General features: G+C 33.5%; 1 long non-coding RNA gene across 1 annotated transcript; it reads left to right on the forward strand.

The window, feature by feature from the left end:
• Nucleotides 1-24,519: 24,519 nt before the first annotated feature.
• On the forward strand, nt 24,520-57,521 carry LOC107974381 (uncharacterized). The gene is made up of 4 exons (XR_008547597.1): nt 24,520-24,684; nt 50,516-50,675; nt 54,161-54,283; nt 55,483-57,521. It is a non-coding gene; the product is annotated as an uncharacterized LOC107974381 (long non-coding RNA).
• The last annotated feature ends 14,568 nt before the right edge of the window (nt 57,522-72,089 follow it).

A 72,089-nucleotide genomic window follows, 5' to 3' on the forward strand; every position in this document is an offset into this window, starting at 1 on the left:
TCATAATCACTGATTTGCCAAGTTTCTTATCGTTATTTATGTATTTTTATTGACAATTGTGAATGACCAGAAAAGACTCATCGTCAAATAAAAGTGAGAAAGTTTAGCCCATTACATTCTTCTCACACTTTTCTTCCTGTCACAGATCTCAAAGTAAAGTAAAATGCATTATTATTATCATGAAAGAAAATACGTATTTTAAAGCTTAGAAAGTACAAATAATGTAAGGAATTTAAAATTAATTTCTGATTAAGTATGTAAAAGTAATAAAATTTTATTTAAAAAAGTAAAAAAAAGGAGATTTTTGTCATTAGTATTTCTAAGCAGATTTTGACACTAACGGTAAATAATGTCCTCATTTTTATTTAAATAATGTTTCCTATAGTGGGATATTATGCATAATACTGTGTTAATAAATTTAGACAAAATAGTTTTTTACTATTATACCTATGACTATACTTTCTAATTTTTTCTAAGATAACTTCATTAGCAATGTTCGTGTAAATATTTTGTATAAATGCTAAAAATGAAGAGTTTATTCCCTAAAACAATTACATTACATTTATCTGAAATCTTGTGCACGAAAACTTCCACTGTAAGCTTAAAGCTAAAGTCAAATGACCTAGGAATCTATATTGACTGTACCACTTACAAGCTTTATGAGTTTGGGAATTTAATTGTGATTCTTCTTATATGTGAAAAATGATTAATAATATATACATTTGTAGGGTTGACATCCATTCTTGTTTTAATGGGTTGGCAAAGTTCAGATTATTATTGCGTATTATCTGAATTGTTCATTGATTCATTCGCTTATTCATTCATTTAATAACTATTTTCTAAAATCCTTCTTCTATGTTTGAAACTGTTCTATGTGTTTTGGATACATTAAGAACAGAAAAAAAACCTCTGGTCTCGAAGAGCTTACATTCTAGTGATTATCAGATCAAATCTGTAAAATCATCTAAACATATTTATTTTCTCATAGAAAAAGCACAAAAAACATATGTTTATAGATTTTAAGTTTCTTAATTTCACATTATTATGACATTTCCTTAATAATTAAATGAGAAATTCAACCTGGTAGATTTCAATAAAGTGAACATGTGTGTATAATTATTTAATATCCATTTATATTTATTAAATTTATCATTTACAATATTGTGAATCTGTTTTAATTACTTCTCCTTTATTAAAAATTTTTTCTTTGATTCTGAGCCTTCCAATTCTTTTCTGTGTACTAGGTAAATGTCAACAATTTGAGTAATTAATAGGAGAGCTATTCTTTTAAGATTACAAGTATTTTTGGCAATCTGCATTGAATAATAGCTATTTTCATCTATTTGTGTTTTTCATCAAACTTACAATTTCTTGATTTGAAAAAAACTGGGAGGATGAAAGTTAAATATTTGTTTAACCCCTACTATCTGCATGATGATTTAATGCCTTGAAATGCCCATAGCAACTGTGGGAAATACATATAACTAACATTCCATAGGTGAAAAAATAGAGACTACTTTGGTAAATGGAAGCATAAAGGATTGAATACTCGCCTGATTAAGTCTATAGTTGATTTTTGTTTTTACACAAAGTTGAATATGAACAAGTTGTTAGAAAAAAAATCAGTGTTGTCTCTGTATACATAAGTAATACACACAAAAGAAAAGGAAATTTACACAAGAATACAACTGGTACGTTTTTAGGAGTAACTGAGAGTTATATGGATTTACACCTACTTCTCAGCCAATTATGGAGCACACAGATGGTAGAGTTAAACACTTGTCCTAAGTAAGCGCTTGATTGTGTGATCTTTAAATATCTGTGGACTGAGTTTGTGAAAATGAGTCAACTACAACTTATCATCAAACAGTCAAGGTATCACCAATTTAGAAGTGAATGTTTTCTGTTAAAAGTACTTTGTTTAGTAATACATGCCTCTTGACCCATAAGAACATTGACCAATAACTTTCACAGAACTTTTCACTGCCTTTTTGTGCAAATACCCAGAAATCCATGTTTCTGAACGTTTCTAAGCATCAGCTTCATCAATCATTTTGACAGCCATTGGGCTGGATCAAAGATCCATAAAAAGTTGCAACATGGATGAAAAAACAACTCAGTAGAAAGCAGTTGAAAATGAAAATTTTTCATCATTCTTATGCAGTCTAACTTCTTGAATTTTCATGCTTCAACAGAAAAGAGAGAATGAAATTAGCAAGTACAATGACCAGTAAGAATTGAAAATATAACCTTAAAAACAGATTTGTCTGTCTTTTCTCAAACATGTTTTTGGAACGCTTAATTTTTTCTCTTTATTACTTGGATGCATTTATAATACATATTTTAATTTCTTACTTGACTTCTTCTACAATGGTGGTTGATAAAGAATTCCTTCAGAACACTTTTGATTTCCTCCTGCTGAAACTTCTCATTGAAGTTACAAGCTTCATGGTTAAAAAGTAATTTTAACTTATATAAAATTCAGGAAAACTCTCTGGGTTGTATTGTTTTGCCTGTTTGGGGGTATGTGTGTTTGTGTGTATGTATGTTTTTGGTTGATTTGTTTTAGAAAATAAATACCATTTTTTTTCTAAGAAAAAAATGTAGAGTGTTTGAATTATTTTGCGTTCGAAAGGTTTGGCTTTTGTAATTGAACTACAACCTGAACTAAACTATTTTACAGTCTGTGAATTAATGTTGCCAAAGTATCCTGTAAGTAAAAATTAACTGATAATAAGGGAGAAGACTACCCCTCATATTGTCTTATGCTCAATTTCTGCCTCTAAAGAAAGAAGAAGTAAAAACTAAAAGGCAGAAATGAAATCCACAGGCAGACAGCCTGGTGCTGTGCCCTAGGCCTGGTAGTTAAAGATCGACCCCGACCTAATCAGTTATGTTATCTATAGATCACAGACATTGTACAGAAAAGCACTGTGAAAATCCCTGTCCTGTTCTGTTCCAATCTGATTAACGGTGCATGCAGCCCCCAGTCATGTACCCCCTGCTTGCTCAAATGATCACGACCCTCTCATACGGACCCCCTTAGAGTTGTGAGCCCTTAAAAGGCACAGGAATTGCTCACTTGGGGAGCTCAGTTGTTGGAGACGTGAGTCTTGCGGAAGCTCCCAGCTGAATAAAGCCCTTCCCTCTTTAACTCTGTGTCTGAGGGGTTTTGTCTGCAGCTTGTGCTGCTACAATAAGTTGAAATGACTTAAATTCAATAATATAGGAAAAGACACATTTATCTGTCCTAATAACAGAAGAATAAAATCTGTCTTTGCTTTCCCATAAAAAAGTCTCTTTTAAAAACTTACTGAATTATTTATTTATTATTCCAAATAAAAAAAATACTGTTTGTCTCTTTCTAACTATTCGGCTTAAACACTCTGACAGAAAAATAACATTTAAAGTATTTTTTCCACATATTGTCTTTCAAATTATCTAAATTTATTTTCTAATAAGTGCAATTAGTTGTAAAAAGTTTTCTTAGAAATAAATCTACCTAAAATACTTGAAACACAGAGTTAGAGATCATTTTAAGATGACAAAACCTAGTGATGGCCCAAGATATTGAATTTATCTAGTTAATTTTCAACTAGATCTAACCATTAAGAATAATTTTACTAACAAAATTTTGGTGGAGAAATCCCTGAGTTTGCATGTTTGTGCAACATAATTTTAAAGGAAGTTGAAAATAATGATGCTTTCAAAACCTTATGAAAAATTTAAAAATGGTTGACAATGATAACATTTATTGAATACTCTTATGTAGTGAAGCAAAAAGTTTAGTTTTAAAAGTGACAGTTTCCCAATATATACCAATTCAAACAATTATAAAACTACAGAAAATAGAATAAAAAGGCCAGGCATGGTGGCTCATGCCTGTAATCCCAGCATTTTGGGAGGCTGAGGCAGGTGGATCATCTGAGGTCGGGAGTTTGAGACCAGCCTGACCAACAGGGAGAAACCCCATCTCTACTAAAAACACAAAAATAAGCTGGGCCTGGTGGCACAAGCCTGTAATCCCAGCTACTCGGGAGGCTGAGGCAGGAGAATCACTTGAACCCGGGAGGCGGAGAGGTTGCAGTGAGCCAAGATCACACCAGTGCACTCCAGCCTAGGTGACAGAGCAAGACCCTGTCTCAAAAAAAAAGAGAAGAATAAAAGAATATATTTAATATATTTAATAGTTGAAGATAAATAATTTCAGTGCTTATTTTCATTGTTATCCTTGATAGCTTTCAGAAATGATGCAACTGACATTTGTGGAAGAAACACATCTCCTCCTTATTATCTTCACAGTCATTGCTTGTGGGCTTTATCTATTTATTAACAGAGTCACTTCCCAAGCTCTGACTCTGCTACAAATATCGATCTTAGAATAAACTGCTGAAGGACAATGGCCCCATAAATTGCTAAGTGTCCTTAAAACAATTAGACTCTTTTGCTCTTGAACAAATGAATAGTTGAGTTTGTCAGCCAGGACAGACATGGTTGTATTGCCTATGGACCAATTAGACTCCTCAAATATGCCCTCCACGTTTGTCCTTTTTCTACTTCTCATCATAAACACACATAATGCCTTTTATTTCTATAGGCTTCTTTTCTACGAAATCTTCATTTGTGGGTATATATGAAAAAGAAGAACATTGCATCAGGACACTTCCTTGATGAGTGCTCAATGAGAATACAGGCTTCTAGCAAAAATTTTAAAATTCAGGAGCATAAAAAAAACAATTCATAAATGAGTGAAAGGAGCACTGCAGTTATAAAACAAATAATTATTCCACAGTCACACTTGAAAGTCATTAGTGTGTCTAATTTCTGAATGAAAGATACTGAACTATTTTAAAACCGTGCCCACTCGTGTGTTCCCAGCTCTGTGCAAAAACATAGCAATACACATATGACCTTTAAATGAAACATACAAATATTTAAAGTCTGGGTAATTATAAAATGTTTTCATATCTTACAATATTTAAGTAATTCACATAAGTTCATTTTTATTGACTTAGTCAGTGCCAGCACTTATACCCATTTTCTACTTATCGGTGACATGAGTTAAGACACCTGACAATATAAACAGCAATATGATCTCATTCGTGTGGATGATTTAAAATTTTATGTAAAGTTGTGATTTTTCAAGCCATCCTCAGTTTAGGGATATCTCCTTGAGCTTGAGTAGCTCATTTTTAAACAAAATATTAGAAACTGAATTATTACTACCTGTTTATATTCTGGATTTATTATTTGACTGCTTAATGTTCACTTTATCTTATCGATGAAAGAATGAAACACAAAAAAAGATGTTTCTGTATATACATATACATGATAATGAATTATTTCAATGAAGACTATTCAAAAACAGACACAAGGTTTGTGATTCATTCATTCACCAATTCAGCATCATTTCACATCTATCTAAAATCAGGTACTGTGTTAGCTGATGTTTCTTGTTTCCTGTTGAGTTCACAGTAGTGGACAAAAAAATACAAACATACCTCACAGATTCACTTCAATGCAATAAATGCGCACTTGAAATGTATGTGTCCATCTGAAATTGATCTTTTGAAACAAGCATATGACAGGAGTGTGCAGCATGAAAGGAGCATGGATCTGGGATTTGGGAAACTATTTAGGAAACGTGTACTCTGGTTTTGATACTCATTTGATACTCTAACAGAGTTAGAGATCATTTTAAGATGACAAAACCTAGTGATGGCCCAAGATATTGAATTTATCTAGTTAATTTTCAACTAGATCTAACCATTAAGAATAATTTATCTAATGATTTAACTAATGATACTCATTAGTTGTTGGAACGTTAGAAATTCACTTACATTGTTTGTGAGTTTCTTGCAAAATACAGGTTTTTAACATCATATAAGTAATTTTTTAGGTAAATCTCTCACTTAAGGATGCTCCTTGATTGAAAGTTCTGATTTTGTTCGTGTCATCAAATGCTGGATATTTTAACAGCCATTATTAAGTTTAAACTACAACCTTAGAAAAAAATTGTTGAAACATTATGAAAGGAAAGAATAAGAAAAATTCCTCTTGTTAATTCTAGTTGCTCTGTAATATTTGTGATTATTTTTACTCAAAATGATAGGGTGACTCTCTATATGTTGTCAAACATCCAAACCATGAGGGGTTTATTATCACCATGTATTATAAACATATTACCCTGTGATCTCAGCTGGTGATTATAGAAATATTTTTTCCATTTTTGTAACTTTCTGAATATAGATAAAATATTTGAATTCATGCACACTTACTCTTGTTTTCCTATTTAGTCATGGCATCACTTTTTCTCACTTAAGGCAACAACTTTCAGTAGTCAAAAATTTACCATAAGCAAGTGCTAGTTTGTATGTTTAAGTTTTTCTTAAAGCCTCAGTTAAATAAAGTAAAAGTATGATTTTCTAGCTTCTAACATAACATTTTTTCTTTCTGAATTTGTGGTATCAGGAAAGAGAGTTTATGGAGATCTCGGAGAAGAGGCCCAGATATGGCCACTCCGCAGTTACATTAAATCATTTAAACACAGAAGCCTCCATAGAGACTTGGGGAATGGTTTTTTCTCACTGATATTATTTTTCCATTTGAAAGTCATCCTTGAATTTTAGGCCCAGAATGTGTCTAAAACAAAAGGCATTATTAATTTTATTAATTGTCATATAATAAAAGTTTGCTTTAAATATCTTAAAATATATTATATAACAGTAAATATAATACTTCCCTATAAATTTAGAAAGCAATTTAATGCAGAAAACCCAACAGGCTCCTCATTAAAGCAGGTAGTGTCCCAGGAAATTTTACGTACAAAACTCAGATGGTCAAGCTGCGGAAGTGGTGGAGATGAAGAGCACATGATGCCTCCTCATGGGATGAGCCAGATCAGTGAGAAATCTGCAGGGAAATATGAGCCAGAAAATGGGGCACAGTGATCTCATTAAGAAGAATTAACAAAACAATGACAATGAAAAGCCAGAGTGTTTATTTTAAACATTCTGATAATGCACAAATTATCCATGTATTTTTGGTTAATACTGAGACACAAAGGATTTTTAGAAAATTAGACAGGTACTTCCTTTTCTATTTAATCTAACTTTAAAAAACCATAAAATTTACATTAGAAAATATATTCAAATAACTAGAAAAAATGTTCATTAAAAATCCAAACTATGTAATTAACAACTGAATATTTACACCATATTTACACCTTTCCTTACTTCTGTGACTTGCCATGATGGATGACACATGTCCCACCTTCACCAGCATGTGATAGAGAAAGAAGAAATATTGATATGTAGAAAAGAATATGCCCCATGAAACTTATGCCAGTCTGAACATAAATGGAATGTAATTTCCAGAAAGTGTCATATTTGAGAATCAGCCAGAAGTATTTGAAGTGTAATCGTAATTTAACATAATTAATAGATTTTAATGGATTCGAATTCATGCATAAACAAACAAGAAGAGCTTAAGAAAAATGATTTTAGTGGTAGACAAAAATAAGTTGTCTTTGGGTAGATTACCTGGATGTAATTTTGCTTATCTTGTATAAAAATGGCAGCTTAAGAGAATGTATCTGGGCCTGGCACGGTGGCTGGCTCACGCCTGTAATCCCAGCACTTTGGGAGGTCAAGGCAGGCGGATCACCTGTGATCAGGAGTTCCAGACCATCCTGGCCAACATGGCGAAACCCCATCTCTACTAAAAATACAAAAATGAGCTGGGCGTGATGGCGGTCGGCTGTAATCCCAGCTACTCAGGAGGCTGAGGCTGGAGAATTGCTTGAACCCAGCAGGCAGAGATTGCAGTGAGCCAAGATCCTGCCACTGCACTCCGGCCTGGGCAACAGAATGAGACTCCATCTGAAAAAAATGAAAAATAAGAGTATCTACCTGACTGTGTAAGTATTGTTGTGAGTGCTGATGTATTTTTTGTGGGTGTGTTTATGAGAACAAATTTATAGGTATTCTTGAACAAAAGGGTAACTCTTTTTGCTTTGTATTTTAAAAGGCAGTTGGGTCAACATTCCTCATTATCACATAAGAGTTCTCATTGAACACCGGTCACTTTCAAGCTAGCCCTGTTACTTCAGTGAAATTAAGAGCCACTTTACTGGGCTCTTTTTGATCTGTGAACATGGGCTCCCACGCGTTATTGAGTGAGATTTGGAACCTAAAATTTTAGCACAGATTTAAACAATGAGAGTCACAGTAATTGGGTTTATAATTCTCTACTTCTACAAAAGGAAACATTGATTTCTCAATTTCAGGATAAAACAGATAATCATAAGAAAATGATTATAATTACTATCAACTAGATATCCCAAGAGATTTTAAATACATTTAGAGAAATAAGTTGTTTCACTCTCTAAACTACATCATTAGTAGTATTTCCAAAAAGTGCTTATTTTTGCAAAAGTTAGGCACAGATTTGGCAGTTTAAAATACGAAAGAGGTCTTTTTTAATAGCTTTCATTTTTCCTAGTATTTCTAATGCCTCCCCTTTGTTACTTCTTTTATCTTCTTCCCATGATTAAGAATGCCTAATTTCCTAGTATTGTTATTTGAATAATAATATTAATTTTCCACTCATGCAGTCCTGAATTTACTTGTGAACTAATTTAACAAATTGCTATAAAAAACCAATAGAATTGGACATTTGAATCTTAGTTGTGACATCATTTGAGTGTATGTACACTTAAGAATGTGTGTATGTTTTGTCATTCTCCTGTATTATTCAACTGTTTATTTTCAATATCATGTATTTCTCCCTTTAATTCCTTTTGTTCCAAGTAGACTATGTATTTTCCCCTTTACAAACACTCTTATCTGAAGCAACATTTATACACAAATATTATTACTTATCTAGCTCAACTGTGGACCTTTACATTTTTTTAAATAATTGTAGTTTTACTTTTTTCACTACATTTTTAGATTTTTTTTGTAGTTTTATTTTTTAGATTACAGATTGGGTGCTCATCAATAATTGAGCCTTTAGCTTCCTTTTTTCTAATATTTAGCACTTTAATTGAATTCTTTATTTTAACAAATATACTTTTTAAAATTTTCCAAGTATATCTTTTCTAAGATTATTATTTATAGTAATTTGAGATACATGTATACACATATTATCTCCTTAACTTTATCTAAGGGCTACTAATTATTAGTTTAGTTTTCTTTTGTTTTGAGGTGGGGTCTTACATTGTCTTCCAGGCTGGAGTGCAGTCGTGTGATCATGTCTCACTGTAGCCTTGATCTCCCAGGTACAAGCAATCCTCCCACCACAGCCTTCCAAGTAGGTGAGACCACAGGCTTACATCACCAGGCCCGGATTTTATAATTATTATTTTTTGTAGAGATAAGGTCTCACTATGTTGCCCAGGCTGGTCTCGAACTCCTGGACTCAAGTGATCCTCTTGCTTCAGCATCCCAAAGGCATGGCATTACAGGTGTGAGCCACCATGCCCTAATTTAGTTTTTTATTTGTCTTCATTTTCATTCACTTTCTCTGTCTCCAAATAATATGTGTTCATCTACTGTGACATGGACATGTATTTAATTAACAAATTAATTAGATAGAACCCCTTCTTACTTTTATTTTCATGACTCCATAGTTAGAATTTCCCTCAGGGATAACTTTTATATCAATAGTTAATGTGCATGTAGTACTGTGTTCCAGGCATCCCTTCCAAGGTTCAGTGTATTTTAATATATTTAGCTATTGTGAGATGATAGATAACTTGCTCAGGGTCATAATGCCAATAAATGATGGAGCCAAAATACAAACACTAGGGCTGCAGTTACAAACGTGTTGCTTGTAATCACTATATTGTACCGTCCTTTACAGAAACTGCTTTTGTTATTAGGAGAGTGTTTGATGACAAAAGCCATATCATATTACTAGTCAAAAGATATCTTTCTATTAGGATACATATCATCCCTCATGCTCCGAGAAAAAAGTAAAAAAAAGAAAAGAACTATAAAGCTATTTATTGATGTGTATTTTGATTGTGCATGCAGTTTTTCAATGATCAAAATATCAGATTCATAAAATGATTATATAAAATTCAGGAGTTCAGAGTTTTTTCCCAAAAGGATAATTGTTATATTTCAGATAAGCGTTATATTTCAGTTCAAAATCTGTATACACTTTGGTTAACTAAGACCTGTCAGTTCACAACCAACTAGTTAGTTCCATATAAAAATAGTAGCACTAGCTGTTTATACAGATTTTTTTTTTAAATTCCACTTTCATTCTAGCTTCAGGAGGTACCTGTGCAGGTTTGTTACAAGGATATATTGTGTGATGCTGAGGTTTGTGGTATGATTGAACTCCTGGCACAGTTAGTAAGCATAGTACTCAATAGGTAGTTACTCAACTCTTGCCTCCTTTTCCACTTACCCATCTTGTATTCCCCAGCACCTATTGTTCCCATCTTTATGTCCATGTGTAACCAAAGTTTGACCCCCAGTTATAAGCAAGATCATGCAGTATTTGGTTTTCTGTTTGTGTGTTAATTCATTTAGGATATTGGCCTCCACCTGCATCCATGTTGCTGCAAAGCACATGATTTCATTTTTTCTTATGGCTGGGTAGTATTCTGTGTTGTATATATACCACATTTTTTAAATCTAATCCACTGTTGATAGGCCCCTGAGTTGGTTCCATATCTTTGCTATTGTGAACAGTGCCATGATGAACATATGGGTACACATGTCCTTTTGGTAGAAGGATTTATTTTCCTTTGGGTATATACTCAGTATTGGGATTGCTGAGATTAACAGTAGTTCTGTTTTAAGTTATTTGAGAAATCTTCAAACTGTTTTTCACAGTGGCTGAACTAATTTACATTCCCACCAACAGTGTGCAAGCATTCCCTTTTCCCTGCAGCCTTGCTAACATCTGTTATTTTTTGACTGTTCAGTAACAACCATTCTGACTGGTGAGATGGTGAGATGGTATCTCATTGTGGTTTTGGTTTGCATTTCTCTGATGATTAGTGATGCTGAGCATTTTTTCATACTTGCTGTCCTCTTTTGTATCTTCTTTTGAGGAGTAGCTGTTTATAACCTTTGCCCTTTTTTTCATGGAGTTGTTTGTTTTCCTTGTTGATTTGTTAGTAATTTTTAATCTTGGTTTTTATTTGTAAGATAAATGATGTGCTGTGTATCTGTTTGTATACATGAATTATTGTTATTGTATTATGTTGTGCATTTACATGAGTGCATTATTATCAAGAAATAAAAAATTAAGATTATTTTCAAATTTTTGAGAAATTCAAATGTTGCACTTGTGATATGACTGCCAATTATATTATCAAACATAATGGAGTAAATTTACAATATATTTAATCCAAGTTAATATAATCCTGAGAGGAACAGTTATTGCAAACAAACAGTAATATACTTCGTGTAAAATTAAGTAAAAACAAAATCTCTTAAATAATACCTTCTCTCCTGCAGAAAGAATAAAAGGAATTCTTGAATAGAGAAGAAAGGGAATATGTGCTTTCTGTATCGTCCAACTGGACATAGATATTAAAGCTTAAATCTTGCAATTCTGTTATGTATTCTAAATATGTGTTAAAATACCTGGTTAAGATCTGTCATCAATTAAGTAAACAAACTTTAGGCTAATGAGAAAGCTGTCAACAATGACACAATCTTTTCAATTGCAAATAACTATTAAGAACTCCACTTGAAATGCCTGTCTTCATTGAGAGATATGATGCTTCAACTTTTATCTTAATACATCTACCTTTTTCTATTCTAAGGTGTTAAAACAATCTCAATATAATTACTCAGAGTAGATTTATGAATAGTGTTTGGTAACTTCACATTATTGATAAGTGCAAAAGTGGAAAATAATTTTGTGATAAATTAAATATGACAAGATGGTTTGGGGATTTTGACAAGGAGTGATAAGATTTTATGGAAGTGTCATCCACTCACAGTCTGCTTTGACATGTTGGGAGTGAAAACCTAATATAGGGCAGGTCTATAAAGCTACTTGTGAAGAGGAATGACAGACATCTGCCAACACTCATGGATGAAATGAGATGGTTAGTTCCTAGACAGAAAAGGAGAGAGAACAGGAAAGAAAAGTCATTCAGGCAATATTTTTAAGTATGTTGGGTAAAGTACATTAGAAATGATTAGGAAAAGATACACAAACTAAAATTGACTTCTGACTAAGGAAGTTTACTTATCTAGATCGTAATCATTTACTTTTTATACTTTCAGTGTTTTGACTGAAATAAATTCAGGTTAGATTAAGCCAAACACAGCTACGTTTTCCTTATGAAAAACTCTCCTAATAATTTATAGGAAAACATACTGTCTCTTGAGACTTCTATATTCCAGTAGGATCAAAGAGCTTTGAACAGAAAAAATAGTTCCCATTAAAATAACTAGAAAAGCATTCGTCTGTATCTATATCTCTATATAGGTGCACATACATAGGTATATAGAAAACACATATATATGTACATGTATATTTGTGTATTTGTGTAGATATAGAGATAGATTGGAAGATATTTAAGAAGTGATGAAGCAACCAGGACTTCAGAAGCCATAATCCTGAAGGAGAAAGGGTACAAAGAAATAAGTGAAAATGGCAAGACTCACACTTAAATTTATTCATATATTAAAAAAAAACATATAAGAGGCAGAATTAGAGAAAGGCAGAAATGAATGGAGATTAAGGAAACATATCATCTTCTATCTCCATCCACCTCTTCCTCCTCCTGCATACCTTTAAATACTGATCACTACCATCCTCCACACCTGTGCACACTGTCTGTCTGCTTTACATCTTTTTACTTTTACTATTCTTGGATTGTGAATTTTTATGCATTTTTTATCCAAGAACTAATAAAAAATTCACCATTTTTTCTGAGTTTATTTTTCCATACTGATTTTGCTCACACCTTCTCTCCTTTTCAGAGACAATTAATTTATCCATGTAAAATCCAACTGGAATGTGTCACAAGCTGTGAGGTGTACCAGAAAGATCACTAGCATATTGAAAGTCAAAGGGAAGTCATTTTCAATCCCATTCTTCTATTTTTCAGTATGTGACCTTGGAGAAGGCATTTATCACTTGAGAAATTGATAACTTTGGCTCTATACAGAAATATTATATATTTTAGGTTAGTACAAAGAGTAAAGCTAGCATAAAGCATAAAACATAAGTTAATATTTTATTTTATATATAAGTTAATATTTTATTTTATTTACCTAATAAGCAAAATAGTTATTATAAAAACTAAAATACTTTTAGAACTTCTTAATATGCCATACCTTGTTAAAATGTATTGAAACCTTGGGAATGTGCCATGCATTATTCTAAAATCTTTTTCTAAGATATTATATTTAATACCTTTTCTAATCCTCACAGCAGTTTATAAAGCTGATAAGATTTTTACTCCCATTTTACTTTTAGAAAATAAGTATTGGCCGGGCACGGTGGCTTATGCCTGTAATCCCAGCACTTTGGAAGGCCAGGGTAGGCGGATCACGAGGCCAGGAGATCCAGACCAACCTGGCTAACATGGTGAAACTCAGTCTCTACTAAAAATACAGAAAATTAGCCAGGCGTGGTGGCATACGCCTGTAGTTCCAGCTACTCAGGAGGCTGAGGCAGGAGAATCACTTGAACCTGGGAGGTGGAGGTTGCAGTGAGCCTAGATCGCTCCACTGCACTCCAGCCTGGGTGACAGAGCAAGACTACGTCTCAAAAAAAAGAAAAGAAAAGAAAAGAAAAGAAATGTTACGTAAGGGTTATCCTGCCTGATACCACAGAGCTGGCAAATACTAGAGTCAAAATTTAAACCTAGACGCTGTGACTACAGGACTCTATTTGGCTGTCAAACATGAACTTGAAACATCCTTGGTGTTTGCAATTTTCCTAAAAACTTCCTCCTCTTTCCTTTGCAATCTGCTTTGATTTTTGCTATTATGTTGGATGTTTTTTCCTGCTTTGACCCAGCTTTTGGAATTTAGATTCCATCTAAACCCTTCCATATTTCAATATCAAAACCACTACCAATTACTGAAATGTTACAACTACCACTTTCTATTCAAGTCTTGTGTTCCACTGTATTTCCACTGATTTCAACCTTCACTTAGCCAGTAGTCCTATGGATTCCTTCCATAGAAAAAGACATTTCCCTAGGTCTTCAAAGGAACAAGACAGGTAGGACTATTCATGTTTTTAAATAAATAAGCCTTAAGATATATGTGTTTAGTATTATTTAGCACTTCAAAATACTATCAAGTGCCATAATGAAAATGACCTTGACTTGCGTAAAGAGTTTCATCATTGATTAACATAAAAACAATTTACATGTATGGACTTTCCCAAGTTAGTTTTTTCTTATTTTCTAAATATCACTCCCTTACTTGCCATATCCATGGAATATGCACTTTTATATTTATACAAACACTTTCTTCCAGAAAAAAAAATCCAAAAAAACAATGTAGGGTGACAACCCTAGTCCTATAGTAAGAGCTTTGAATCATTTGTGTAATTTTTATTTTTTAATTTATGATAGATTGATATGATAAATCTAAATGCAAAATTGAGTTTGAATTTTATTTTTACAAAATCAAGGTTTTCTGTTTACAAGTTTTTTCATCAAGATTCCTAGTAATTCATTGACAATATAAAAAGATGAAGATTAAATGAATGTGTGAAGCAGAATTTGTTTTGCTCTTTTTGTCTGAGAATAAGTTTTCAGTGTAAAGCATTAACTTTGTAATTCAAATAAAAAATTGAAGGGTTTTTAACTGAAGGTATGTAGTAAGCCTAAGGACACATAATAAAAAACAATCACTTTCTTCGATTTGTGTAGCAGAACTATTCAAAAATATTGTAAAGGTGTTAATGCAAATATTCTTGCTAACTTTGCTTTTGGCACCTATAGTCCCAGTTGTAATATTCCAAAGATTAAACATCCTCAGTCAAAACAAACTAAAAAGAATAATTTTAGCAGAGGTATCTGTACTACCTGATATTCTGCTTCAATCCTCTAGTAACATAGAAAAAGTATGGAATTTTGTGACTCTGATTTAATACTGGTTCTGGATGTAAAATGATCATAAAGCCCAAGGACAGACATAGAGCCCGAAGGAAGCACGGTGTGCTGAGAATCAGCATTTATTGCTTTATGAGGTCTGAACTGTAGTAGAAAGATGCTAAACTCACTCTATGCATCTGTCATATGATAAAATACCCTTTCAGCTATACGTTATTAATCCTGGCAACGTTCTACCAAAAACAGGTTTCAGAGACTTTAACAGGACTTATTGTGAACTCCTTTACCTAGAAATATGTGAGCATGAAACAAGTAAACTCATATATATGGCCACTGTGCTGGTATCAAATGTTCATAGTAGCATATTTTTCATGAATTATTTTTGAAATCTGTATAACAGTAAGGTTGTCCACCTATAAAAGCAATTGATAGTTTATTCTCTAGTGGGGAGAAATAGATGTTCATAACTAGTCCAAAATAGTTACATAAACTCTTGGTCTAAATTTAATCACTTGCCAGCATAATAAAATCATCATCCTGTTTAGTTACTATCCTAGAGAGCAGAATGTGCATAATCTGTTTTAGTTGGACTGAATTCAAGCTGCATTTTTTTAGAAAATCAGATTTTGATATTTTTTCTGTAACAAGAAAGCCTTCCTCCAGTAATAAATCATCTTCCCAGAAGGCTCATTAAAGTAAAAGCTTCAAAGTAAACTGTGACTGGGCATTTCATAATAAGGACACTCCACTCTTGCCAGGTGTATAATGAAAATATGAATCCCCTCTATTCTTTATCCATTAGTGGGCCAAAATATTCATTTATTAGATTAATAATTGGTGCTCTGAAAAGCGCAAGGAGTGTGGCTCTGAGCAAATAAGCAACAGTTGATCATAGGTTTAAAGTAAATATTGAGAAGTAAGGGGTTTGAGAGGAGGGGACGAATTAACTTGGGAGACTGAAAGCATCATGTGAGCAAGCTTTGGACAAAAGATTGTGGGAATAGCTGCCAAAATGAGCAAAAATTAGGGAATGTGGGCAGAAATAAAAGAGGCCAAAGTGGAAAGATTCCAAGATTAGCATTTGCTAAACTTAGTTTGTAACCAGAAATACTAAAGGGGTGTTGTTTAAAAATACTAATTTTGAGGCACACCTTCATAACTTAGTGTTAATGTTATTATTTTTTTAACTCATAATTATGCTCATTTCTGGATTTGGAAGCCATTGAATTAAGGAGTTCATGTGCTACTTTATCCACTATATACATATGGGAAGCTATTTACTGAAATGTAATGAAACTGACAACACATTTTTGCGCCATTTCTTTGGAAGAATATCCAGACATAAAGCATAGAAATAGGTGAAAAAGAACATTTGAAAGGATATCAATGTTATATTGAGGAAAAGGAGGAGATGTGGGGCATGCTGGGTGTGCTAGGGTCAAACATACTGAGAACTTAAACTAAACATTAAATGCCTTTGTTTCTCAGAAAGTTTTACATCATTTATAATTCATATCTAGAGATAAAAACTTTTATAATGGTAAAATACTCAAAAAAGCAGGGGTTCAATATTTCATATATAAGCTCCATAGTTTGGCTGCTGTCTTAAGTGTTAAAAGAAAATAATTAATATGATAGACTAGTTTCTATTTTGGTAGTGGAGCAGGACCGTGACTCCCTCCACAGGAGAAATGGTTAGAAATAAAGAAATATAAGGCTCCAAGAACACTCTTCCTAGAGACAAATGCTCAGATATTACTTCCTTTATACAGACAAGATGACCATGATTTTCCACTGTGCAGAGAAAAGAGACCAGACAATCACTGTAGAGCAGAGTCTGAAGAAATTAGGAGAATCACAAAGACCCAGAGAAAGAGCAGAGGTAGAGTTGCTTAATGTAGAAATTGTGGTTAACAAAATATCCAAGAAAATCATGTGAATTGAGATTGTATAGGGAGAGAGGTCCTTGCTAGACCAGGAAATCTAAGACTTATTTTTGAGTTAGATAAGTTGGAAAAACTCAACTTTGTAAAGAATATATGAAAAGCAATATAATACGAAAATCACAAAATGGCATGTCAGTAATTAGTGGCACAAATAAGAGTCTAAACAGAATATATCATTATTAAAGGACAGCAACATAAGTTTCCTGACCAGACCATTTAGTATTTTAATGCACTACACATGAGATGATGATCAGTAATCATTTAAAGTGCCAAAAAAGGCTAGAATCATCTACATTAGAAGAATCACTAACATTTTAAAATCTAAGGCTAAAGAAATGCCTTATTTAAATGGTATCATTTACTATTTTTACCCCTGTTTTAATGACCAGAAAATTGAGTCTTAGAAAAGTAAAGCCAGAAGGCCTTGCATTTTGCAAATTTCACAAGGCCATAGATTTGCTGCACAAAACAACACAAAAACTTTACAAAGATGAGCATGTAAACCGAAAATAAGACAACACAAGTAAAGGCACTGCTGACCAGTAACAAGTTTTGCTTCTTATGTCAAGATATCACAAAAGCATAGTGAGTAAATATTGAATTTTATAAAGAAATATGTTTGTGCAGTACAAACTATAGTTTGTTATACTTGTTGCTAAATTAATTATATTTTAAAAATCTGTATAATTTTCTTATAAAGTCATTTGGATTTTCATTGAATTGTTCCCCTCCCCGGAATTTTTAATTAGAGACTTGAACAACCAGACCCACTTTATAATTGCTGGACAAGAATAACTCTCTAGAGTAACTTCCAAGTCACCACCTACAATGTCAAGAATTACATAGTCTTTGCAAAATAAAGAAGGCTCCTGATTTAAAACTTATCAAATAACCCTTACTTCATGATGACCTAATGTATAACTGGCAGGAAGGATTTAAAGTATGTATTTGAATAACCCAAAAATTGTTTTTTAAATATCTTTATAAACATATTGACATTTCAATTATATTTTTACTTCAAGATTCTACCTCATGTTACATTCCTTAAATGCAATTGCACCAAATATATGGTAAACTTAAATTTATATATGAAATGTTATATTCCTTCAACAAAATTATAACTGATGACATATCTAGGGTTATCTTTCATCTAAGTAACCCAGTTTTCATTTTTGCAAGCACCTAGACTTTCACTTGTCACAAAAGCTTAAGATGCATAGCAGAGTAAGGAACTGAAAGATGGAAAAATTTTAACTGCTTTTATTTCTTTTTAATTTCAAGAACTCAAAAGATTTTTTGCCTCAACATTTTTTAATATAGAAAAATAAAAAAGTTATTTTGCTTGTATGCTTAGCTTAATTAACAAAGTCATATTTACTTTGAATGCTAAAATGCACTTTTTACTCTATTACATTTTTTGAGAACTCTGCCAATTGACTCAGGAAATATTGTTCTCAGAGATATTGAAAGGTTTATTTCAAGCTAATATTTTTTCTTTTGTCATATAAGAAAGCATGTAAGTTGGTCATCAATTCTCAATAATGTGTGCTATAAGCAATTTTATAATGTTTTGTAATATGTGTCATCAAAATGATATGAATTACTCAACTTCTTACTTTATATTTAAACGTAAAATATATATTTAATAAATGATTAATTTACAGAGAAAGAAAAGTTTAAACAAAGAATTCCCTTGTATTTATAAAGTATAAAAATATATTGAAGTGTATCTCCTTTAAAAATTACATACATCTTAAAATCTGTGTTTAAATTAATTTGTTGATGATAAAGTAATTTGAGTAGTTAAGAAGATATTCTTGTCAGTCTTGTTTTCTTGCAAATTGCGGAATTTTTCTATTGTGTGTCTAAATTTATATGTTTTATTAAATAAAATTAACGTTCCTTGTTGTCTAGAATGAAAGTCCATAGCAAGAAGTTGCAATTAACTTGAATTTATATATAATCACTATGAGGAAATTGGAATGTAAAATGAGATCTATTCTGTAATAAAAAATTTATTCCCTCTTTACTCAATAATAACACTCTCAACCCCAATCCAAGCCAATTTCTAAACTATATCAAAGAAAATGTAAAAACATTTAAATACACAACAAAATAATAAACTTTTAAATGAAGGTAATTAAAACCAAGAATCCAGATCAAGTACCAATAAGCAAATAAACACAAATATTACTCAAGTAAGCCATATTCACAGATTGCAATTTTCATTCAGTACAGGGAAATGCCAATGGCATGTACACAAGCAGGATCATGGAAAATTTTCAAGTGTGACTAAAGAGATCTAGTTATTTATTTCATATTATAAAGTATGATAAGAAGCTCCTTAAAAGGGCGGGATTACAAATAATAATTTTAAAACGGTAGAGAATCTTTGTTACCCATTCATTGCTGGCTCTACAATAAACAAAACAAGAAGCTGAAGTTTAAATCCAGTTATAGAATTGTACTGTGACCTCATTACATTATAAATGGAGTGTGACTTCTTAATGCTCTGATGTCATACAGGTATGATCTCACAATTTTCAAGCCCTCAGAAAAATCTGCCCTGGTCCCTATTGCCCCTGCCCGTCTCACTCCCAAGATTCTTTTTAACCATTAAAATTTCATGTTGAATAACTTGATTTTATATTGTCTATGATAAAATCTTCTGTCAACATTCTGTTCTATTACTAGTAGTCGATGGGCATTGAAATAGCTATAAGAACAATAGAAAGCCATTTTAGTGGACGAAGATACCCTAAGTGCAATACATTAAAGGTACTGAAAATATTTTTTAGAAACCCTAAGCCCTCTAACAAGAATTTTAAATACCACAGTTTCTCTACATATGTATAATAGAAAAATACTCTTGATGGAAAAATAATTGTGATGCTTATTTATGATTATAGTTAAAGATGTGTTTAAGATAAGAATAGAAAGCTCAGACAGCCTAGCATTATCTGTCAGGATAAAGGCAACATCAGATGAGAATCTAAACTTTTGTCAGATGTGTCATTTCAAGCTGCCAGTTTGGGAGCAGGTGCACATAAATAAGGTACAATATAGAAATGGCCTCCAATCAAGGTCCTGAAGAACTTATATTAAAGCCATTTAACTTTTCCATAGTTTTATTTCAGAGGTTGTCAGGAAAAATAGATTGGTTTCTGTCCCTTGCAACTGAAGAGGAACATCTACAGAGCCAATAACCCAAAAAGTAAAGACATTATATTCACCTTCAATTTAAAGAGGAAATCCAAGTAAAGCCAATATATAATAGGCATTCAAGGCAGAGAAAGGGGAAGTGAGAGTGAAACAGAGAGAGAATAATAGCTCTCATTCACCAAGTGTTTGCTATCTGCTGGGCTGCAACTCTGGACTGTGTTTTATAAATTAACTCAGTGAATCGTCAGAAAAAAATGCTATGATGTAGAAAATATTATTATTTTCATCATCCTCATTATTAGTATGGAAAATCTAAGGTATAAGTAATTTAATAATTTGCCCAAGGTCCTATAGCTGATGAGTGACAGAGCCAGAAAATGACAAAAAGGCCATCTGACTCCAAATGTCATGCTTTTAGCAAGACTGTATTGCATGTGTTTAATGACATTTACCCAAAATATTCCTTCTTATTTTTCCCATTATTAGCTTCAGAAGAAAAGAAAAGTCACACAGTTATTCTCTATTGTCTTATTTCTTTGTTTCAAAAAGTGTTTAAGGTTCTCCTTCAAAGATATTGTCTTGAATAAAATTATGTAGTCTTTAACTTTCATTCTTTTCATGTATAGCTAATGTGTAATACACATTACTTAGAGATTATAATTATTAAGACAATTCATTTCTCTTGACCAAAGTCAAAATCTGATGAAAAGATTTAACCTTTAGTTGAAATTTTTCTCTATAGTAGTATTACTTGAAAGAAGTATTACTTAAAGCAGTAATACTTGAAAGTAGTATTTAAAAGATTATGACAATTATGACATAGAAAAGAAGATGCAGAGAATGAATTACACTTAATTAATGACTGGTCTCAATGTGGTTGAAAAATGAATCCCATATATCTCCCATTTGTGGATGAGTCTGGGGCAGAGATGAAATTTGTTTTCTCTGTCTGTTAGTCAAGTAATTTCAATAAATTATTAATATTGTTGCACCCATATCATCTCCATTTGGAGTTTTAAAATTTCTGGATTTAGTTAATTCATCAAGCATATATTCTTTGTGCATTTGCAAGGTAGAAAACCACACCCTAATTGTACAGGAGGAGAACAATGGAAAGACAAGCCCTCAAAGAGATTGCTGTTTGCATAAGAAAACAAGTAGAATTTAGTTAGTGAATATATGAACATAAGGAAACTTTTAGCAGAATGGTGCAGTCTTCCCAACACAACTAACATGCCAAATATATAGGGATCACAGACTCCATGGTCGCTACTTTTTAAGTTTGAAATACTTTTAATACTTTGAATCCTCATTTCCATGGAGACAGATTTCAGGTTGTTCAGATTTCAAGCACAATTCTGTAAAATGTCAGGGAGTTTAAAGAAAAATAAAAGACACTCATGCATATTAATCCAAATCTATTTATTAAAGGAATTGCATGTCTTCACCATATATTTTTGTGGTAAATTTAGCAGGTCCTTTTCTTCAGGAAGCAAGTTCTAAAGATTGGTGTAAAAGCTATTAATTATTAAATATTCTCAAAAGCAACCCCTGTGGTTAATTTTTTAAAAAAGCACAGTGGCCATCTATTAATTTTTATAGAGAAATATTATTGTGTAATATGAACTGTAAGTTATTATACTTGTCTCTGTATCAATTGTATAATAAATCTATCATTTTCCAATAAAATCACCTGCTTTATCGCTGAATTTATTTCTCCAAAAGTCCTGTGTTAAATATCTGCACATCCCATCTCCCTCCATACTTGTTAAGACCAGCTCTGCAGAGGAGCTGTTAGGTCCTTGTCTCACAGCCTAGGGCTCTGCAGGGGTTATGTTTTCCTGGGAGGCACAGTCAAACCGATTAGATGAGGCTGTCCGTCCCCAGACATATGAGACTTGAAGATTTAAAGCTTTGATGTCACAAATATTTCCAATCACTTATTTGCAATAACCCTTCCTAATGCTAACTGTATTTAAAATGCTAATGTCCTTGTTAAGATTCTATCTAAAGGAAATTTTAGCAAAAATGTTATCAAGTTTTAAAACAACAAGCTTCATAAATTTGATTAGAGTATTACGATAAGGAATTATACAAATTTCAAAAGAAACTAGAAAATTTTTGGCTGAAAAAAATTTAAAAATACTTTTAGGATTCAAGAATGCAAAAAGTTACCATAATCATTATCCTATTGTCCCAGCATCCTTTCCTCCCAGGGGAGGATGATTATTAGATCTAAGGGGCACACACATCCATTGTCTGGTCCACCCTTAGTAGAACTGTCTGATAGAAGAAACACAGAAAATGTCTATCAGCAGCCAAAAATCATTTTCGTTTTCACTTGAAGCAGCGTCTGGATCATTTATGTTGAGAGCAAAATATTGTTTTTGACACCATTTTCTCTGTCAGCATCTGGTGTGCCTTAATTTCTTAGAGTGAAATCAGAGGGCAGCTATTATTAATAGCGGTCCACAAATTATATCAGAAAAAAAAAACAGAAACAGAGAAGGTCATCTACCATTATCTATGTTCCTATAACTACAAAATGAGCACTTTAATGAACTTGGTTTCATTTTCAGAATCATAATTTATGATGGGTGCATATGCATCTTATAAAATGAGTATATGTTAAGAAATTCAACTACTGCAATAATGATAATCATCTTTACTATTTTCATGGTTCAACAAATTATTTTGACTTTACAGCTAGTACATATCTGTTAAGCTTGCAGCAATCCTTTATTTTGGAAATATGCATCGTTCTCTATGGAATAATTATTGCCTAATGTTTACTTGTTATAATCTTGATTCTAGTCTCGCAGTAACCTTAGAAACTCAGTCTCATGATAATATGGTATTGCTTATCACACTTTTCCTGCTAACATTAGTCTAAGTTAATGAATACCATTCTCTTTTTCCTTTCAGCTATACACACATATTTTCAGATATTTTTATAAAATCTCTCTGTAGAAGTTTGAGGACCAAAAAAGGCCACATTTTTCACAAATTTATGTCTTCAAAATTCAAGGCCAATTGACTATGCCATATTCATATTGATGTTGCAGTAACAGGTATCTATGATGTCTCACCTCTATGAAAATGACATGTAATTTTATTTTATAGTACACTAAATTTCTTCACTTTGAAAGTCCTCAAATTATACATTTGCATTTCTACAGGCACCAAGAAAATAAATGCCTAACACAGTTTGTGGTATATGGCAACACAACCACTAGAGTTCTCCCCTATTTTCGTGGAAATGTTGGAAAAACTTTGATAACTATTGTAAATTTGTAATTTTATATATATGTAATTTTTTAAAAAAATGTATAACCTATTGTATATATAATAGTAATATTTTTAAAATAATATTTTTAGAGATAGAAAATAAAACTGCTTAATTAAGCAGTATTTTAAAAATATTTTCCCAATTTTATTGTGTCTCTATAGTCATCCATCTTGATTATAATAATAATAAAGGGTCTTACCCAAAATGCATTAAGATATAAAAATCTAAGGTTTAAACATGGCATTATTTTTTGTTCATTTGTTTACTCACATGTTATCTCTTTTCAAAAAAATTTTAAAATAGGTTAAAACAAATGAAAGCCACAATTAGATTATAAAGCTTATTAGAGATAAAAACAGTGCTCAAGATGAAAATACAATTATAGGGGTCAAAATATTTACTTTGTTTGATTTTAAATTTGTCTCTTATTGTTCTAGTAATTAATACAAGAAAAGGTGGGAGAAACAAGATCAATCACAAAGACCTTGTGAATTTGAGAAGAATAACGTTTCCCTGTGAGAAGCAAGGATTTTCTTACTATTTTACTTAAAAATATTTTATTACAGACCATGGAATAGCATAATTGAAAATGCCTTTAAAAGCATTTTGACTTTGTTTTTACAGCAAACATAAAAGGATATTTTATTCTTCCTTGGAGATATAGTTAGACATGTCATTAAACACTATTCAGAAATTTATTTATAATTTGGATTCTTCACCAAGCCTGGTAGTGTGCGGAGTCTTCTGCCTCACTCTGAAATGCTTGTTGAAATGATTAGAACTCTAGAGACTAGCATCTCAAAGTTATCAGTGGAAAGGACCCCTGATAAAAGATGTTTTGACAGAAGAAAATAAAAGTAGATCCATTGGTTCATAAAAAAATCCTTTTTGATGTTTCCCTTTATTTGGATTCTGAGCATACTGTAGGTCACCCACCAGCACCATCTGAAATAAAAATAGCAACCTGTGTCCTTCCTGCTCAGAGAACAGAATGTAAAATATGAGAACAGATAAAAATACATATTCATAATATTGCTACAATGCATGTACTTCATAAGTGATTTTTTTTTATCCTAGGAGGAGCCAATCACTACTATACAACATTAATTTTATTTTAATATGTAAAGTTAACTTTTTAATGTGTGATAACCTATTGGTTAGCTCCTGGGCTACAATGAGAAGAAACCAGTAAGCTATACAGAAGGAGTTGGCCAATGTGGAGCTTGACCACAGTGAGTACAAAGCTCATAGGGAATATGAATAACCAAGATATACTACATAAACATAATTTGAATGTGTGATTATTTGAATCAAATAAATTGCATTTAAAAATTTCTTTCAATGTGTCTGGGAAATATTCACTTTCCCACTTAATCTGTGGTAAAATGTGCCAATGATATTTTTACCTCAGAATAAGAAATTTTTTTTTAAAAAAAACAAACACACAATATATTATAAATAGAAACAGCTAAGTGACCAAACTTGAATTCAATAATTTTAAAAAATCTATCTTTATAGAATTGCTTTCTGAAACTTACCTCTGGTATTAAAGATGTTTCACTTCAAAACATAATTATTACTCAATTTATTTTACCTATATAAAATATTTTGATTTATAGGTTTCAGTGCTTATTATGGATATATTCAATTTGTTTTTAGCTAAGCTTTCATTACATTTTAAATGTATCTTAAAGTAATAATTTAATTAAAATATAATTATTTTATGGCAAGTAAAACCATTTTTATTTGTATAAGGATTACATAACATGCATTATTCATTTTGTAGATATGTTAAATAAAGGAAAGAAAGAAAATAGCTAAGAAAAATGAAAATATAGATGCATAACATTGTTAGGAAACCTAGACTTTCAAGGTATAAAAACCCATGTGTAAATCCACACTTTGTATATCTAGCATATATAAAAGAAAATAAAGTTTGCCAAATATCCACTTTATTTTTCTGTAAAATTTTATAGTTTATTCCAGAATATTAGAAATATCACAATGATAACTGAATATTTATTAATGTAAGTGGAGAGTGTGTGTAATAAAACTGACATTGTCTCTGAAACTTTCATTTCCACTTAAAAACAAGTGCACCATCTCAAAGTGATGAGACAGAGTTGACATGAGAGATTATCCTCAAAATTTCTGAAACAGAAAAATAATGTTGACTACCAGATATCAAAATATTATTAATACATAGAACATACAGAGCCTAGGTGTTATCAATACATAAATACAATCCTTTGAGCATCAATATAATGCAATCCTTTGAGTGTCATGTCAGTGCTTAAAAAGTTTCAGATTTTGGATCCTTTCCAATTTTGAACTTTGAGATTTGAGAGTTCAATCTTTAATATAAAAACTGAAAATAAACTAATATTTAACATGAAGTGATTCATTAAATACAGTTGATTTATTTTATGAATAAATTTTACATATTTTATAATGAAAAGTAATATTTCTTACAGTATCAATATAAAATAAGGAACATTTTTAATATTTTAAATTGATACCCTAGTGTGTATATACTATATTTAATATATATGCATATACTTTAGAAAGATATATATTAAAATATTAATGTAAATAATTTATAAGCAACAGAAATATGTCAAATTTTTATTTTTATGAGATTCTGTGATGTAGTTTAATTCTTACTAAGCATATATTACACTCATAGTAAAAATACATAAGTTAATAAAAATATTCTCTTCAAATTTCTAAAGTATTAGTTTATAATGAAGCAATAGATCCAATCTATAACTATGAAGGTATGTCAAATAAAATTACAAATAGATAATAATATTTATTTGTTATTATTAGTGAAACAAATAATAATATCTGTTGGCAGGCAGTGAAAGCCTGCAGACAAATCCTTACTACATATAGCCTAAATATTTTTCAAAATTGTAGTAACTAGCCAGGGTGGTTAAAATCCAGAAAACTAACAAGAGCAAATGCTGATAAAGATGTGAGGCAACAGGAACTCTCATTCATTACTTACAGGTACGCAGAATGATGCAGCCACTTCACAAGATAATTTGGCAGTTACTTGCAAAATGAAATACACTTTCATCATATGATCCAGCAATTGGTATCTACCCAGAGGAGCTGAAAACTTATGTCAACACAAAATCCTGCATATTGCTGTTCATAGCAGCTTTATTTGTAATTGCCAAAACTTGAAAGCAACCAAGAGATGTCCTCCAGTAGGCAAATGAGTAAATAAACTGTGGTACATCCAGAGAATGGAATATTATTTAGCACTAAAATATAATAAGCTATTTCATTATTTATTTTTATTCCAAATGAATTTTGAGAAATCAATATTCGTTTTATTCCAAATGAACATAGATAAATACATATCACTAAACAAAATAAGCCTATCTAAAAAGGCTACCTACCTACCATATGATTCCAACTATATGAAATTCTGGAAAAGGCAAAACTGTGGAGACAGTAAAAGGATCAGTGATTGCCAAGGATTGGAAGTGGAAAGGAATGAACAGGCAGAGTACAGAGGATTATGGGAGATGTAAAAATAGTTTGTAAGATACTCTAATGCTGGATGCATAACATTATACATTGCACACAGAGTACACAACACCAAGAGTAAACCCTAATGTAAACTTTGGACTTTGAGTGATTATGATGTGTCAATAAAATTCATCAATTGTAACAAATGTACCACTGAGGTTGGGGATGTTGATGATGAAGGAGTCTATGCATGTGTGGAGGCAGGGGTCGTTTGAGAAATCTCTGTACCCTCTCAATTTTTCTGTGAACCAAAAACTGCTATAAGAAAATAAAGTCTTTAAAATATTTTTTTAAAAACAAAAGTAAAAACTCAGAGATTTATACTTTTTTTGATAGAGCTACTTGGATTCAGGTATGTCAAAGTGGCCTGGTTTTGACACTCTTCTGTCTCTCTTTGCCCTGAGATGCTCTCTGCCCATGTTTTCCTTTCTCCTTTATTCTTCTATTTTCTTTACAGCCAACTCATGGCCTTACCTATCCCACCTCTCCCTGGCTTTCTACGAACCCCCCCACTGGTGTCTTCTTTCTCTGATTTGTCCTGCACCTAATCACTCTACACCAGACAGTCCAAATATAGATAACATACTTGTGAGCTATATTCTATATATTTTAGGTTAAACTTCATAATGTTTATACCTATTTTAGTGTTGTTACATATCTTTGCTATTAGAGAGTGGTGCTGGAAATTCCATTATCTTTTACTCTGGTTTACCCCTTGATATTTTGCCACTGTGGATTCAGTGCCCTTGAGAGTAAAAAATTATGAGTATTTGATGTTCACAGAGTTATACTGGCTATTAGATTTCTGAATTCCACAGTAGGCTTAAATAGATAAATTACAAAATTGAAAAAAAAAACACTTTCGATCAACATGGTTATAATTGATCATTTTATATCAGCCAGTTACTGATTCCTTCTGGCACACTGTAGAAAACTCATTAAAAATTAGTTCTATTTTCCAAGAGATGTGGATCATACCTGTAATCCCTGTCTGTCAAGAAGCCAAGGTTGGAAGAATAACTTGAGCCCAGGAGTTTGAGACCAGCCTTGGCAATATAGAAAGACCCCTTCTGATGTGGTTTGGCTGTGTCCCCACCCAAGTCTCATATTGAATTGTAGTTCCCATAATTCCAACATGTCATGGGAGGGACTGGTGGGAGGTGATTGAATCATGGAGCCAGTTACTTACATGCTGTTATCATAATAGTGAGTGAGTTCTTACGAGATCTAATGGTTTTATAAGGGGCTTTTACCCTTTGGCTTGGCACTTCTCCTCACTGCCACCCTGTGAAGAAGGACCTGTTTACTTCCCTTTCCACAAGGATTTTTAAGTTTCCTGAGGCTTCCCAAGCCATACTGAACTGTGAGTCAATTAAACCTCTTTTCTATATAAATTACCCAATCTCAGGTATGTCTTTATGAGCAGTGTGAGAACAGACTAATACAGTGAATTGGTACTGCAGAGAGTGGGGTACTGTTATAAGGATACCAGAAAATGTGGAAGCTATTTTGCAACTGGGTAACAGGCAGAGGTTGGAACAGTTAAAAGATAGGAAAATGTGGGAAAGTTTGGAACCTCCTAGAGACTTGGAGTGCTCAGAAGACAGGAAGATGTTGGAAAGTTTGAAACTTCCTAGAGACTTGTTGAATGGTTTTGACCAAAATGCTGATAGTGATATGGACAATGAAGTGCAGGCTGAAGTGGTCTCAGATGGAGATGAGGAACATCTTGAGAACTACACTAAAGGTTATGCTTGCTATGCAAAGAGATTCACAGCATTTTGGCTCTACCCTAGGGATCTGGGGAGCTTTGATATTGAGAGAGATGATTAAACATGATATTGGAGAAACATAGCTTAACTACAAAGAAAAACATAAATGAAAAAAGGAATTACAAAGCAACCAGAAAGCAAACAACAAAATAACAGTATAAAGTGCTATTTATCAATAATAACACTGAATGTACATGGACTCAATTTTCCAATTAAAAGATATAAAGTGGTCAAATTGATAATAAAGAAACATGACCCAACTATACACTGCCTACAAGAAACCCTCTTCACCTACAAAGATGTACATAGACTAAAAGTGAAAGGATGGAAAAAGACATTTCATGCAAGTGGAAATGAGAAAACAACAGGAGTAGCTATACTTATAACTGATGAAAGTCAAAGACTAAAAATAGACAAAAGAGGTCACCATATAATGATACAGGGGTCAATTCAGCAAGAAGGTATGACAATTATGAATATTGATGCACCCAATACTGGAGCACCTGAGTATATAAAGCAAACATTAGTAGAAATAGACTGTAATACAAGACTAGTAGGGGACTTCAACACTCTACTCTCAGTAATGGACAGATCATCCAGACAGAAAAATCAACAAAGAACCATCAAGGTTAAACTACACACTAGACCATATAAATCTAACTAACATTGACAGAACATTTTACCAAATTGCTGAAGAATATTCATTCTTTTTATCAGCACATAAAACATTTTCACAAATAGATTAGATCTTAGGTCTTAAAACAAGTCAAAAAAATTAAAAGAAGAAAAAATCATATCGAGTATATTTCCTAACCACAATGGAATAAACAGAACTCAATAAGAACGGGAACTTTGGAAACTACACAAACACACAGAAATTAAACAACATGCTCCTAAATGAACAACAGGTACATAAAGAAATTTAAAAGGAAATTTTGAAAATGTATTAAAACAAATGAAAACGGAAACACAACATACCAAAATTTCTGGGATATAGCAAAAACAGTATTAGGAGGGAAGTTTATAGTTATTAGCACTTATATTTTTTAAAATCCTAGAAAGACTTCAAGTAAACAACCTAACAATATACCTCAAAGACCTAGAAAATCAAGAATAAACCAAATTCAAAATTAGTATAAAGAAAGAAATAATAAAGAAGAGAGAAGTTGAAATGACATAGCACAATTGATAGCAAACAGTGAGAGGTCAATAAATACTTATCGAAACAAACAATTTGGGAATTCATTTGTAGTGCAGGCTATGGTGTCAGGTTTATAACGTCAACATGTGTAAAACTAGTACTTCACTCTGCAGATGAAATTTACATTTGCAATTCTAAGGTAGCCAAAAGTACTTGATTTGCACTAGCTATTATAATAAGCAGAATAACAACCCCATTAGTGTTTAAGTCCTAATATCAGAACCTGTGACAATTATTTTACCTTAATTGTCAAAAGGGACTTTGCAGGTTCGATTAAGATTTTGGATCTTGAGATAAGTTTTATCTTAGGTTTTTCCACTGTTCCTGAGCAAATTGAAGGAGGCCAGGGACAAAGGAGGTGTGACAACGTACCCACAGGAATGAGTGATGCGACTGTGAGCCAAGAAATGCTGGCAGCCTCTTGAAGCTGGAAACTTCTAGTACAGATTATGTTTTTAGAGCCTCTAACATGAATGCACCTCTGAAGACACCTTGATTTTAGTCCTTTAAGACTCATTTAAGCCTTCTAATTCTGATAACTGTATGATAACAATTTTATTTTGTTTTAAACCACTAATGGTATGTTATTTTTTCCATCAGGAACATTAGGAAATATTAGAAACATTAGGAACATTGGGAAACTGATGTAGTTATGAACCAGTAAACATGCATTATGACTACATAAGTGCAGATGTATCAATAGACAATGTGCGTGGCTCCAGTGGCGCAATTGGTTAGCGCGCGGTACTTCTAAGACAATATGCACGTGATATATATATATTTTTTAGGGGCACAAATCTGAAAATTTAACTGTGATGGGTAATTAAAATATTTAGAAAGAAGAACTACATATTATGTTAGCATTAACAAAACTATAAGTGTTGAGGTATACATTGTTTTCTAGATTTTAATTTGGGTAGAATTTGATTAAAAGTATTACATACAAAATTTTATTAATATAAAAAACATTTAAGTCAAAACTTTTTCTAAAAAATATTTAATTGGATATCTCAGATATTGATACCTCTGGCCAAAAAATGGAACGATAGATCAGTCTTGTGAAGTATTTCTAAACCAAACTCTCAATATCATTTTAAGTGGCTATCGATTCTTCCTCCCTTTCATTCTGTATACCTCTTTATCTCTCTCTCCATCTCTCTCTCTCTTTTCTTTTATTTTTCCAAATTTAATAGTAGATGCCAAAAACTAGACATATTAATTTAGATCTGCTTTTATTGCAAACACAAATTGAAAATAAATGCCTAAGTAGTGTGTGTGTATGTGTCTGTGTGTGCGTATGTGTTTAAACAAGTGATCCCTTAAACATTATACCCTGCATAGATATATAGCTAAAGATGAGATGGAAAGGTATGCGACATAAGAGAAACAGACTTGCCTCAAAGGTGGTGATGGACATATTTTCCTTTGAAGGACTATGTTTATCTCATGACATGCTAATTCTTCTCAACCCTTTTGATTTGAATTAGAATCACCTCTGCCCACTGCACATCACAAAATGACCACGTGGCTCAAATCAGGGCACGTGGTTATCTTACAACTATCATATAATTAAAACAGCCAGTCAAATTCCTCCCTAGAAATTTTGAGGTGCTCTTTAGAGGGATAATCTGTACTGCCCTAGAATCATAGCCACCCTGCTACCACAAAAAGAGAGGATATCCTTTTATAAAATGTGGTATAGGTAAGAAAGCAAATAAAGGGGAAGAAAAAAAAGAGAGAGAGGGAGAAAATACAAGTGAACACAGCAGTATACAAAAGTCTGATGTCATCATTCAAAACTCTGTATCTAGCTTTGCCTAAGTCCCCCAACTCAATTTACCAGGTATGTGATATACCAGCTTGAGCTGGGTTTCTGTTATCTGCTGTGATAATAGTCTTGACTAATGCAGAAATGGTTACTTTGTTACCATAACACATCTGTTTTAAAGGTTATAAAAAGAAAAAACTAGTTCTGCCATTATAAAATAAAATTACGAATGGAATTCAGAATGAACTACACTTTATAAACAGAGGTAGAATCCCATTTGGTGAAGATATAAGAAAATGAACATTTTCTTGTATATTTATCTTGAGTTTAATGAAATTAAAATTCAAATGCTAATAACTAAGACTAATTTTATGCAAAATCATAGAGAGTCACAATTTTACACAAACAACGAGCAAAAATAATAACTAAAATTATTTTAGTGAAATTCAGTTTAGAGTCATAAAAATTGAGAATCAGTTCTAAAGGTGACTCTGTAATCAAAGTATCTTTAAAATTACTGTTAATCCTCTTGACTTATTTTTGAATAACTTTTAATGTAATTTTGTAGAAGGCAAATAAATAGAAATTTTTAGTGTAGGAGAATTTTCATGTAAGATCAAAGTGACAAATTAGTCACTTTTAGTGCTCAGCAGGCAGAGAAATGTATAAAGAGAGCCTGGCTTAGTCTCCCAGTCTACATCTTTCTCTCGTGCTGGATGCTTCCTGCCCTCAAAAATCAGACTCCAAGTTCTTCAGTTTTGGAACTCGGACTGGCTGTCTTTGCTGCTCAGCCTGCAGACAGCCTGTTGGGGGACCTTGTGATCATGTGAGTTAATGCTAGATTAATAAACTCATATATATATGTATTCCATTAGTTCTGTCCCTGTAGAGAACCCTGATTAATACAGATGTTGGAACCAGAGTGGTTCTAGAGAAACAGAATGTTAAGGATGGCATTCTTTTGTTGGTTTGGGGGTTTCTGGAGTTGGCTGCTTAATATAATCAGACCTCAAAAATGCTAAGGACTCTATTTCTAATAGTGTGGAGAATACTGATAGTCCTTGGCATGAAGTATTTAAAGATACATGCAAAATAAATACAATTGGTACTCCCGATTCATCACTCGTGAGAGACAAGGAGTTTATTCACTCTATACATAATACCTTTGACCATATGTGGAGAACCAAAGGAAAATAATAGGAGAAACACACACAAACGTACACACACACACACATACACACCTGCCATAGTCGTTGTGTTCTGTTTTTAATTTGCCAACGAATGCAGCATTTTCTTACTACTTGCAAAATAAGACATCTGGAAATTATTTTAGAACATTTCCTCACTGAACAATCTGGTCAGTTAATCCTGGAAAATTCTGTCTTCCTTAATCCATTGCCCCCACTCTATGTTTGCTCGCACTGCCGTTTTTCAGGTTGGGCTATGGAAATAGTTCAAGCTGGCCTTTCTAAATCTAGTCTCAGCTTGGGAGGAGGAGATTGCAGTGAGCCAAGATTGTGCCAGTGCACTCCAGCCTGGGCAACGGAGTGAGACTTCATCTCAAAAAAAAAAAAAAAAGAATATACCCTCCAGAACAATAACTTAATATCAGCTAATATCAGTGCTGACCCTGAAAATGTTAGGTTGTTATTAATCATCGCTGGGATAAAATCCAAACTATTTGTGATGGCATAAATGGACTTTTATATTCTAATCTTTTCCTATCTCTTAAATTTTTATCTCTCACATCACTCTTACATGTGGTCAATGGTATAATAATATTAATCCACTTGTAGTTACAAAAAGTATCCTGTTATTTACACATGTACAACCAACCTTTGTATAATGCTTTCCTCTAGTATCCAGTCACTCTAATTCTGTTTCATTTGGTAATTTATTTCTCTACTCTTTGAACTTAGGCCCAGATGTCACTCTTATTGAGTTAACTGGAACACAATTTAAATAAATCCTCCTGGATATACATGCATAATGCTAACACTTATCACACAATATTGTATCTTTGTATTGTTTGCCTTCTTCATTAGACTATGACCCCTTGAAGGCAATGCCATATTTTTATCTACCATAACTAAGTACATAAAATAATGTAGCAATTTAAGAAATATTTGTGAACAACTAGGAGAATGAAGGAGAATGAAAGAAATGTATACAAAAAGAAAAAAGAGGGACTAAAGCAGTAACTTAGTGAATGCCAATCCATAAAGAGTGTATCCCAGCAGGAGAGTTGACTGAAAAGTGGCATTTGATGATTTAGGTACAGAATTAGGAAAGAATAATAGACTAGTATGATATTATAGAGTTTCCAAAGAAAATAATTAATGTCACCAAATGTTACAGACAGAAAGAGAGAGGGAGGGAACGAGGGAGGGGGAGAGAGAGAGAGAGAGAGAGAGTCCCTGCATATCTCAGCTAGAAGTCACTGGTGACCTTGGTGAGAACAGGTCTGCAGAAGTTGTGGAGTCATCTATCAGACCACAGAATGTGGAAAATCATCAGGAATAGGGCATAAAGGACTTGCTACTATTTCTGAAAGCTGAGAGAGGAATCATGAGATGAAGAGGTGGCAGCTCTGATATCTTGGGGTCCCGGGGGCCAATTAAAAGAGGCTTCAGAGATGACATTTCAGGGACAGGGATGGACAGTTGGACTCCAGAGTAAGAAGATAAGGAGCTGAAATAGAGACTGAAAAAGAAAAGAAGATGTAGAAAAATAGTTGAAAAAAAGAAATGAAAAGTAATGGCCAGCCAGAGATTTCTTCTTTTCTTTTCTCCTTCATGGATAATAGGTATGTGAACAGGCTTTGACATCGATCTATCTACCATGACATCTAAACACACTCCATATAAAAAAGCTTTTCTGTTTCGAAAAAAATGCATTTTATCCATAACAAGTATCAAACCATAAACTAAACCATGATTCATGTATTAGAAATATAACAAATTGCAGGCCTTCTATGAAGGCTGCGATAGTAATATTTCCAAGGAGCTTACATAAATATGAATTTGTCTAAAACATTTATTTTATTTGTTCACATGGTAAAAAAAAATGTACCTCTACAGTTACAAAATGTTCTTGTACTTGATGTGACTTAAATGGACAGAAAGAGATATTTCTGCATTTTTCTTATCTCTTTGCAGGTAATATAACCCCACCAGCAAAAGAAGACAATCCAACACAGAAACTATTTCTCTGGTCAAATAAATCCGTTCTGAAAACAAAATGCCAAATAATTCTCTCTAATAATCAAGCTGTATGTTACAGCTTATATCAAATGCATCCACATAATGAGTGTAGTTCTGTAACTACCTTTAAAAATCTGACGTATGTTTACATTTACAACAAATTCTAAAAACAGTCACATGATAAAAAACACTGCATTATTCCTTAAATAACCATAGCTTAGTCATACATTTTTATTTACTTTTACAGCAAAAAAAGCAATTACCAGTTAGTATTATGAACTTATAACACTATCATACATTTTCTGTGAAACACATTATTCTATGTACTGTTCAGGTTAGGTATGATGTAGTTATTTAAAATATATAAGTGGAAGTCTTAAATGTCTTAAATGCACGTTGTATCTGTAATTTAACATCTATCAAATATTGCATATTTCAGATGATATAAGAATAAATTAATTGAAATGGACATATTTATAAAAGGTTTTTTATGTTTTAAACATGTATTTACAAAAAATTGTCAGACAAATACACAATTTTACAGACATAGCAAAGCAATTTTGATTCAAAAGTTGGTTTATGTTTCTTAGGTTAATTTAGCTTGTTTTATGTCCACTCTCCACAGATATTTAAATTTACTAACAATGACAATAATTGAGAGAATGAAAATTTTGAGGCAAATATCACCAAACATTTTTTTTCTGAAACAGTAGACAGAGTTGTCTAGGTATTCAAATTTTTTGTTATTTCCTAATTCACATTTTATAGTTATTATGTTATTCTTATGATATTGTAATGGCCTGGAATTTCTTCTTTCTACCTCAGGACAGTTTCAAAGTTTTGCTCTCATTAAAGAAAATGGGTTGATTTATTCTTTTCTAATCCAGAAGTATGAATGTTACTGAATTGGAAAATTGTCTCACTGTCAGAAACATTACAAATGAGGTAGAATTATTTTGGAATCATAGAAATGAGATAACTATAGAAAGGATTACTATAAAGTTTATCTTTAAATTTTATCAACTAGAACCCAAGGAACAGTGCATATAGATCAATAATTACCTCTCCTTGGAGGATTGGGCTGGTTTTAAAGAGTAGCAATGCCAAACCCTCATGGAGATTTAATAATACAGCATAGATACATTGGGATTACAAATATGCTAAAGTCTTTCTATTCCTGCCCTGTCAACAAATTTAAGATGTAATTGGAGAGAAGCAGATTTTTAAGAAAAACATAGAGAATATCACCATGAAAACCAAGGGGTGGGGGGAAGACTTTCAGGAAATAAATGAAAATTTGGCAAATATAATTAATTTGAGGAGAAACAAGCTTAAATGAGATCATTAGACTTGGTCATCAATAGGCCTTGTGTGAGACAGCAAAGGGAGATTTCATGAAGACAATGGTCAAGAATTGAGGGGAATCATTAAGCATGAAAATTGGAACATGTACTTTTCTCTGATTCTTCTCATAATTTGAAATGACAGTGATAAAATATAAATGTATAAACCTAAAACTACATAGAATACTAGAGAGGAGATGACAGTGGGTGAGAAGTGTAACAAGTTTTCCAGAGACAGAAAGAAAGATGAGGGGTAATTACCTATAGCACAGAGAAAGCTGAGAGTTAAGTGCCTGCATAGGAGGATGACATGAAGAAGCAAGATGTCTGTGCAACAGAAACCCACTGGATGTTTCCTGGAATGGAAATGCCAAGTACCTCAAGAAGATGGGCTTAAGATTTAGTTGTTAACATTTTACTGAAGGAGGAGTTATTATCCAAATACCCTTTCCAAACCATATAGATATATGAATATCCCTTCTTGGAAAGGTGATTGAGGAATGTTGTTCTCAGGAAAAACTGAGTTAAAGTAATCCTAGTTTCAAGAACACTGGAGATAGCAGTGTTGAGTGCTGAGGGCGAGAGTGAGGGCAAAAACTGTCGTGACCATCAGAAAGGACATAAAACTACACATTATATATTACAGCTCTGACTCTTTTTCTCCAAAAATCAGTAATAATGCATACAGATACATAGAACCAGGCCAGAGATTTGAAAATTCATCTCTGTAGAAACTGACTGGCTTAAAAAGATTAAAAACAAACAAACAAGTGAAAAAACAAAAAATAAAAAATAACCATAACAAAAACTACACTAATAAACAATTTGGTGTTCCACAATAGAACTTCATTATGAAAGAAGTCCATCGTTCAACAAGCCCTTTCATCCATCTATACACATAAATAAACATAGAGTCCCACTAAGCTTTTAATGTTTCAATCTAAATTGTGAATCAACAGCCAAGGAGTAATAGACATTTTATGAAAGCCTACAACATAATGATGTTGAGATATCTCCTAGGAAGTAAAAAGGGGAAAGGAAGAAATAGAAAATAGAAAAGAAAAATAAACTATTATAGTAGGAAATCCAATTTCCAACTATATGTATTTTAGGAAGTGTGAGCATATCCAGGCGCGGTGGCTCATGCCTGTAATCCCAGCACTTTGGGAGACTGAGGCAGGTGGATCACTTGAGGTCAGGAGTTCGAGATCAGTCTGGCCAACATGGTGAAAACCCTTCTCTTCTAAAAATAATAATAAAAAAATAGCAGGATATGGTGGCACACGCTTGTAATTCTAGCTTCTCGGGAGGCTAAAGCAGTAGAATCACTTGAACCTGGGAAGCGGAGGCTGCAGTGAGCTGAGATTGTGCCACTGTACTCTAACCTGGGTGACAGAGCAAGACTCTGTCTCAAAAAAAAAAAAAAAAAAAAAGGAAAAAAAGAAAGTGTGAAAATGTGAGCAGATAAAATAAATAGGAGAATATTATTTTTTAAAATCCCAAATCATTAATATTTGTGCCCAAATTAAAAGATTCCACCAAGTGTCTATTATCACAAATAAAAAGGTGATTCATTCAAAGACTATAATTCTAAAATTTTAGAAACAATGGGAATAAAGAAAATAATTGTAAAAGCAGCAAAGAGAAAAAACAAAAACCAGATTTCATGCAATGGAATGGAATATTTCCAGACTACTTAAGATTAATACTGAGACATAACATCATTAGTTTATGCCTTCAGAATGCTGATAACAATCAATTATCAATTTAGAACTCCATAACGAAGAGACGACCACGATTGAGACAACAATTATTTTTCTCTTTGCAGGGCTTTACAAAAACCTTACTTTCCATGTAGGCTTTCTCAAGAAACTACTGCAGGCTAAGCATCCTACAAAAGGGAAAGTAAGTTTAAATTACAAAGACATAAAATACAGAAAACTAGGAACCCAACACCAGAGGATGAAGACTAGAAGATGGATGTTGGTGAGGAAATGCCTCCGTCTCGGGATGTGCAGCTGGTTAGAGTTCACCCAGGACAGATGGAAGCAGCTTCAAAAGGAGATAAAGCAGATTGATTATTTGTTTTTGTTTCTGTTTTTTAACTGGGATGTAAAGGCTTTTTCAGTGTCTTTTAATATATTGAGAAAATGAAGGAAGGTAAAAATGACTGTGCATGGGGTAGAATTAGACAACAGTGTACTCATAAAACAGTATGAAATAAATAGATAATTATTTATGAGACATAATCAATAATAGCATTATATTATTTGGCAAAATGGCAGTAAATACAAGAATAAATCAGTAAATAATTTAAATGAGTTTACCTGTGTGGCACAGACCTCCACTGGCTGGAGCTTGGAGTGGGCTGGCTGAAGATTTTTGTTTTAATCAATATTAGTATTGATCTTATGCTCTTAGTATCATTTAAGTTTAACACATGTATTATTTTGATAACTGCAATGCACTTCTTCAGTGAATGGGTAGTGAGAAAGTGTTATCTATTATTGTAAATTACTTTGGTAAGATACCCTAATAATTTAGTAGTTAAGAAAAAGTGGAATAACTTGAGGTGTGGAGCAATATTCAGGGTTGCTTTGAGAATACATATTTTTTTGTTTTACTATAAAGTAGATGAAAATAAATTTGTAAAATAGAAATTCCAGTGGATAGACCAAATTTGCTGATTTAAATGAAAGGAGACAGAAATAATAGAGCCAGGTTCTGAAGATGGAAGAAAATAAGTTCAAAATCATGGATAGAAGGTTTATACTCTATAATAAAAATAACCCTTTATTAAATGTTTATCCTTCACCAGTCACAAAATATATTTTATCATTGCAATGACTTTATGACACAGTCATTATGATTTCCATTTTGCAACATAAAACTTGTGTCCAGAGGTTGAATGGTAGATTAAGCATCTGAACTGTCTCAATTCTAAATCTATGAAGCCTGACTTTTCAAACCTCCGTTTCATCTGTAAAATTTGTCAAATAATAATGCCTCCTTTATCTAGTCATTTTAAATATTATTTAATATATGTAAATAGCATAGTGACACAGATGACCAAGAGTGAACATTCAGAATTGTTTAGCTGTCATTGTCATTTCTATTATCACTACCAATATTTCAATTTCTCATTTGCAAAAGGACAGTTACAAACAGAAGCTAAGACTGGTGAACTAGAAGTGAACTTGTAGCTCATTTACGTTATTATCTATGACTAAAATATCATTTTCAGGAGAGGAAACTACTTTAAAATCAAACCCAAAATAGACAGCAGGTAAGCTATTTTTCTGTAAAAACAAAAAAAGGAGAAAAAAAGCACATGCAAACTTTTTCAAATAAGATATTTGAGCAGATTTCAGCAATTACAACTAAGTTCACACATTTGCCAAAGAACACTAAGTTTTGTATAAAATTCATTAATATCTGAGAAAATAGATTTACAAAATATTAACCCACATTACAATTGAAAATGAGCATCTACATTTAACATTAATATTCAAATGATGTCAGTATACATGAGTGAATTTATGCATATGACACATAACTGTAGAGAAAACTATGTAGCAATGCATATCAATATTGTTTTTATATGCTAATGGGCCTGTGACTAGTTGCCCATGAAGCAAGAAGACAATGAAAAACATTGGGCTGCCATGTCATACAAACTTCAAAATTATTTCATTATAGTTTTTTTTAGTTATGAGTTGTTGTTGGCTATTTTTCCGTTTCCCATTTCTGAAAATCAATTTTGAGAGGAAAGAAAACCATTCAATATCGAAGGAGTCTTACTTCTTTCAACTGAATTTCAAGTTAAATAAGCCAGCACAATAGTAAAATTCACTCTTTTAAATGGAGAAATAAATGTTGAAATGAATTCTAGAAAATGTGTGAGAGCATAGTTCTGCATCAGTGCTAGAAACCAGATGATACCTACATGTATCTCCACCTCCCAGAATTAATGTCATACCTTCACCAATACCTCTGAAATCATACTATTGCTAGTCTAATTCCATCACATGCAATTAACTTCCCTTCACTTATTAACAGGTTACATAATGTGTGTTATACAATCAGCTGCTTCTTTGCCTCCAATTCATTTGTTACATATATTGTGTCCACTTTCTATTAATGAATTAACTTAAAAGTGCATGGATAGACAAAAAGTGCTAAATAAGGGCTACTGGACTACAAAAAAAAAAGTAAAGCTGGTGATCTAAAACTTTTTGTGCAGTAGAAGAAATTCTCTTTAATTGCAAAAAACAAATTAAATTAGTTGCACTAACGTAACACAACATTTGTTGTTGGCTTGTCAGTGATTTAAATATTTAAGATTCTTTCTAAATTTTCTCTCTCACCAAGAAAATATGCCTCATTAGTTAGTCAATTAAAGAGCAACCTGTCAGCTTCACTTTCAATAAGATTTTACTTTCTTTGATACATAGTAACCTATGCCACTGGATCTCCCAGCAGAAATCCTACAAGTCAGAAGAGAATGGAGACCAATATTCAACATTCTTAAGTAAAGTAATTTTCAAACCGAATTTTATATCCAGCCAAACAATGCTTCATAAATGAAGGAGATATAAAATCCTTTCCAGACAGGCAAATGCTGAGAGATCTTGTCACCACCAGGCGTGCCTTACAATAGCTCCTAAAGGAAGCATTAAATATGGAAAGGAAAAACCAGTACCAGCCACTGCAAAAACACACCAAAATATAAAGACCAATGACGCTATGAAGAAACTGCATCAACTAATGTGCAAAATAACCAGCTAGCATCATGATGACAGAATCAAATTCACACATAACAATATTAACCTTAATGTAAATGGGCTAAATGCCCCAGTTAAAAGACACAGCCTGGAAAATTGGACAGAGTCAAGACCTATCGATGTGCTGAATTGAGGAGACCTATCTCATGTGTAAAGACTCCCGGGTAATAATAGCATTAAGACAGAAATCAAGAAGTTCTTTGAAACCAATAAGAACAAAGAGACAATGTACCAGAATCTCTGGGACACAGCTGAAGTAGTGTTAGAGGGAAATTTATAGCACTAATTGGCCACATCAGAAAGCTGGAAAGATCTCAAATCAACACCCTAACATAACAATTAAAAGAACTAGAGAAGCAAGAGCAAACACATGCAAAAGCTAGCAGAAGACAAGAAATAACTAAGATCAGAGCAAAACTGAAGGAGATAGAGACATGAAAAATCCTTAAAAAAATCAATGAATCCAGGGGCTGGTTCTTTGAAAAAAATGTAAAAAATAGATAGATCACTAGCTAGACTAATAAAGAAGAAAGACAGAAAAATCAAAAAGACACAATAAAGAAAGACAGAAAAATAAAAAAGACACAATAAAAAATAATAAAGGGTATATCATCACTGATCCCACAGAAATACAAAATACCATCAGAGAATACTATAAACACCTCTATGCAAATAAACTAGAAAACCTGAAGAAATGGATAAATTCCTGGACACATATACCATCCAAAGACTAAACCAGGAAGAAGTCAAATCCCTGAATAGACCAATAGCAAGTTCTGAAATTGAGACAGTAATTACTGGCCTACCAATAAAAAAATTCCCAGGACCAGACAGATTCACAGCCAAATTCTAGAGGTACAAAGAGGAGCTGGTACCATTCCTTCTGAAACTATTCCAAAAAATTGATAGAGACTTTTCCCTAACTCATTTTATGAGGCCAGCATCTTCTTGATACCAAAACCTGGCAGAGACACAACAAAAAGAGAAAACTTTAGACCAATATCCCTGATGAATATCAATGTGAAAATCCTCAAAAAATACTAGCAAATTGAATCCAGCAGCACATCAAAAAGTTTATCCACCATGATCAAGTAGGCTTCATCTCTGGGATGCAAGGTTGGTTCTACATATGCAAATCAATAAAGGTAATCCATCACTTAAACAAAACCAATGACAAAAACTGCATAATTATCTTAATAGACACATAAAAAGCCTTTGATTAAATTCAACATCGCTTCTTGTTAAAAACTCTCAATAAACAAGGTATTGATGGAACATATCTCAATAAAATAAAAGCTATTTATGACAAGCCCATAGTCAATATCATACTGATTGGGCAAAAGCTGGAAGCATTCCCTTTGAAAACCGGCACAAGATAAAGATCCTCTCTCTCACCACTCCCATTCAACAATGTTTGGGAATTTCTGGCCAGGACAATCAGGCAAGAGAAAGAAATAAATGGTATTCAAATAGGAAGAGATGAGATCAAATTGTCTCTGTTTGCATTTGATGTGATTCTGTGTTTAGAAAACCATAGCATCTGAGCCCAAAAACTCCTTAAGCTTATAAGCAACTTCAGTAAAGTCTCAGGATACAAAATCAACATGCAAAAGTCACAAGAATTTCTATACACCAACAATAGACAAGCAGAGAGCCATATCATGAGTGAACTTCCTTTCACAACTGCTACAAAGAGAATAAAATATCTAGGAACAAAGCATACAAGGGATGTGAAGGACCTCTTCAAGGAGAATTACAAGCTACTGATTAAGGAAATAAGGGAGGACACAAACAAATTGAAAAACATTCCATGATCATGGATAGGGAGAATCAGTATCATGAAAATGGCCATACCGCCAAATGTAATACATAGATTCAATGCTATTCCCATTGAACTACCACTGACTTTCTTCACAGAATTAGAAGATCACTACTTTAAATTTCATATCAAACCAAAAATGAGCCCATATAGCCAAGACAATCCAAAGCAAAAAGAACAAAGCTAGAGGAGTGACACTACCTGACATCAAACTATAGTACAAGGCTACAGTAATCAAAACAGCATGGTACTGCTACCAAAACAGACATATAGACCAATGGAACAAACACAGACCTCAGAAATAACACCACCACATCTACAACAATATGATCTTCTCTACAAACCTGACAAAAACAAGCAATGGGGAAAGGATTCCCTATTTGATAAGTGGCACTGGGAAAACTGGGTTGCCATATGCAGAAAACTGAAATTGGGCCCCTTCCTTACACCTTATATAAAAATTAACTCAAGATGAATTAAAGACTTAAATGTAAAACCCAAAACCATAAAAACCCTAGAAGAAAACCTAGGGAATACCATTCAGGTTATAGGCATGGGCAAAACTTCATAACTAAAATACCAAAAGCAATTGCAACAAAAGCCAAAATTGACCCATTGGCATCTAATTAAATGAAAGAGCTCCTGTACAGCAAATGAAACTGACATTAGAGTGAACAGGCAAACTACAGAATAGGAGGAAATTTTTTCAATCTATTCATCTGACAAAGGTCTAATATCCAGAATTTACAAGGAATTTAAACAAATTTACAAGAAAAAAAAAACAACCTCATCAAAAAGTGGGCAAAGGATATGAACAGACACTTCTCAAAAGAAAACATTCACGTGGCCAACAAACAGATTGAAAAAAAAAGCTCATCATAACTGATCATTAGAGAAAGGCAGATAAAAGCCACAATGAGATACCATCTCACACCAGTAAGAATGGTGATTATTAAAAAGTATGGGAACAATAGATGCTGGTGATGCTGTGGAGAAATAGGAAAGCTTTTATGCTTTTGATGGGATTGTAAATTAGTTCAACTATTGTGGAAGATGGTGTGGTGATTCCTCAAAGATCTAGAACCAGAAATACCATTTGACCCAGCAATCTCATTACTGGGTATATACCCAAAGGAATATAAATCATTCCACTATAAAGACATGCACAGTTTTGTTTATTGCAGCACTATTAGCAAAGTCATGGAATCAACCCAAATGCTCGTCAATGATAGACTGGTTCAAGAAAATGTGGTACATATACACCATGGAATACTATGCAGTCATAAAAAAGAATGAGATCATGTCCTTTGCAGGGACATGGATGAAGCTGGAAGCCATCATCCTCAGCAAACTAACACAGGAACAGAAAACCAAACACTGCATGTTCTCAATCATAAGCGGGAGTAGAACTATGAGAACGCACGAACACAGGGAGGGGAACAATACACACCAGGGCTTTTCAGGGGGTGGAAGGCAATGGGCGGGAGAGAATTAGGACAAATACCTAATCCATGCAAGGCTGAAAACCTAGATGATGGGTTTTTAGGTTCAGCAAACCACCATGGCACATGTATACCTATGTAACAAACCTGCACACTCTGCACATGTATCCGGGAACTTAAAGTAAAATTGAAAAAAAAAGTGAATACCAAAGAGTTATGGGCATGTGAAGTTGAGTTTATTTGGAACCAAATCCTGATATTTATTAGTCAATAATGCTCAGCATAAGATTTTTATCCTCACGTTAAAACTAGGTATGTATATAAACCATTTGGTAGAACAGTAGTTGTACTTGGATACTAGTTTTAATTTTAGCTGTACAGGAAAAACAATAAAACAAAAAAACAAAAGCCTCTCTTAGAGCACTGAGCTCACCTGTCTGGCTAGTAACATAAAATCAGTAACCTCATGGAGAAGTTAGAACCAATGCAATATTGTGATTCTTACGTAAAAGAGGCTGAGCTGCAATATCTGCTTGTTGCATTAGAAATTGACACATTATCATCTCTTGCTTCATATTCTGAAAGAAATGAGAGATGTGGTGAAGCTATCAGAGAATTGGGAATTAGACATTCATTACGTAAGAAATAGTTATCAAATCAATGATTTTGCTCACCTGAAATGACCAATGACCTCCCGCTTTAGCAATCACCTAGGGTCATATCATCCATTGCTTCTATATACAGTTGAACATGAAAGTCAGGTTTCATCACAATGACTAACATTTTTATTCAGGACTTTCCACTCTGAGTGTGTGTGTATGTGTGTGTGTGTGTGTGTGTGCGCGCGCGTGCACGCGTGCGCAATTCCATTCACTGTCTTTAAAATTTACTTCCAAACTTTGTAAGAAAAGAGTTCTATGTTTTAGCAAGTGGAAAATATTTGAGGTAATTCATATAGCAAAGCAGAGAATGGTATTTGGCAGGGAAACCATTGCTGTACAATTATTTTTAACTAATCATTAATAATGTACTTGGTCTCAACATAGTATTTCTGGCAAAAAAAAACAACAGTCTTTTGACTTGCAGGAATAAATGGGATGGATATCTGGCACATCAGATATTTCCATATTTTCTCTCATTCAATTATTCTCCTACAGGAAAAATTCGATTTTTATTAAGAGTATAATATGAGTATTTGCAAGTTGAATGTGTATTTGTTCTTTAATAAATGAAAAGGATAGAAAAATAAATCAAGTTAAATTATATACTGCTTTTCCTCCTATCTTGATTTCCTTCAGTGTTATTTCTTTCAGGATGAGCCACCCTGGAATTATAAAGAACTAAGGTTTCTCTTAGTCATATTAACATGTTTCAAGAGAGGAAAGCAAAAATGATGTCCTATTTACACAAACGTCCTTTTCTTTTCATTAGTTTCCATTTTTATTATTTTTAAGAGAGGTGCGTAGTCAGAGAAGCACTGCACGTTTCTACCCAGTGGTTCTGTTAGGCCACATCCCTTACATTTTTCCACCAGCGATTCATGTGGAGTTATAAAAATCACCATCTATTATCTATATTGGCCTGATTTTCCCCAAACATAAGAGTTACAGGCAAAGAAATTTTGCTTCTCTTTGTCTTCTATGAAAACACCAATATTCCACATATAGAAAAACAAGAATGCCTTATTCGATTTTGTTTTATTTACTTATCAAACATTAATTGAAGACCTATGACATACAAAAACATTCTCAGCAATTGGGAGAAAAAATAATTTATTTTTTCTTCATTTTTAGAACAGTTTTAGGTTCACAGCAAATTGAGTGAATGGTACAGAGATTTCCCATTATACCGTACCCCCACACATGCACAGCCTTCCCCATTATTAACATACCCCATCAGAGTGGTACATTTGTTACAACTGATGAACCTACATTAATTCATCATTATCATCCAAACTCCATAGTTTATTAAGGGTTAATTCTTGGTGTACATCCTATGGGTTTCAACAAACATGTAATGATGTACATTCACCATAAGTATCATCCAGACTAGTTTCAAAGCCATAAAAATCTTCTGTACTCTGCCTATTTATCTCTTCCTTTGCACTAAACCCTTGCTATCACTGATCTTTTTAATGTCTCCATAGCACTGGTTTTTCCAGAATGCTATACAGTTGGAATCATACATACAGTGTGATTCCAGATAAACTTTGAGATAAGCTTATTTAGATTAGTGATATGCATTTATGTTTCATCAATTTTTAAAATACAATGATAGCTCATTTCTTTAGCAGTGAATAGCCTTCCATTGTCTGGACATACCATATTTTATTTATCTGTTTAACTACTGAAGGACATTTTGGTTGCTTCCAAGTTTAGCAATTACGAATGAACCCACTATAAACATCCATGTGTAAGAGTCTGTATGAACCTAAGTTTTCAGCTCACTTGGATAAATATCAAAGACTGTGGTTGCTTAATTATATGATAAGAGTATGCTTATTTTTGTAAGAAACCAACAAATTTTGCGGGAGTGGGGGCAGTCGCTGTGCTGTGCCATTTAGCCTTGCTACTTGCAATGAATGAGAGCTCCTGTTGCCCCACATTCTTGCCACTATTCAATGCTGTCAGGATTCTAGAATTTTACCATTCTAATCGGTGTGTAATTGAGACAGCTAACTATAAAGGGGTCCCCAGAGAACCTCCAACTGGCCTGCGCACTGGGAGAGCAGGGTGGAGCCATGGAAGTTTGCATCATTAGCTGGGGAAAGGAGCCTGGACCTTCCTGTTCCTGAGTGGTAACCAGGGATTTAATCTATGAGATGGGAAGCCAGCTAGCAGGACTCTTGCTTTGATGAGTGTCCCTGTTTCCTTTTTTTTTTTAAACCTTTTCATCAAATAAAACCTGCCCTTCTCATCCTTCAAAGTGTCTACAAGCCTAATCTTTCATGGTAGTGTGACAAGAATTTCATCTTTAGCTGCTGAACTAAGGAGAAAGTCCTACAACATTTTTTGGAGTCCAGACATGGGGCATGAGAGAAGGTAAGCGAGCTGCAAAAAAAAAAAAAAAAAAAGAAAACCTTTTTACTTTTGCTTCTAAGCCTTTTTCTCCTCAGACATCTGAAGGTAGAAAAAACTGTGCCCCAAGGGCTGCAGCTGCGCGTGGGACAGACTGGGAAATGGCAGCTCCTTGCTCCCCTCCTGGCCAGGGCTAGAATGCATGGCTCAAGGGTGCCCAACAGCAGGCTGGGTGGCATTCCCTGCCATGCACTTATGCGCATTCCCCTCCTTGTACCCCACCACCCCTGCCAGGGAATCCAACTTTGTCCCACAGCAATTAAGCTTCTCTCCAGGTTAGAGAAATCATTTGGGTAAGAATAAGAGGTTCTTCCCCAGGCAGCATTTTTAAACTGTGTTTTTTTTTTTTTTTTAATAGATTTTTTTTTTCTTTCCTTTCTTTTACTGGGTCAGAAGTTGACTTTTAAATGATCTTTTTTTTTTTTTTTTTTTTTTTTTTTTTTTTTTTCCGGAAGATGTTTTACTGGGCTAGGAATGATAAGGATCACTGTTTATATTCTCCGTAGAGTTTTGTGAAAAAGGATTTGTGAGGCTAGTCTTAAGCTGTAGCCACTCTGGTGTGCTTTGCATGTCTTTTTGTATGGTCCCCAGAAAACTCTGCTTCAGGCCTCCATCTTGTTTTATGTCCTAGGGGCATGGCCTGTAACCCTGTGGCAAGGCTTTGTTTAGCTTCCACATGGCCTGGATTCAATCCTGGCTTAGGAAATGAGTCCTCTCTGGTTTGATATCTGCATGTTTTCCTAGCCCTGTTCCTTAAAGGGCTCCACCCAGTGACTGGGCTTTCTTCTGCTTGTCTGTGTCATTATGTATATGTTGTATGTGATGTCTATAAAAGAGTGCTGATTAATTGGCCTAAAGGAAGATAAGCACTTGGATCAGGTACTTTTTAAAAGGGAAGATAAAAGCTATAGTACCTTTCAGTTCACATGACTTTAATCCTTGGGAAATAAAAAACAGTCTTAAAGGTTATTGGTAAAATGCAGATGTTATCAAAATGTAAGTAGGTGAACTAAATTATGCAGGTCAGATGCAAGGTTTGCTAAATGTTTTGAGGTTATAAATTGCTTTTTGCTTTTTGAGAACGGTTCAACTTAGTAAGGCCTGGGGAACATATGGAACTAACCACACCCTTACCAATGCTGGAAGGAGTCAAACCTTGGCTGCACCTAACACATAATCAAAACAACTTACCAGGTTTTACATTAAAGTTAAAAATTGCTAAAGGTTACCCTTATGACAGATAACTGAGATACTAGAAATAGATTTACATGCAAGGTGTGTAAGAACAGTAAAATGTTTTCTTAGCAAAAGGTTATAAGAAGTGCATTAGTTCATTTTCAAGCTACTGATTAAGACATACCTGAGACTGGGCAATTTACCAAAGCAAGAAGTTTATTAGACTTACAGTTCCACCTGGCTGGGGAAGCCTCACAATCATGGTGGAAGGCAAAAAGGAGCAAGTCATGTCTTACATGGGTTGCAGCAGACAAAGCAAAAGCAAAAGACAAAGACAAAGCAAAAGCAAAAGACAAAGACAAAGCAAAAGACAAAAAAAGGGCAGGGAAACTGCCCTTTTTTAAAACTGTCAGATCTCATGAGATTTACTCATTGTCATGAGAACAACATGAGAAAGACTTGCTCCCATGACTGAACTACCTCCCACTGGGTCCCTCCCATGCCACATGGGAATTCAAGATGAGATTTTGGTAGGCACACAGCCAAACCATGTCAGAAGGCATAAAAATGTAAATTCTTGCCAAGGGTTAAAGAATTGTCTTAAATTAGATAAGATAAAGCTAAAAGTTCAAACTAGTGGTAGAAGAATTGTAAAAATTAGCCTTGCAAAAATTCCATGTATAAACATGTTGACTAAATGCAAAAGGGTATTATATGGTTTTTATGTAAATTGAGCATTGAAATAAAAACACAACAAGGTACTCTTAAGATACTAATATGCTCTTTGGCAAAATTTATAAAGGATTATAAATGATTTTTTGCTTTTTAGGTTTTTGAGTCATCACTTTGACAAAATAAATAAATTATGGCAATCTGGAATTCTATTTCATAACATCAAGTATTTTAAATATTTAACATATTTATCAGGCTTCCCCAAATCAAACTTCAGTTTCAAAATTGTCTTTCCTGATGCCTGGCTTTTTGGATGGTTCAGAAAGCCCTTGGAACATGCAGAAAAGAGGTAAACAGAATTATTTGTCATATTTAGTTACATGAGGTTGCCAAAATGATATTCAATCTTTTTTAGTTTATATTTTGTTGAATAGTACTAATTTGTTCCAAAATTGCATGGGATTTCTAAAATTCGAATGTCTAAGCATATACTATCAATGATAATTAAGGTTTTGTTAAGTTATTGTAAACCGCAGGGATAGCCAAATGTCTTTGTCAATTGTGTTTCTAACTGTAACTGTCCTGGACATTTTGTTATTCACAGAGAACTGTTGTCTTATTTTAATCCTTCTCAAAAGATAATTTATAATAAGCTATGGAGCATTGAAGGTGCTCTCAAATACAGGTTTCTGATAACTTTGGAGTTTGTAATATTGGAATAAAGGAAAAATGTACAAGACTCATGAAGAGCTAAAAGGTTCAGAAATATAAAGCAAAACAAGAGCTAATTGAATGAACTCAGGAAACTGAAGTAAACTTTTGAAATTTTGGTTGGAATATTGCTAATCCTTGTTTTGTTTTTCAGAATCAAGGAAATTTATTTTGAACTATTTACAGTCTTTGATAATTGAGTATAGTATACACCTTTGAATAAAATCTGGAGCATTTTTGTTTCTCTCTGCCTGGTTCCCATAGAATTTGAAAACTATCTATGAGTTTTCTCAACTTACAGCAATATAGTTGTTTGCATCAGTGCAATAAGAATCCATTTTGCTTTGCAACAGGACATAATTGGAGAAACTGGTTGTTTTACCAAAGCTTATAAACAAGACTAGAAGGGTGTTCTTCACTTTAAGGAATTGAGCTTGACTTGCAGAGCTGACAAAAGCCCCTTGGGAAAAATCTGGCCTAATACCCTTGCCTATGCAGTCCCTGCACAGGATTTCTGACCCGTGGTCAGTAAAGAATGCCACTTTCTAACAGGCCCAGGAGCTCCAACTTTGTCTTGGGACCTTAAGAGGAAAGGATCACCCAACTCACAGATACCTGAGGATACAAACCCATGGCTGGGCTCAGCTTTAATAGGATTTATCTGAGGAAGATCCGAGGAAGATGATAACAGAGGTTAAAAGGCATGGCACAGGTGAGCATGGCTAATTTCTGCTGATTAAACCAAGCCTCCCGTTTCATGGCTAAAGGTCATACTAGTGTCCATGGCATAAATGAGGTCTAGGGAACTTCAAAACTACTGAACGTAGGGGGTATTCCCTACTTGAATAGGTGAGAGTAGATCATTCTTATTCTCTAAGTGCTCCCTGTTTCATGGATGCAAGCCACTTTGACACCAATGGCTGGCACCTGCCAAGGTCACTGGTGCTCAGGGATCCAAGGGCAGAAGAGGGAAAGAGGATGCTCTTCCTTCTCTCCCTCACATACCCTGGGTATTTGTTAGGAAGTGAAGGAACCAAGGATGCTTGTTCCCCTTTTTCTAGATGAATAACCATTCATCCCTGTATCCCTTTCAAATGCATCCTGAACTACTAGGACTGCTTTGAAAAAATGTCTTCTTTTTTTATTTCTCCTCCTCTGTCCTCTCTTTGTTGGTAGGTAATTGTGTCTCTGTACTATAGCATACTACCCTCAGGTGCATCCTCCAGACAGGGAAGAGTTAATTTCCCAAAACTCAGACTGGTTGGCTTACGATTGGGCACAGGGAAAGGGAACTCAGAAGCCCAACATGCCAGCAAAAGGTTAAAGTTTTTGACAAGTCAGGATTTCGGCCTCCCTCTCCCTGTGCAAACCGGTAAAAGGCCTCAGGATTTTTGAGCTGTCTTTACCCTTCCTTTTCTTGTTTTGAGACACGTTTTCTAATAACTAGTTTGATCTCTTCTTGCCTTCAGGCCATCAAACTCCAAACAGTCATGCAACCAAAGTCTTGGACAGAGGGCATTTTCTGCTGGGGACCCTTAGATAGTTCTCTGAGGGAGATCTAACTGCCTTTTCCCTAAAACAGCGCCCCCTGTCAGCAGGAAGGAGTTAAGATTGGTCTTCATCCTTCTCCTCCTCCTCCTCCTTCTCTCTCTCCTGCTGTTCCCACTCCTGCTCCTTATTGTCATATTTATCCTTATCCTTATCCTTATCCTTATCCTAATGTCAGTTAGATGTACTTCTTTAGAGGTGGGAATGAGACAACCAAGGGAAGAGAATAGAGAGCCCAGACACAGATCCATGTAACTGTCTTCAATTGCTCTTTGACAAAGGCAATATAATGGAGAAAATATATTCTTTTCAACAAATGGTAGAAGAACAACTGGACATATATGTGCAAAAAAAGAACCTATACACAGACCTTAAACCCTTCATACAAATTATTTCTAAATATATAATAGAATTAAATGTAAAATGCAAAACACTAAAAGTCCTAGAAGATAACAGAAGGGCAAACTTGGTAACTGAGGTATAGTGATGACTTTTTAGACACAACACCAATGGCACAATACATGAAGGAAAAAATTGATAAGCTTGGCTTAATTAAAATTTAAAAACTTTGCTCTGTATAAGACAATGTCAAGGTAATGAAAATACAAGACACAGGTTGGGGGGACACTATTTTCAAGGGACACATCTGATAAAGAACTGTTACCAAAAATATATAAAGAACTCTTTAAATTCAGCAGTAGGAAAATGAAAGGCCAGGTTAAAATATGACTCAAATACTTCTTTAACATATCCTTGACCAAAGAAGATATGCATATGGCAAGTAAGTACATGCAAAGTTGTTTTTTTAACATCATCTGTCATTAAAGAATTGCAAATTAAGGCAACAATGAGATACCATCGCACATCTATTAGAATGGCCAAGATAAAAAACACTGACAACACCAAATGCCAACAAGTATGCAGAGCAATGGGATTTCTCACACATTGTAGGTAGAAATGCAAAATGGTACATCTACCCTAAAAAAACTCTTGGTTTCTTACAAAATAATTATAGTCTTACCATGTGATCCAGAAACCACACTCCTTGATATTTATCCAAATGCACTGAAGAATTTTGTCCATACAAAAACTTGCATAAGGATGTTTACAACAGATTTATTCATAATTGCCAAACTTGGAAGCAACAAACACGTCTTTTTTAATGTGAATGGATAAACAGTGGTATGTGCAGACAATGGAATATTATTCATTACTAAAAAGAAATGAGCTCTCATGATAAGACATGGAGGAAATTTAAATGCATATTCCTAATCTAAAGAAGCCTAATGAAAGCCTATCTGGAAGCATGCAGTATGTCCCCGGCTATATAGTGTATGATTATATGACATTCTGGAAAAAGCAATATGATGGAAACAGTAAAAAGTCAGTGGTTGCTAGAGTTTAGTGGAGGAAGAGATGAATAGCCAGAGCACAAAAGATTTTCATGGCAGTGAAACTTGTCTATATGATACTGTAATGTTGAGTATATGCCATATTCAATAAGACTCATTAATTGTAATGAATATACAACTGTGGTGTGGAGCAGGCATAGTTGGGAAAGCAGTCTGTGTGTAGGGACAGTTGCTATAGAGAAACTCTCTGTAATTTCTACTCAATTTTCTATGAACCTAAATTGCTCTAAAATATAAAGTTTATTTTTGTAAATGGTTACTAACAGTATTAATTACAGAATCTTTAGCATATTTATTGTCCTTTAAATTGATTGTTCCTGTTGCTTCTATGTGCAAATAAGAATATTTTTTACTTACATCAGATGTTTTAATTACCAAGCACATGCATTACTCATTTATTCCTTAGAAAAGTGTTTTTGGGTTTTTACTGTAAATCAGGTATTGTTTTTTCTTTATCCAGATAGAGAAACCATAGCTGTAAAGTTAAAACCAGGATAACACATCTAAGGTCCCACATTACCTACATTTAGAATCTTAAAATGATTAACCAAACTTCTCTTGTTATTCTTGTACACAACAAAAGGGTAAAACATTAGTTCGGTTTCAGAAACTCTAAATTTTATTTGAGGTGTTCTAATGGTAACTGAAAAAAATAGTTTTGGAGGGCAGATAATTTATCAGGTTTAAAAATGTAGATTTTGTACTTTGTTAGCCCTTTTGTTGATGTGATTCTTCCTGTTCACTCTTATACTAAGTGAAATCTGCCAAGAAAAAAAAAATACATACTTTTTTTTTTTTATGGAGCAGCAGAGAGATGAAATGGTTTGGGTTTTAATTCACTTTTGAAGCTCAAATTAAATGACTTGGGGAAAAATATCTGAAGAAAAGAATCTTAATCTTCTCCCACTAGAAAAAAAAAAGCTGGAGGAACAGTAAAATGTGGAACATGAAGAAGGAGGAAGAATGTAAATGATGCACATATTTCCTGCTTATCTAGGGGAGGATGTGTTTTAAAATTTGAATTGTATGAATGTTCTGAATATCAGAGACAATCATTTTTAGCATAAGCACATAATTATAATATACTTTTAATGTTCATTTTTTGCCTTTATCATTTTTACTATCTATTGCTATAAATAAAATCAGAAGTTAATTACATTTTTAATGTAAAAATAATATTTCATTATTCATTTTTTCAAGCTTCTTATTGTTTCTTATTTAATTATTCCTATAACAGTCAATGAAAAATCATATATTTAGTACCTTCCTCTCATCAGGACCCACCCCAAAACTGAATCTCAGATAAAATCAGCCAGCTAATTATCTTTAAGGTCCATGGAAGACAAGACGCTTTCACTAGGTAAGTTAGATACATATTATTTATTGTCTAATTAAAATAAATATTGGCTAGTTTTCTAAGATAATAATGGTTACTGTGGAGAAGCTGGCATGATTACGAGAGATGACTCTTCAGCCAGTAATTTCTCATCTGCCGGACCAGGGTTATCATCCTGGGACTGAGATGATCTTGCTCATCTCTGAATTGTCAGTACCTAAAATTACATATTACACATGTTAAAATTCTCTACATGCTTTTTAAGTCAAATGAAATTAGAAGATGCGGTGTGGTATACAAGAAAAGCCTGATTTTCTGTTTCACTAATGCAATTTTAGGAAAAATAGTGCCCTAGTCAGAAGATTTGCTTTAGACCTCACAATTCCTAACAAGTCAAAGACAAAAAATAATGAGGCACGAAGATGAAACTCATCATTTTCAGTAAAAGTAGTGTGTGTTAAGATAACATTATAATACCCATAAAAATGTGAGACTGTAAGGTGAGATGTTTTGTTTTCCATGCCTGTCCCAAAGGAACAGCTATAAGAAAGATGTAGAAAAAACTGCAGTATCTGAATGTAACATATTCATGTCAAGAAAATGAAGAAATCAGCCAGGAAGTCAGCTGTGACAAATCACAAGATCTGGAGTATAAATAGGCATTTAATTGTAGAAATCAAATGTGTTCATATAGAAAGTTGCTAGAATGGTCAAAATTCACCCAGTATGCCTTGAGGTAATCAAGAAACAAGTCACTGTGACCAAGCTTGTCCTTATGATTTATTAAGATATCTGTAGCATAGTAAGATTTATTTAAGTAACTTTAAACCATGAGTGGTGTATTGAAGAGGAGTAATTACCCTTATCAAGAGTTGTCTGTTATAACAATTAGTAAATATTACAAAAACAGAAAAAATACACTTTCGATCAGATGGTTTAGCTGTATGAGTTTAACAGAAAAGCTGTAACGGTCTTTTATAGGAAGCTTATAACTGAATATATAAGCAAATGAGTTTTTAAATTAATCATAGATATGATACTACTTGGGAAAAGTTGGTAAACAATTTAAATGTTTCCAGCCCAGTAAAAGCACAAAGAAGAGAAAATCAAATTGTTGATCTTTATGACATTTTTTAAAAATTAAAACATCAGCAAATCCTTAACATTTTTATTATTATTTATTTATTTTTTTATTGAGATATAGTTTTGCTCTTTTTGCCCAGGCTGGAGTGCAACGGCATGATCTCGGCTCACTGCAATCTCTGCCTCCCAGGTTAAAGCGATTCTCCTGCCTCAGCCTCCCAAGTAGCTGGGATAACAAGCGCCTGCCACCATGCCCGGTTAATTTCTTGTATTTTTAGTAGAGACGGGGTTTCACCATGTTGGCCAGGATGGTCTCGATCTCTTGACCTCGAGATCTGCCCGCCTCGGCCTCCTAAAGTGCTGGATTACAGGTGTGAGCCATCGCGCCCGGCCAATCCTTAACATTTTTATTGTTTTCAAGTTGACACCTATTTTCCTTAAGGTAAAGTATATGGGTAGAAATCCTGTTAGAGGTGTTGATGTTTTCCACTACCATAAACTGTCTTCTTTTCTGTTTAAACACTTGAATAGTTTTTCAAAATCTGTATTCTGGAATGTCAAGGAAGCAATATCCTTGAGATTGTCTTAGGAATGATGTAAGATAATATTTAAAATCGAAAATTCAATGGATTATCAACTTATAATTTTGAGATGAAAATAACATTTATTATCTATTGATGGGTAATATGAAAATAACTTAGCCCTATCCTGAAAAGCTCACAGTGTTTAAACAGGACTTCTTGTTCCAGGGGATAACTTAGTGAAAACTGTTCAAAAGTAAATTAGAATCTAAATATATAGCTCAAACACAGATTATTTGTTATTGTGAAAGTGAGCATCAACTACTATGCAAGGTATACATAGACCTCATCTGCAGGCAATGATGTTTTACTGAAGTAAGGCACTTGCTCCCTTAGTTATAAAATAACAAAAATAAATTCTAACAGACATTTCTAGGTTAGAAGTGGATTAAATCTGGGCTGGATGTGAATTAAAGAAACTGTTCAAAGACTCTTCATCACTCCTCAAGGTTCTTATGATACCTAGCAAAATGAAGCACAACTTCTACCCTTACAGGAAACGTCTTGGAATTCTACCCAATCATTACTCTCCTTGCTTAAAGCTTTATGGACTGTCCAACAGAGATGCTGTGTTTCTTCTTCTTTTTCTTTTTTTTTTTTTTTTTGAGATGGAGTCTCACTCTGTCGCCCAGGCTGGAGTGCAGTGGCGTGATCTCAGCTCACTGCAAGCTCCTCCTCCCGGGTTCACGCCATTCTCCTGCCTTAGCCTCCCAAGTAGCTGGGACTACAGGTGCCCGCCACCTTGCCTGGCTAATTTTTTGTATTTTTAGTAGAGATGGGGTTTCACCATGTTAGCCAGGATGGTCTCGATCTCCTGACCTCGTGATCCGCCCATAACGGCCTCCCAAAGTGCTGGGATTACAGGCGTGAGCCACCGCGCCCAGCCGTTTCTTCTTTTTATGCTGCTCTTTTCCACTTAAATTTGTTAGCCTCTTCACTTAGTTTTCTTACATTATCAGGGATACTTCGGGGGGAAGAGGGTAGAAAAAAAAACATGTTGATGAAATTACTTTGTCAAGTTTAACATGCTTTATAAGGCAACAATGTTAATTCTTAGACAAGAATCTTAAAATGAGTACACAAATAAGTCAATACTTTAAAATAAATACCCAACAATGTAACACCACAGACATCAGTTAAAATTTATTAGAGCTTAAAGCTTTTACTTTCAACAAATCATATGATTTTTTTTTTTTTTTTTTTTGGAAAGCCTATGTTAAAAGGTATTCCCATTGGGTTTCCTAGTGTCATATTGTGTAATTTACAGCAGGTCTTCTTAATCTCTCATTTTTACGTAAGTAAATGGAGAACCTTATTTAAACAAAGATGTACTAATTATTTGATGCAAAATGATGTTTGTTGAAGTAATGACTTGCTGAAATAAATACTTTAATAGATATTTTAAATGGATTTCCAAATAGTTGCAGAGAACACTAAATCTAAAAGAGAATTGTAGAATGCTCATATTTTTAAAGTTATTACTATTTTTAAAACTGAAATCCTGTATGTTATGCTAAAAGTCAACAGAGACATATCATCTTGAATAAATCACATTCTGCAAATGGGTAGAATTCAGCCTGACTTGTTAAACAAAGCTATATCTATCTTCTTGTCTGTTTTCTGTCTTAAATAAGACGAACAAGAATGAAATAAAAACTATGTAATACATTTAACATAGTGCTACAATACAGAATATAATGCTCATTGCCAGGTTATTTTATCTCACACTTTCTCAACATTTTTCTCCCTCTATTTCTCTTCTGCGTGAAAATATTTCTGAGCCTAGTACCACAGTTACCTGTAGGAAAACTCTTCATTGTGACGCGCCTTCGCAATGCCTCAAGCATAATGCAGTTCATATTCTGTTACCAACTATTATCTTCTGTAGTATATCTTTATCTATTTATCTATATATGTGTCCACATGTCTATATGTCTGTTAATATAGATATACAGATATGTGTGTATACATATGCATTGCATATATATACTGTCTTTCATATATACATATGTATATATTTTACTTTCCAAACAAACTCATGAAGCCCTATATCTTATAGCCCTAGTCCAGAATTGTATATGCACAAATGGGCAATACATAGACACACATGCACACACACATACACACACACAATGTGATCAATTAAATTCACTATTTGTTTAAGTAACTATGTATTCTTCCTCTATGGCAAAGTGACAGAAGTGTTTAAAAAGAACAGATAGAAATAATCTGTTTATATTAGTGTAAATTTTATAGTTTATTACACATAAAGACGTCACCAAACTGGAAATCAAACAAGAGAAAATTGGTTGAAGCCACAACAAAGAGTACTTTGCTCGGTAATTATAACACAATCCCTTAGAATAAAGCCATATTTGTAGGAAAAGTCTATCCCATACATGATTGGTTTAGTAATTTCCTTCATCTTTGTAATTAATTTATAACATAATACAGCCTGCAAAAACTATACAATTTAAAAATGAAAATATCTATATAAAGAGTGATATGCTTCCTCTAATATCTTTTATTGAAACAGTCAATACTGCAATGAGGAATTTCATCTCGATTTGGATTTGTAGAGTATGTGCTCACTGGAATATACAGATGTAAATGTCACTACATGTTAAGTGTCAAATGTAAAACAGGAATATTAATTATCTTACAAGTTACACAATAACCTTCAGTACACAAATATTTGCTTTAGGCTACACAACTTGATGTCCATATTAAATTCAAGCAGTAGGAGAAAATACTAGCAGGAAACACGTTTCCAAAAAGTTAAAAAAAAAAAAGTCGCAGAGGTTCAGCTAAAAACAATGCAGTTCAAGTGAAATTAACAATATGTTTTTCCTTTACAACATTCCTTCACAGATGGAGTCTGTCTCCTCATCTGTTTTTCCAGCATTGGAGAATCAGGGAAGAATAGTTGGTGTCATTATGGGTTTATACTTTTTACTGACCTGCACTTTTAAAGCTTTTATATAACTGACCGTTTCCACTCATTCAGAAGAGATTATTTGGTGGCTACATGCACTGGTGCCCAAATTCATGTCTGAAATGATTAAGAGAGGAAGGGTGATATTGATGGCTTTATTTTCCTGCCATTTCAACCACAATAAAATTTCACATTTTCTTATTGTTGGAGCTAAATTGCTTTTCCTTTCAAGTGAGAAATACTGACTTTGGATCTGTAGAACAGAGGAAAAATTTGTGAAGGATACAGTATTACTTCATAGAAAAGAAGATATAATTAAACCACAGACTTGAGAATGCCACCAGTCTTAGAACTTCCAGAGTCCTTAGGAGGAAAAAAGCTTACCTATTTTTCTCTAGGACGTTACCATTAATCTACCTCAATGCAAAGCATTTTATTACAGTTTAATTCACAAATTTCTGAAAGAGCAAATTTGATTGCCCTACTGTGGATCCGGCAAAACACTCATACATAGACAGCATGCCTTTGAATATACTTTTGGGTGCCCATATCTACATACTTATTGATTGATTGGAATCATTACAAGAGAGGAGGAAATCATGCTAAATCAAGTAGAGAGCCTTAGTGCTTAAATTGAATGACATCTTTTGCACACTCACTTTTTGGTAACTAAGAGGTACCTAGATAAATAAATAGTTAGAAATTTAAAAACAACAATTAAACTGGCAGGAAATTTTAATACTGGATCTCATCTAAAGCATTTGTAGCTCTGAAGTGAACATATTAAAAAATGATATTGGGCATTTTTAATGCTATATTATCAAAGAAAAACAAAACCCAACAAAACAAGAGATCTAATATATATTTTTTTGTAAACATATGAGCATATTGTGTATGTAAGTATCTTACTGTGTGCCTATCAGTATCCATTCTTTCTCCTTTCTACCTGGAAGTCTGTTTTGTCCAGGTGTTCACACTTTCCCTCGTGTAACCTATATGCATCAAGAGAAGATAAAATGACCCCATACATGGAGCAAGAAGGGGTGACAAGCCTGAGGCCATTTCCATTTCCAGTGATCATTGGTCAGCTCATAATAGGGAGAAATTGCCCTTTTGCTATGTTTGTATATTTACTATGATAAATATTTTTTACAATATATTAATAATTTTGCTATTAATTTAAATGTTGTAATTCAACATCCCCATATATTCTATCTTGCTCTTCAGGAAGGAATAGAGATGTAATTAGAGTGTGCCCCAAAGCATTCAAAACATTCATCATTCAAATCTCAGTAAGTAAACAAAATGCCTGTTTGCTCTTGCAATGCATTTAAACAAGATGTACTGCTTATTAGTTTATAGAAGTTGCACGTGTTTATGTGTTCAGTGCTGGCAGAACCTCTGATACTATCTTATTTTCCTCCCTGTTTGAAGGCAGAACCAGTGCTAGCACATCTCAAAAAACAAAACGTATCTGTGATTGTGTATGTAGGTGTGTTTGTAGTCGGCTATATCATAATAAACTTATTCCTTTAAATATATGATATATTTTTAAATTCTACAATTATGAAAAAACACATTTAAGCCAATAGTAAACATACAGACTCTAGAAAAAGAACCAGAACTTCAGAAAATATTTAACGTTAAATTATAGAAAACAATTGCATCATATTATTTAGTTCAGTATCTTAAGTTACAGAAGACTTTCAGTAAATTTGGGATGTATCCCAGAGGGTTCTTAGGATACAAGTTCCCTTTGGAACTTGATATAAGATAACAGCAACAATGATGTCATCCAATATTTATTAAACAATGAATGTGACAAATATGTGCTAAACACTTTACACATATAATCATATTTAATAACTCCGAATACATAGATAAATGCTATATTCAGTCTACACACATGAGGAAACAGATATTGTCCAGATCATTAACTTATTTGAAGTCTCAAAACTAACAAGGCTAGCCTTCACTAAGAACAGAAACGCCGTTCTCTACTTCCTCTCTACGGTGGTCTTAACTCTCACGTGCAAACAGCAGCAGAGCTGGGCAGGTGAGTTTTCTAGGCTGGATGTATTGTTTAGCCAATGAATTCCTTACATTGAGAGAATTTATGATCTTCCCATATCAGTGCCTCAGGGAAAAAGCAAGACTGGGTGAGGAATCAGTTAGCTGTGAAAGAATAGTGACATTCTGTAACTGATAAGAGTGAAAAAAAGAACCATTAAGTTTAAGGATAACAGTTAAAGAGAATTTAACAAAAGCATCACTCTGAGGAATAAGGGGGTGTTAAATTTTTAATTGAGCTATGTAGATACATATTTCCTGGCAGAGAAGGCACTCTATGACTTAGAAAAATAGAAAAATTATTTCAGAACGTCAGCTGCCTTTATAAAAAGTTTATCATAGATTGTTCAAGTTAATGCTAGAACCAAAAATTAATGGTCAAGTTTAACACAGAACTTCTAGTCTGTCCATAGTGACATCTTATCATTATATATGAAGGTATAGAAATGACTATGGAGGAATTATTATATGTTCTTCAAAACATTATTATCATTTGTTATGTAATTTGATTTTTAAAGCCATTTTTTAAAGAATTAATCCTGAAGATTAAGGCATAGATCAGAAATAATGATGCCTTACAACTATTATGTACCCATAAAAATTAAAAAGAAATAATGATGCTATTTTTTGTCATAAAAGGAAGATAAAATTAAGAACAGTATAATGCTGTTTAAGACCATTCAATAATGTCGACAGGTGGCTCCATTTTTGGGTTAACTCTACAATACAAATACAAAACCCATTCATAGATAGATAGATAGATAGATAGATAGATAGATAGATAGATACTATGAAATTTGTTTTATTTACTTATAGTAACATGTAACTTTGCATGTATTCTACTTCTCCTATTCCATGATCATCTTTTAAAATGTTGTTTCCTTACACAAATCTCCAATAGTAAAAATAAATCACAGGTACCACATAGTTGCATTTTAGTATCCACACACAAACAACAACAAAAACAAACATCCTGTTCTCTTACAGGATGCAATTTGCAGGGCATGCCACTCGGGTTAAGGACAGTGCCAAAATTGCCATGACATCATATCATCTTCTCATTTTCAAGGATGCATCTAGATAATTTTCAACTCTCTGTCAGGTGATGTCAGTGAGAGTCAGGTTCTATCAGTGATGAAAAAAAAATACATCACTGGTATTTTCATAAAAAATACTGTCAGATACCTATCTCCATAATCAAGAAAAGTACTCAGGCAAGTACTCAGAAATCTAGGCTCTGCCTCTTTCTGTTTTCTCCATTTCACTATTCAACAGAAATAATAACAGGAGAAACCTATAAAACACTGTAGAGGAGAACAATGTTACAAGAGCAACCAGTTTTTAATTTCTTTGGTGTGCTGCTCATACTTAATCTGCCAAAGGTTGGAATTGTGCTTCATATGTGATCTAGTATGAATTCATGGAAGGGACCTTTGCCTTTGAATTTGAATGGGTCCGAGTTTAAATTCTACTTAAACAACTTTTAAATTATGAGACTTTGGGACAGTTACATGCTCTCTGTAAGTTTATTTATATCTCCTGTAAAATTGACATATACACTTTATGGCAGATTTACTTTGTAAGAATGAGAGGTAAAATACGTTAACTAAATATTAAAGTAAGGGCTTAAAAATTGCATATGTTATTATTATGGTTACTTTATTGATTCTTAAAAGTAATTAATCATTTGAAAATAATTATCTCAAATAAAGATGATTGAAAACAGTAAGATCATTTCCCAGAGAGCATACCTTCCTGGAGATGCTTTCTAAAAGATAAAAAAGGACAATATACATTTTCATTTTAAGTTACTTTTGAGCATGTGAATATTTTAAATGGAAAAATATGAACAAAATTAACAGTCCTGAAATTCAGAAAATCCTTAAAAATCACAAAATCAAATGCTTTAACCACAATGAATTCCTTCTGGATTGCTACTTAAAAAAATAAGATTTTCAGAACAATATGTAGTGGACAATAACAAACACTATAGTCCCATAAATACAGATTAGTCCCTTGTAATGCTTAGAATCAGAAAACATCTGCTTTAAACTTAAACAGAATCACATCCTGTGGTTGTGAAAAAAAAAACTCTTGAGTAATATGCTTCAACTTCAATATCACCTTTGAATAGAAGGTGGACTTTTAATTGAACTTTTATAACTTGCATGCATCTATTGTGTTTATCTGTATTTTGTGTGAGGATTTAGTCAGAGATGTCTGAATAAAAGAACAGATAGACGCTTTATTTAAATTTAGAGAGAATGAATACTACATGCAGAGCTCAATAAAGCAATTTAAATAAGCTTTCAATCTTGTATACATTTTATTTAGTGATATATTCAATTTAGGAATTCTAAAATAGTGAAAACTGTAACTATAAAACAACTGATCCTACCTATGTTTCTCACAGCTATATAAGCATAAAAGTATGTTCTGAGAATATAGTAATTTTCAAGGTGCTGTTAAAGACTTAAATATTAAACCAAAAGGTGTTAGAACCCTAGAAGACAACCTACGTAATAACATCCTGGACATAGGAAACAGGCAAATATTTCATAAAAAGACACCAAAAGCAATCGCAACCAAAGCAAAAATTGACAAATGGAATATAATTAAACTAAAAAGCTTTTGCACAGCACAAGAAACTATCAACATAGTACACAGACAACCTACAGAATGGGGAAAAATTATTGCAAACTATGCACCTGACAAAGGTCTGTTATCCAGCATCTATCAGGAACTTAACCAAATTTATAAGAGAAAACCAAACAACCCCATTAAAAAGTGGACAAAGGGCATGAACAGATACTTCTCAAAAGAAGACATAAATGTGGTCAACAAGCATATGAAATAGAAGTTCAATATCACTGATCACTAGAGAAATGCAAATCAAAACCACAATGAGACACTATCTCACACCAGTCAGAATGGCTATTATTAAAGTCAAAAAATAACAGATGCTAGTGAGGTTGCAGAGGAAACAGAACACTTGTACACTGTTGATGAGAGTGTAAATTATTTCAACCATTGTGGAAAGCAGTATGGCGATTCCTCAAAGAGTTAATGGCATTTGCAGCAACCTGGATGGAATTGGAGACTATTATTCTAAGTGAAGTAACTCAGTCCCACTCACAAGTGGGAGCTAAGCTATCAGGAAGCAAAGGCATAAGAATACATTGGACTTTGGGGACTTAGAGGAAAGGACGTGTGGGGATGAGGGATAAAAGACTATGCATTGGGCATATTGGGTACAGTGTACACTGCTTGGGTGATGGGTGCACCAAAATCTCACAAATCCCCAATAAGAAGTTATTAATGTAACCAAACACCACCTGCTCCCTAAAAATCGATTGAAATAAAAAAAAATTTAAAAACTGCTCATTTAGTAAAAACTATTTTTTTTAAAAAAAGCAGAACTATCATTTGACTCAGCAATCCCATTACTGTGTTTATACCCAGAGGAATATAAATCATTATACCATAAAGACACAGGCATGCAAATGTTTATTGCAGCACTATTCACAATAGAAAAGACATGGAATCAACCTAAATGACAATCAGTGATAGACTGGATAAATAAAATATGGTACATATACACCATGGAATACTATGCAACCATAAAAAAGAATAAGATCATGTCTTTTGCAGGAACATAGATGGATTTGGAGGCCATTATACCTAGCAAACTAATGCAAGAACAGAAAACCAAATACCACATGTTCTTTTATTTTTGAGAGATAGTAACTAACATTTATTGGACAGTTCCTATTTATTACATGTTATGTATCACACTTAATGCTCAAAGTGGCCCTGCAAGGTAAATAATGACAATCCTCATTATATAAACCCAGAAAGACAGAAAACAGACCCAGACTGGCTAAGTGACTTTCCGAGGGCAACAACAAAAAAATATATTGGTGCTGGTCGGGCACGGTGGCTCACGCCTGTAATCCCACCACTTTGGGAGGCCGAGGCAGGCAGATCGCGAGGTCAGGAGATCGAGACCATCCTGGCTAACACGGTGAAACCCCGTCTCTACTAAAAATACAAAAAATTAGCCGGGCGTGGTGGCGGGCACCTATAGTCCCAGGTATTCGGGAGGATGGGGCAGGAGAATGATGTGAACCCGGGAGGCGGAGCTTGCAGTGAGCTGAGATGGCGCCACTGCACTCTAGCCTGGGCCACAGAGCGAGACTCTGTCTCAAAAAAAAAAAAAAAAAAAAAAAAAAAAAAAAAAAAAAAAAAAAAAAAAAAATTATTGGTGCTGAGATTCAAACACAGGTATTTTTTGCCCAAGCCCTGGGTGTTTTTCATACATTAGTGGTTCCCATACCTGTACTTCCACATGTTCTCATGTATAAGTAGGAGTTAAACGATAAGAACTTATGAACACAAAGAGGAAAATAATAGACACTGGGGTCGGCTTGAGGGGGAGGATGGTAGTGAGGGGAAGGAGAAAAAAGATAACCATTGGTTACTGAGCCTAATACCTGGGTGATGAAATAATATGTACAACAAACCCCCATGACACGTGTTTATCTACGTAACAAACCTTCACATGTACCTCAGAACCTAAAATAAAAGTTGAAAAACTTAAACTTCAATTATTGATTGGAATCATTTTTTGAAATTTTCAACCTTTCCAAGAAAGAAAAGTAAACAAATCATTCATGATTCCAGGTAGGAAGAAGAATTATATTTGAAAGTGAAGATGAAAATATATTTTAAAGAAGTTCCCATTGGAGTTGTCACAGACTTCAGTAGGCTCATAGGTTTATGATTTCTCTTCAATTCCTAGCGTGGGGTTTTTTTAGGGGGAAGGGGATCATTCTATATTATTGCTTTTGTGTATCCTCTTCCCTGGTTTAATTTTAGGATTTAAAGAAAAATCATTTTTGCTTTCCTCCTCTGTTTTACACCATAATGAAAAAGAATACAAAAAAGACTTTCAAAATCTTTCAACTATTTTCTTTATTGGTTCTGTACATATCTCCATGTAACAACAGAGGTGAAAAAAACTAAAATATTTATAGAACTGAATATATATAAAATACAATAGTTATCCGGCATTATTACTAGAAAATGACAACGAAAAGACAGAAACTTGAGGTTATGTGCCCCTTGACACAAGGGGCTACAGTGAATGAGAGTTACTGTTAATACGACTTGTCCTCTATAGGAACTCTACATTCCAAGTTGCTTAGTGCCCATAACTAAAGTAGAAAGCCTCAGACAATGGCTTGAAGTATCAGAAGATGGAGTTAGAAAGTAGCCAGAATGGCTGGGTTTTGAGATAAGAAATCCCATAGAGAAAGGAGCTCTAGCTGAAGGATCCCCAAAGTATACATGTAAGCTCTGCACAAATCCTTAGATTACACCTAAACTGTCCATGCCTATGAAAAATTCTAAGGTTCTCAGTAAAATGCCACAGCAAAAGACTGCAGGAGCTGAACAGCTATAGCTGTTGCAAAATGCATCTTTTTGTTTCGGAGTTCAAAAATTATTCGGCTACTGGAACAAAGATCAACACAGTTAAGAAGAAGATAAAGGAAGCCAGAAAATCAATCATTTTCTTATATGCAAAGGAATGGGGAAAAGTTCCTTATTTGAAAGAAATAGCCACTGAGAGAATATAAATCTGAGGTGATCTTCATAAATATTTAGTGTCCTAATAGGAAATGAGGCCATAATTGTTGACTAAAAGGTAGTTATCTATAAAAATAGGAAGTAAAAAAAAAGTAAAGTAAAAATGGAAAGTCTAGAATGAAAAAATGCAAAAAACACAATGAAAAAATAAAGAGATGGGCTTACCACAAATGAGAGAGAGCAGAAAAAGCTTGAAATGAGAGACAGATCTATTGAAATGAAACTATGTAAAGAATATGAAAGAAAACAAGTAGTTCACACACACAAATATCTTACTTTTGCATAATATCAAGCAGTCTGACTTACATACCATTGGATTCAATATAAAATAAAGAGAAAGGCAATGGTGCAGATAAATAATGTTAATTATTTTTCCAATTTTGGTGGAAAAAATCAAATTTTACGTTCTGCCTATATGCCATTACAAGTCCAATAAGCTCAACAAAACTCCAGGTACATTAAAAAATCCTGCTACATCATAATCAAAATAACTACAATCAAAGATAAACAGAACTCACTGAAAGAAGAAAGAGAAAAAATGTGCATTGCCCATAGAATCACAGTAATATGAATTGTGACTGACTTTGTATTAGAAACAATGGAGACAGATAACGATGCAATGCCAACTTTAAAGGTCCAGAGAATAATGGTAAAACAATAATCAACCTGAAGAAAAATGCTTACAGATATAAGCTTGCATATACAGAAATGAACAACAGTAAGAATTGGTAAATGTTTGGGTAAATAAACAAGACTTTAAATTTTATTTTATTGAAATAATTAAAATGTATTTGCCAGATTATCCTGTTATTCTTTCTCCTTCTACTCTTTTTTTTTTTTTTTTTTTTTTTTTTTTTTTTTTTTTTTGCTATTTTCCTCCAGTCCTGAAAAATTATATTCAACAACGTTTAGGTAAGGATAACAATAGTGAGCATCTGTGCCTAAGTGAGGAAAGAATGGGTGGTAGTTGGGATGGGGCTTCAGCACCTGTGTGGGATGAGGAAGGCCTGTGTCCAGGAGGGCACCCAGATGTGGATGTTGCATACTGAAGAGAAGAGGAGGGCATCCCCATAGTGTGGCAGCCTGCCATGTGGTGTTGGAGCATGAGTCACTTAGAGAGGCCCTCAATATGAGAGACTGGGCCAGTGATAGTAATCCAAGTTTTAGCAAAGTGATGAAGGTGTAGATGCAGGAGGGAGTGGCACATGGTATGAGGTCAAAGCATTTGAACATTATGGAAAGTGCTTGCCTATGAAGGCTGTCCAGTGCTGAGACATTGAAGTCTAAATGAAGTATGATGGGCATCCTCTTACAAAGATGATGCTATACAAGGTACTGGAGGCTGTGTTGCAAGAATGTGTTCTCCCTTGGAACAATCTTTCGAGGGGTGTCAGAACCCTACTGTGATAAAGAAACACCCTTCCTCTGTTGAATATATTTTTGAAGAATAGTGAGAGACCAAAAATAAATTTTTGTTCTAATCATATTCTGAGTCATGTTCAATGTGCTTGTTATATATATAAATATCTTGTCTATCAAGTTTTTGTCTGTTTAAAGACATGACAAAAATGGAGCTCAGACAAGAAAGTAGCTTTCCCAAAGTCACACAGTAAAAGCGCCAACACTAGAACTTATTTCTCCTGAATCCATAGTTCAATACCCATTTTATTATTACCACATCATGATGTAAGATCAGTTTCCAAATGTGAATTATAAAACAACTCAATGTGAATAAATAGTAAAATGCAGACAGTTTTTAATGTTAATGTCAAATATATTGACATCTTTTTGGCTCAAAGACTGTGGCAACTTCCCATTAAACATAAAAAACAAAAACATTTTTATATGATAATTTATAAAATACAAAAAGTTTTTCATATGCATTATCAACTGTAATAAAAATTAGCATAGACTATTATTTTATTTTTATTAGAGAGATGCTAAATTTAAGTAGAAAGGGATTAATATAGCATGTTTTCATGATATTCATACAAGAATATCCAGAGAATTGAGAGAAAACTTTCAGTCATCTTCTAAATTAGACTGTCCAAAATACATGCGGGGTGAAGGAGTGAAGAATATGAACATTGAATTCACAAAGAAATTGTTAGTTGATTTGTAGATCCTGATTCACTTCCTGAAATGAGGTTTGGGTTTTAATATAGCCTCTTTTAGTAAGTTTCTCCAAAGAATTAAAAATAGAATTCTAAATATTTTGATGCGTTTTTGAGAGGTGTATTTTAAAGGGGAAATTCTATTACCCAAAAAGTGGCAACAATTCTAAATACCTTGTTTCTAGAGTCTCACATCCTTGCCAATTTTATAATATTCTTTTATCCTCTCATTCATTATACAAATGTCTCAACTTTCCCAAGTCCTGCTGGTTATTGTCTTATCACCCATTTCCCTCAAAATACTTTTTCATTCATTTTTAAATAACCTTTTTAACATAGAGTGACCACTTTCTACTCTTTGATTTTTTGCCTTCCCAGTAAATAAATACCTTATCAGTAATGCAAACAACAAACACTGACTAGTGTTGCCAGACTTTTCTTTAGTTCAGCTAAAGATGGGGTTCTTCGTCCCATGGCCTTGAAAATTCAGGCTCTCAGACAAATTTGAATGGTGAGTAAGACAAGGTCTTTTTGTTTTTGTTTTTGTTTCTTTTTCCCCCAAGACAGACTCTTGCTCTGTCACCCAGGCTGGAGCACAGTGGCATGATCTTGGCTTGCTGCAACCTCCACCTCCTGGGCTCAAGGGATTCTCCTGCCTCAGCCTCCCGAGTAGCTGGAATTACAGGAACCTGCCACCAGGCCTGTCTGATTTTTGCATTTTTAGTAGAGATGGGGTTTCACCATGCTGGCCAGGCTGGTCTCGAACTCTCTCTTATTGAGTACAAAGGGGAAAAATAAGGGGGAAACAGGGACTATCACTAGGCCAGAGTCCCTGCTAGAGTGCTTCCTTTCCAGCCATTGAAATCCCAAGTTCCATACAGGAAAAGGAGCGGCCAGGCTCCTCCCTACTACAAACATCCTGAACTTCTCGAGGCTCCACCCAGGTGGGCAGGCTGTTTGGAGTTTCTCCAGGTACCCCCTCCCCACTGGCTGCGTCACTAGGAGGCAATAGAAGGGGGGAAACCTGTGAATGCTTCTATTCTGACATCAACCCCAACCAGTTTACCATGATTCAGTTTGGGCGTTAGCCATCCAGAGTTATTGCAGAGCTCAAAAGTTAAGAATCCATTTCACTACAAGATTAACTTCACTTTGAACAACATCTTTCAGTAGGATCCCCATGCCACCTGCTTTTCTCATTGACTGGCTATAAATTTAGGTTTCCAGACCTCTCTCAGGTTTAATAATTCATTAAATGACTAATAAAACTCAGAAAAACAGCATACATATGATTACAGTTTTATTATAAAGGATACAACTCAGGAACAGCCAAATGAAGAGTCGCATTAGATAAGAACTGTGAGGGTCTCAGATATAGAACTTCTGTGTGCTCCCTCTCTGGAATCAGAATGTATCACCCTCTTGGTACATCACTGTGCTCACCAATGCAGAAGAATGAGGAAGCCTCACTGAGAATCAGTGTCCAAAGTTGTCACTGAAGTCTTATTACCTAGGCATGGTTGACTGAATCATTAGTCACATGATTGAACTCAATCTCCAGCCCTTTCCTTCCACAGAGCCTGAGCTGGCTAAAAGTCCCAGCCCTCCAATCATTGTTTATCCGTTGATAAAACCACATTCTATAGCTATCTAGGGACTCAGCATAAGTCACTTCATTAGTGTATACTGAGTCATGATCCAATTTTTTCATGAATAACGAAGACACTTTTTTCACCTGGGTAATTCCCTATCCAACACTGGAGACAAATGCCAGTAAAAAACTTTGTTATATGACAACGTCACTTTAATATTACAATTAATGGATTATATTTAAAGAAAGTCTTATGGTATAATGCCTGCGAGAAGACATTATTGAAATGACTGAAAAAGAAAAGTGGTTATTTTTGGTGTTGATTCCAACAAAAAGAAACAAATGGAAATGCTAGAGTTTGGAGATACAGTAGATAAAATAAAAAAAAAATTATGGTGAGTCAACAGTAGATTTAAACTGGCAAAAGAAACAGCAAACTTAAAGAAAAAATCAATTGAAATTTTGCACTCTGAATAAAAGAAAAAAATAATAAAAAGTGATTCAAAGAAATGTGGGATATTACTAAATGTGCAATGTACTTGTAATGCAAATAGTCATAAAGAGGAGAAAAGCAGAAAAAATACTTAAAGAAATAATGGTTTTACAGATTACAAATTGGTGAAAAAGTGTGTGTATATACATATGAATATATATGAATATGCGTGTGTATATTTATGACTATATGTGTGTGCATATGTGCATATGTTTACACACATATATTCATATATATTCATATATATGCATACACATTATACAGTATACGCATATATTTATATATAGTAGGTTGGTGCAAAAGTAATTGCAGTTTTTATCATTAAAAGTAATAATATATTCATATATACACACATACATATATACACATATACTCATACACACACACATATATATGAAAAACCAAATGAACTCTAAATAGAATAAATAAAATGAGGTCCACAACCACATAGCATAGTAAAAATGTTGAAAGAGAAAGAGAAAATTTAGTAAGCAAAAAGAGAAAAAAATAACTTATCAAATAAAGTGAACCTCAATAAGATTAACAGTTTACTGAAGTTAATAGAGCCCAGAAAGCAATGACGTGACATATCCAAAGTGTTGAAGGAAAAATAAAGAACCACCACGAAAAATGTTACATAAACAAACTTATATTTACAATTGAAAGAGGAAAAAAGTTAATTCCAAATAAAAACTGAGAGAATTCACTGCTAGCTGCAGAGCCTTATAAGAATTAATAAAAGAAGTTCTAAAGGTATAAAGCAAATGACCCAAGATGACAATTTAAATCGACACACAAAGAAACAGAGTAACGGTAAATGTAATTTAACGATATGACATAGCATAAATGCAAATTTTTTTTCCTCTATTAACTAATTTAAAAAGAATTAAAGCCAGTATTCTTACTATTAGGTCTCTATCAATAAAAATGTAATATTTGACAATTACAACACAAAGGAGGTAGGTGGAAATTAAGTTGTAGTTCCATAGGGAAATAACATCAGATGGTTACTCAAATTCATAAGAACGAGTGAAGAGAAGTAGAAATGGTAAATAAGAAAATTAATATAAAAACTCTATAAATATATACTTGCTTTCATTTTTTTCCCTCAGCTTCTTTAACAGGCCTGAAATTAAATGAAGTAACAATTATAACAAAGTATCGTTGGAGTTGTAAGACATTTACATGTAACGTGTATAACAGCAATGGTACAAAAGTGGGAAGAGAGAATAAATCTATATAAAAGTAACATTATGCTCAATTAACATATTCAACTATAAAAAACACATTTTTAATGAACTCACTTACATGAAG

The sequence above is a fragment of the Pan troglodytes genome, chromosome 3 (genome assembly GCF_028858775.2).
Source record: "Pan troglodytes isolate AG18354 chromosome 3, NHGRI_mPanTro3-v2.0_pri, whole genome shotgun sequence".
Classification (NCBI taxonomy): Eukaryota; Metazoa; Chordata; class Mammalia; order Primates; family Hominidae; genus Pan; species Pan troglodytes.